A 72089-nucleotide genomic window follows, 5' to 3' on the forward strand; every position below is an offset into this window, starting at 1 on the left:
CTACCGCCACGCTTCACTACTGCCACCCTACACTACCGCCACCCTTCACTACAGCCACCCTACACTACCGCCACCCTTCACTACTGCCACCCTACACTACCGCCACCCTTCACTACTGCCACCCTTCACTACTGCCACCCTTCACTATGGCCACGCTCCAATACTGCCACCCTTCACTACTGCCACCCTTCACTACTGCCACACTCCACTACTGCCACCCTTCACTACTGCCACACTCCACTACTGCGACCCTTCACTACCTCAACCCTTCACTACCGCCACCCTTCACTACCGCCACCCTTCAATCCTGCGAACCTTCACTACTGCCACCCTTCACTACCGCCACTCTCAACTACTGCCACCCTTCACTACCTCAACCCTTCACTACCTCCACCCTTCACTAGCGCAACCCTTCATTACCGCCACCCTTCACTACCACCACCCTCCACTACCTCCACCCTACACTACTGCCACCCTCCACTACTGACACCCTCCACTACCGTCACCCTTCACTACCGCCACCCTAAACTACCACCACCCTTCACTACCACCACCCTTCACTACTGCCACCCTCACTACTGCCACCCTTCACTTCCGCCACCCTAAACTACCACCTCCCTTCACTGTGGCCACCTTTCACTACCGCCACCCTTCACTCCCACCACTCTTCACTACCGCCATCCTTCATTACTGCCACCCTTCACTACCACCACCCTCCACAACTGCCACCCTTCACTACTGCCACTCTCCACTACTGCCACCCTTCACTACCGCCACCCTTCACTACCGCCACCCTTCACCACTGCCACCATTCACAACGGCCACCCTACGCTACCGACACCCTTCACTACTGCCACCCTCTGCTACCACCACCCTCCACTAATGCCACCCTTCACTATTGCCACCCTTCAATACTGCCACCCCTCACTAATGCCACCCTTCACTACCACCACCCTTCACTACCGCCACCCTCCACTACTGCCACCCTACACTACCGCCACCCTTCACTACTGCCACTCAACACTACCACCACCCTTTCACTACGACCACCCTCCACTACTGCCACCCTTCACTACCGCCACCCTTCACTACCGCCACCCTTGACAACTGCCACCATTCACAACAGCCACCCTACACTACCGACACCCTTCACTACCCCCACCCTACACTACCGCCACCCTTCACTACTGCCACCCTACACTACCGCCACCCTTCACTACAGCCACCCTACACTACCGCCACCCTTCACTACTGCCACCCTACACTACCGCCACCCTTCACTACTGCCACCCTCCACTACTGCCACCCTCCACTACTGCCACCCTTCACTACTGCCACCCTACACTACCGCCACCCTTCACTACTGCCACCCTACACTACCGCCACCCTCCACTACTGCCACCCTTCACTACTGCCACCCTTCACTACTGCCACCCTTCACTATGGCCACGCTCCAATACTGCCACCCTCCACTACTGCCACCCTCCACTACCGTGACCCTTCACTACCGCCACCCTAAAGTACCACCACCCTTCACTACCACCACCCTTCACTACTGCCACCCTCACTACTGCCACCCTTTACTTCCGCCACCCTAAACTACCACCACCCTTCACTACTGCCACACTTCACTACTGCCACCCTACACTACCACCACTCTTCAATACCGCCATCTTTCATTACTGCCACCCTTCACTACCACCACCCTCCACAACTGCCACCCTTCACTACTGCCACCCTTCACTACTGCCACTCTCTACTACTGCCACCCTTCACTACAGCCACCCTTCACTACCGCCACCCTTCACTACTGCCACCATTCACAACAGCCACCCTACACTACCGACACCCTTCACTACCACCACCCTCCACAACTGCCACCCTTCACTACTGCCACCCTTCACTACTGCCACTCTCCACTACTGCCACCCTTCACTACCGCCACCCTTCACTACCGCCACCCTTCACCACTGCCACCATTCACAACAGCCACCCTACACTACCGACACCCTTCACTACTGCCACCCTCTACTACCACCACCCTCCACTACCGCAACTCTTCACTACTGCCACCCTTCACTACTGCCACCTTTCACTACCACCACCCTTCACTAATGCAACCCTTCACTACCACCACTATTCACTACCACCACCCTTCACTACTGCCACCCTTCACTACTGCCACCTTTCACTACCACCACCCTCCACTACTGCAACCCTTCACTACCACCACTATTCACTACCACCACCCTTCACTACTGCCACCCTTTACTACTGCCACCCTTCACTAATGCCACCCTTCACTACCACCACCCTTCACTACCGCCACCCTCCACTACCGCCACCCTCCACTACCGCCACCCTACACTACCGCCACGCTTCACTACTGCCACCCTACACTACCGCCACCCTTCACTACAGCCACCCTACACTACCGCCACCCTTCACTACTGCCACCCTACACTACCGCCACCCTTCACTACTGCCACCCTTCACTACTGCCACCCTTCACTATGGCCACGCTCCAATACTGCCACCCTTCACTACTGCCACCCTTCACTACTGCCACACTCCACTACTGCCACCCTTCACTACTGCCACACTCCACTACTGCGACCCTTCACTACCTCAACCCTTCACTACCGCCACCCTTCACTACCGCCACCCTTCAATCCTGCGAACCTTCACTACTGCCACCCTTCACTACCGCCACTCTCAACTAATGCCACCCTTCACTACCTCAACCCTTCACTACCACTACCCTTCACTACCTCAACCCTTCACTACCTCCACCCTTCACTAGCGCAACCCTTCATTACTGCCACCCATCACTACCACCACCCTCCACTACCTCCACCCTACACTACTGCCACCCTCCACTACTGCCACCCTCCACTACCGTCACCCTTCACTACCGCCACCCTAATCTACCACCACCCTTCACTACCACCACCCTTCACTACTGCCACCCTCACTACTGCCACCCTTCACTTCCGCCACCCTACACTACCGCCACCCTTCACTACAGCCACCCTACACTACCGCCACCCTTCACTACTGCCACCCTACACTACCGCCACCCTTCACTACTGCCACCCTTCACTACTGCCACCCTTCACTATGGCCACGCTCCAATACTGCCACCCTTCACTACTGCCACCCTTCACTACTGCCACACTCCACTACTGCCACCCTTCACTACTGCCACCCTTCACTAACACCACACTTCACTACTGCCACACTCCACTACTGCGACCCTTCACTACCTCAACCCTTCACTACCGCCACCCTTCACTATCGCCACCCTTCAATCCTGCGAACCTTCACTACTGCCACCCTTCACTACCGCCACTCTCAACTACTGCCACCCTTCACTACCTCAACCCTTCACTACCTCCACCCTTCACTAGCGCAACCCTTCATTACCGCCACCCTTCACTACCACCACCCTCCACTACCTCCACCCTACACTACTGCCACCCTCCACTACTGCCACCCTCCACTACCGTCACCCTTCACTACCGCCACCCTAAACTACCACCACCCTTCACTACCACCACCCTTCACTACTGCCACCCTCACTACTGCCACCCTTCACTTCCGCCACCCTAAACTACCACCTCCCTTCACTGTGGCCACCGTTCACTACCGCCACCCTTCACTACCACCACTCTTCACTACCGCCATCCTTCATTACTGCCACCCTTCACTACCACCACCCTCCACAACTGCCACCCTTCACTACTGCCACTCTCCACTACTGCCACCCTTCACTACCGCCACCCTTCACTACCGCCACCCTTCACCACTGCCACCATTCACAACGGCCACCCTACGCTACCGACACCCTTCACTACTGCCACCCTCTGCTACCACCACCCTCCACTAATGCCACCCTTCACTATTGCCACCCTTCAATACTGCCACCCCTCACTAATGCCACCCTTCACTACCACCACCCTTCACTACCGCCACCCTCCACTACTGCCACCCTACACTACCGCCACCCTTCACTACTGCCACTCAACACTACCACCACCCTTTCACTACGACCACCCTCCACTACTGCCACCCTTCACTACCGCCACCCTTCACTACCGCCACCCTTGACAACTGCCACCATTCACAACAGCCACCCTACACTACCGACACCCTTCACTACCCCCACCCTACACTACCGCCACCCTTCACTACTGCCACCCTACACTACCGCCACCCTTCACTACAGCCACCCTACACTACCGCCACCCTTCACTACTGCCACCCTACACTACCGCCACCCTTCACTACTGCCACCCTCCACTACTGCCACCCTCCACTACTGCCACCCTTCACTACTGCCACCCTACACTACCGCCACCCTTCACTACTGCCACCCTACACTACCGCCACCCTCCACTACTGCCACCCTTCACTACTGCCACCCTTCACTACTGCCACCCTTCACTATGGCCACGCTCCAATACTGCCACCCTCCACTACTGCCACCCTCCACTACCGTGACCCTTCACTACCGCCACCCTAAAGTACCACCACCCTTCACTACCACCACCCTTCACTACTGCCACCCTCACTACTGCCACCCTTTACTTCCGCCACCCTAAACTACCACCACCCTTCACTACTGCCACACTTCACTACTGCCACCCTACACTACCACCACTCTTCAATACCGCCATCTTTCATTACTGCCACCCTTCACTACCACCACCCTCCACAACTGCCACCCTTCACTACTGCCACCCTTCACTACTGCCACTCTCTACTACTGCCACCCTTCACTACAGCCACCCTTCACTACCGCCACCCTTCACTACTGCCACCATTCACAACAGCCACCCTACACTACCGACACCCTTCACTACCACCACCCTCCACAACTGCCACCCTTCACTACTGCCACCCTTCACTACTGCCACTCTCCACTACTGCCACCCTTCACTACCGCCACCCTTCACTACCGCCACCCTTCACCACTGCCACCATTCACAACAGCCACCCTACACTACCGACACCCTTCACTACTGCCACCCTCTACTACCACCACCCTCCACTACCGCAACTCTTCACTACTGCCACCCTTCACTACTGCCACCTTTCACTACCACCACCCTTCACTAATGCAACCCTTCACTACCACCACTATTCACTACCACCACCCTTCACTACTGCCACCCTTCACTACTGCCACCTTTCACTACCACCACCCTCCACTACTGCAACCCTTCACTACCACCACTATTCACTACCACCACCCTTCACTACTGCCACCCTTTACTACTGCCACCCTTCACTAATGCCACCCTTCACTACCACCACCCTTCACTACCGCCACCCTCCACTACCGCCACCCTCCACTACCGCCACCCTACACTACCGCCACGCTTCACTACTGCCACCCTACACTACCGCCACCCTTCACTACAGCCACCCTACACTACCGCCACCCTTCACTACTGCCACCCTACACTACCGCCACCCTTCACTACTGCCACCCTTCACTACTGCCACCCTTCACTATGGCCACGCTCCAATACTGCCACCCTTCACTACTGCCACCCTTCACTACTGCCACACTCCACTACTGCCACCCTTCACTACTGCCACACTCCACTACTGCGACCCTTCTCTACCTCAACCCTTCACTACCGCCACCCTTCACTACCGCCACCCTTCAATCCTGCGAACCTTCACTACTGCCACCCTTCACTACCGCCACTCTCAACTAATGCCACCCTTCACTACCTCAACCCTTCACTACCACCACCCTTCACTACCTCAACCCTTCTCTACCTCCACCCTTCACTAGCGCAACCCTTCATTACTGCCACCCATCACTACCACCACCCTCCACTACCTCCACCCTACACTACTGCCACCCTCCACTACTGCCACCCTCCACTACCGTCACCCTTCACTACCGCCACCCTAATCTACCACCACCCTTCACTACCACCACCCTTCACTACTGCCACCCTCACTACTGCCACCCTTCACTTCCGCCACCCTACACTACCGCCACCCTTCACTACAGCCACCCTACACTACCGCCACCCTTCACTACTGCCACCCTACACTACCGCCACCCTTCACTACTGCCACCCTTCACTACTGCCACCCTTCACTATGGCCACGCTCCAATACTGCCACCCTTCACTACTGCCACCCTTCACTACTGCCACACTCCACTACTGCCACCCTTCACTACTGCCACACTCCACTACTGCGACCCTTCACTACCTCAACCCTTCACTACCGCCACCCTTCACTACCGCCACCCTTCAATCCTGCGAACCTTCACTACTGCCACCCTTCACTACCGCCACTCTCAACTACTGCCACCCTTCACTACCTCAACCCTTCACTACCTCCACCCTTCACTAGCGCAACCCTTCATTACCGCCACCCTTCACTACCACCACCCTCCACTACCTCCACCCTACACTACTGCCACCCTCCACTACTGCCACCCTCCACTACCGTCACCCTTCACTACCGCCACCCTAAACTACCACCACCCTTCACTACCACCACCCTTCACTACTGCCACCCTCACTACTGCCACCCTTCACTTCCGCCACCCTAAACTACCACCTCCCTTCACTGTGGCCACCGTTCACTACCGCCACCCTTCACTACCACCACTCTTCACTACCGCCATCCTTCATTACTGCCACCCTTCACTACCACCACCCTCCACAACTGCCACCCTTCACTACTGCCACTCTCCACTACTGCCACCCTTCACTACCGCCACCCTTCACTACCGCCACCCTTCACCACTGCCACCATTCACAACGGCCACCCTACGCTACCGACACCCTTCACTACTGCCACCCTCTGCTACCACCACCCTCCACTAATGCCACCCTTCACTATTGCCACCCTTCAATACTGCCACCCCTCACTAATGCCACCCTTCACTACCACCACCCTTCACTACCGCCACCCTCCACTACTGCCACCCTACACTACCGCCACCCTTCACTACTGCCACTCAACACTACCACCACCCTTTCACTACGACCACCCTCCACTACTGCCACCCTTCACTACCGCCACCCTTCACTACCGCCACCCTTCACCACTGCCACCATTCACAACAGCCACCCTACACTACCGACACCCTTCACTACCCCCCACTCTCTACTACCACCACCCCCCAATACCGCAACTCTTCACTACTGCCACCCTTCACTACTGCCACCTTTCACTACCTCCACCCTCCACTACTGCAACCCTTCACTACCACCACTATTCACTACCACCACCCTTCACTACTGCCACCCTTCACTACTGCCACCTTTCACTACCACCATCCTCCACTACTGCAACCCTTCACTACCACCAATATTCACTACCACCACCCTTCACTACTGCCACCCTTCACTACTGCCACCCCTCACTAATGCCACCCTTCACTACCACCACCCTTCACTACCGCCACCCTCCACTACCGCCACCCTACACTACCGCCACCCTTCACTACTGCCACTCAACACTACCACCACCCTTCACTACTGCCACCCTTCACTACTGCCACCCCTCACTAATGCCACCCTTCACTACCACCACCCTTCACTACCGCCACCCTCCACTACCGCCACCCTACACTACCGCCACCCTTCACTACTGCCACTCAACACTACCGCCACCCTTCACTACTGCCACCCTTCACTACTGCCACCCTTCACTATGGCCATGCTCCACAACTGCCACCCTTAACTACTGCCACCCTTCACTACTGCCACCCTTAACTACTGCCACCCTTCACTACTGCCACACTCCACTACTGCGACCCTTCACTACCTCAACCCTTCACTACCGCCACCCTTCACTACCGCCACCCTTCAATCCTGCGAACCTTCACTACTGCCACCCTTCACTACCGCCACTCTCAACTACTGCCACCCTTCACTACCTCAACCCTTCACTACCTCCACCCTTCACTAGCGCAACCCTTCATTACCGCCACCCTTCACTACCACCACCCTCCACTACCTCCACCCTACACTACTGCCACCCTCCACTACTGCCACCCTCCACTACCGTCACCCTTCACTACCGCCACCCTAAACTACCACCACCCTTCACTACCACCACCCTTCACTACTGCCACCCTCACTACTGCCACCCTTCACTTCCGCCACCCTAAACTACCACCTCCCTTCACTGTGGCCACCGTTCACTACCGCCACCCTTCACTACCACCACTCTTCACTACCGCCATCCTTCATTACTGCCACCCTTCACTACCACCACCCTCCACAACTGCCACCCTTCACTACTGCCACTCTCCACTACTGCCACCCTTCACTACCGCCACCCTTCACTACCGCCACCCTTCACCACTGCCACCATTCACAACGGCCACCCTACGCTACCGACACCCTTCACTACTGCCACCCTCTGCTACCACCACCCTCCACTAATGCCACCCTTCACTATTGCCACCCTTCAATACTGCCACCCCTCACTAATGCCACCCTTCACTACCACCACCCTTCACTACCGCCACCCTCCACTACTGCCACCCTACACTACCGCCACCCTTCACTACTGCCACTCAACACTACCACCACCCTTTCACTACGACCACCCTCCACTACTGCCACCCTTCACTACCGCCACCCTTCACTACCGCCACCCTTCACCACTGCCACCATTCACAACAGCCACCCTACACTACCGACACCCTTCACTACCCCCCACCCTCTACTACCACCACCCCCCACTACCGCAACTCATCACTACTGCCACCCTTCACTACTGCCACCTTTCACTACCTCCACCCTCCACTACTGCAACCCTTCACTACCACCACTATTCACTACCACCACCCTTCACTACTGCCACCCTTCACTACTGCCACCCTTAACTACTGCCACCCTTCACTACTGCCACACTCCACTACTGCAACCCTTTACTACCTCAACCCTTCACTACCGCCACCCTTCACTACCGCCACCCTTCAATCCTGCAACCCTTCACTACTGCCACCCTTCACTACCGCCACCCTTCAATCCTGCAACCCTTCACTACTGCCACCCTTCACTACTGCCACTCTCCACTACTGCCACCCTTCACTACCTCCACCCTCCACTACTGCCGCCCTCCACTACTGCAACCCTCCACTACCGTCACCCTTCACTACCACCACCCTTCACTACTGCCACCTTTCACTACCACCATCCTCCACTACTGCAACCCTTCACTACCACCAATATTCACTACCACCACCCTTCACTACTGCCACCCTTCACTACTGCCACCCCTCACTACTGCCACCCTTCACTACCACCACCCTTCACTACCACCACCCTCCACTACCTCCACCCTCCACTACTGCCGCCCTCCACTACTGCAACCCTCCACTACCGTCACCCTTCACTACCGCCACCCTAAACTACCACCACCCTTCACTACCACCACCCTTCACTACCACCACCCTTCACTACTGCCACCCTCACTACTGCCACCCTTCACTTCCGCCATCCTAAACTACTACAACCTTCACTGCGGCAACCTTTCACTACCGCCACCCTACACTAATGCCACCCTCCACTACCATCACCCTTCACTACCGCCACCCTTCACTAACACCACACTTCACTACTGCCACCCTTCACTACTGCCACCCTACACTACCACCACTCTTCACTAGCGCCACCCTTCATTACAGCCACCCTTACCTACTGCCACCCTTCACTACTGCCACCCTTCACTGCTGCCACTCTACACTACCGCCACCTTACATTACTGCCACCCTTGACTACACCACCCTTCACTACCACCATCCTACTCTACTGCCACCCTCCTCTACCGCCACCCTACATTACTGCCACCCTTCCTACCGCCACCCTCCACTACCGCCACCCTTCACTACTGCCTCCCTTCACTACTGCCACCCTTCACGACCGCCACCCTTCACTACCACCACCCTAAACTACCACCACCCTTCACTACTGCCACCCTTCACTACCGCCACACTACACTGCCGTAACCCTCCACTTCGACCACCCTTCACTACCGCCACCCTTCAATACCACCATACTTCACTACTGCCTCCCTCCACTACTGCCACCCTTCACTACTGCCACCCTCCACTACTGTCACCCTCCACTACCACCACCTCCACTGCTGCCACCCTTCACTACTACCACCCTCCACTACTGCCACCCTACACTACTGCCACCCTCCACTACTGCCACCCTTCACTACTGACACCCTTCACTACCACAACCCTTCACTACCACCACCCTCCACTACCACCACCCTTCACTACTGCCACCCTTCACTACTGCCACCCTTCACTACCACCACCCTTCACTACCACCACCCTTCACTACCACCACCCTCCACTACCACCACCCTCCACTACTGCCACCCTCCACTACTGCCACCCTCCACTACTGCCACCCTCCACTACTGCCACCCTTCACTACTGCCACCCTCCACTACTGCCATCCTCCACTACTGCCACCCTTCACTACCACCACCCTTTACTACTGCCACCCTCCACTACTGCCACCCTCCACTACTGCCACCCTCCACTACTGCCACCCTCCACTACCACCACCCTCCACTACTGCCACCCTCCACTACTGCCACCCTTCACTACTGCCACCCTCCACTACTGCCACCCTCCACTACCACCACCCTCCACTACTGCCACTCTCCACTACTGCCACCCTCCACTAATGCCACCCTCCACTGCTGCCACCCTTCACTACTGCCACCCTACACTACCGCCACCCTCCACTACTGCCACCCTCCACTACTGCCACCCTCCACTACTGCCACCCTTTACTACCACCACCCTCCACTAATACCACTCTCCACTACTGCCACCCTTCACTACTGCCACCCTCCACTACTGCCACCCTCCACTACTGCCACCCTTCACTAAAACCACCCTCCACTACTGCGACCCTCCACTACTGCCACCCTCCACTACTGCCACCCTGCACTACTGGTTCCCTCCACTACTGGTTCCCTCCACTACTGCCACCCTCCACTACTGCCACCCTCCACTACTGCCACCCTCCACTACTGCCAGCCTCCACTACTCCCACCCTCCACTACTGCCACCCTTCACTACCACCACCCTCCACTACTGCCACCCTTCGCTACCACCACCCTCACTACTGCCACCCTCCACTACTGCCACCCTTCATTACTGCCACCCTCCACTACCACCTCCCTCCACTACCAGCACCCTTCGCTACCACCACCCTCCACTACTGCCACCCTCCACCACTGCCACCCTTCACTACTGCCACCCTTCACTACCACCACCCTCCACTACTGCCATCCTTCACTACTGCCACCCTACACTAAAGCCACCCTCCACTACCACCACCCTTCACTACTGCCACCCTCCACTACCACCACCCTTCACTACTGCCACCCTCCACTACTGCCACCCTCCACTACTGTCACCCTCATCTACCGCTACCCTCCACTACCACCACCCTCCAATACTGCCACCCTACACTACTGCCACCCTTCACTACTGCCACCCTCCACTTCTGCCACCCACCACTACCACCACCCTCCACTACCACCACACTTCACTACTGCCACCTTACACTACTGCCACCCTACACTACTGCCACCTATCACTACTGCTACCCTCCGCTACCATCACCCTCCACTTCCACCACCCTCCACTACTGCCACCCTACACTACCACCACCCTTTACTACCACCACCCTTCACTACTGCCACCCTCCACTACCACCACCCTTCACTACTGCCACCCTTTACTACCACCACTCTTCACTACTGCCACCCTCCACTACCACCACCCTTCACTACTACCACCCTCCACTACTTCCACCCTTCACTACTGCCACCCTCCACTACTGCCACCCTCCACTACTGCCACCCTCCACTACTGCCACCCTTCACTACTGCCACCCTCCACTACCACCTCCCTCCACTACTGCCACCCTTCGCTACCACCACCCTCCACTACTGCCACCCTCCACTACTGCCACCCTTCACTACTGCCACCCTTCACTACCACCACCCTCCACTACTGCCACCCTCCACTACTGTCACCCTTCACTACTGCTACCCTCCACTACCACCATCCTCCACTACTGCCACCCTTCACTACCACCACCCTCCACTTCTGCCACCCTTCACTACTGCTACCCTCCACTACCCCCATCCTCCACTACTACCACCCTCCACTACTGCCACCCTCCACTACTGGAACCCTCCACTACTGCCACCCTCCACTACTGCCACCCTCCACAACTGCCACCCTCCACTACTGCCACCCTTCACTACTGCCACCCTCCACTACCACCACCCTCTACTACTGAAACACTTCACTACCACCACCCTTCACTACTACCACCCTCCACTACTTCCACCTTTCACTACTGCCACCCTCCACTACTGCCACCCTCCACTACTGCCACCCTCCACTACTGCCACACTTCACTACTGCCACCCTCCACTACCACCACCTTCCACTACTGCCACCCTTCGCTACCACCACCCTCCACTTCTGCCACTCTCCACTTCTGCCACCCTTCACTACTGCCACCCTCCACTACCACCACTCTCCACTACTGCCACCCTCCACTACTGCCACTTTCCACTACTGCCTCCCTCCACTACCACTATCTTCCACTACTGCCACCCTTCGCTACCACCACTCTCCACTTCTGCCACCCTCCACTACTGCCACCCTCTGCTACCACCACCTTCCACTACCACCACCCTCCACTACTGCCACCTTCCACTACTGCCACCCTCCACTACCACCACCCTCCACTACTGCCACGTTTCACTACTGCCACCCTCCACTACCACCACCCTTCACTTCTGCCACCCTCCACTACTGCCACCCTCTGCTACCACCACCTTCCACTACCGCCACCCTACACTACCACCACCCTTCATTACCGCCACCCTCCACTTCTGCCACCCTTTACTACTACTACCCTCCACTACCACCACCCTCCACTATTACCAACCTCCACTACTGCTAATCTACAATACCGCCACCCTCCACTACCACCACCCTCCACTACCACCACCCTACACTACTGCCACCTTACACTACTGCCACCCTACACTACTGCCACCTTATACTACTGCTACCCTCCGCTACCATCACCCTCCACTTCCACCACCCTCCACTACTGCCACCCTACACTACCACCACCCTTTACTACCACCACCCTTCACTACTGCCACCCTCCACTACTACCACCCTTCACTACTGCCACCCTTTACTACCACCACTCTTCACTACTGCCACCCTCCACTACCACCACCCTTCACTACTACCACCCTCCACTACTTCCACCCTTCACTACTGCCACCCTCCACTACTGCCACCCTCCACTACTGCCACCCTCCACTACTGCTACCCTTCACTACTGCCACCCTCCACTACCACCTCCCTCCACTACTGCCTCCCTTCGCTACCACCACCCTCCACTACTGCCACCCTCCACTACTGCCACCCTTCACTACTGCCACCCTTCACTACCACCACCCTCCACTACTGCCACCCTCCACTACTGCCATCCTTCACTACTGCTACCCTCCACTACCACCATCCTCCACTACTGCCACCCTTCACTACCACCACCCTCCACTTCTGCCACCCTTCACTACTGCTACCCTCCACTACCACCATCCTCCACTACTACCACTCTCCACTACTGCCACCCTCCACTACTGGAACCCTCCACAACTGCCACCCTCCACTACTGCCACCCTTCACTACTGCCACCCTCCACTACCACCACCCTCCACTACTGAAACACTTCACTACCACCACCCTCCACTACTGCAACCCTTCGCTACCACCACCCTCCACTACTGCCACCCTCCACTACTGCCACCCTTCACTACTGCCACCCTCCACTACCACCACCTTCCACTACTGCCACCCTTCGCTACCACCACCCTCCACTTCTGCCACTCTCCACTTCTGCCACCCTTCACTACTGCCACCCTCCACTACCACCACTCTCCACTACTGCCACCCTCCACTACTGCCACTTTCCACTACTGCCTCCCTCCACTACCACCACCTTCCACTACTGCCACCCTCCACTACCACCACCCTTCACTTCTGCCACCCTCCACTACTGCCACCCTCTGCTACCACCACCTTCCACTACCACCACCCTCCACTACTGCCACCCTCCACTACTGCCACCCTCCACTACCACCACCCTCCACTACTGCCACGTTTCACTACTGCCACCCTCCACTACCACCACCCTTCACTTCTGCCACCCTCCACTACTGCCACCCTCTGCTACCACCACCTTCCACTACCGCCACCCTACACTACCACCACCCTTCATTACCGCCACCCTCCACTTCTGCCACCCTTTACTACTACTACCCTCCACTACCACCACCATCCACTATTACCAACCTCCACTACTGCTAATCTACAATACCGCCACCCTCCACTACAAATGAGACTGATGGAGGGATGTTCCCTCCTCATATTGAGGCAGGTGACATGTTCGAACATGAAAGGCGGTCAGATGCCGGTCTATTTATAATAAACTTCTAGGCCATCTTCCTAGTCATTGGCTTAGACTGTTAAGCAGATCTAAGCTGGTAAATAATGAGACAATAAAAATAGCAAAGGAATGAGTCATACTCATTACATTTCTAAGTAGCATTTGAACACGAAAACGCTTTCTTTCAGGGCTGAGTGGTAGGTGTGTTATGTCTTGTTATGTGTAGGTGAGTTATAATCTTGTTATGTCTACTCAGAACCTCTCAGAAATAGGTGCTCCTTGTGTGCTCGCTCGAGGGACAGCCGAGGGCCACACTCCATAATCAGATTGGCGTTAGCCCTCGCCCAGCAGAGACATTCACAATAGTTAGTACGTGGCCCAGCATAAAATTTATAACTTTTCTAGGAGCCGCTGAGCCACAGCAACCATCCCTGTCCATTTCCATTTTCAACCAACCCACTTTTCAACCATTTCCCCCTCACACGTCTCCTCGGCCTCCCAACTATTCCCCACTCCACCGTCCCCTCGTCCTCCCCACCATTCCCCACTGCATCATCTTCTCTTCCTTCCCACCAAGCCCCACTTCCCTGTCCCTTTGTCCTCCCCACCATTCCAATTACCCAGTCTCATCGTCCTTCCTTACCATTACCCCCTTCCTTGTCCCCTCGTGTTCCCCACCATCTCTCACTTCTGTCCCCTGTCTCTGTGTCTGATCAGGGACGGATCCGTGCCCGCCTTTTGAAGCCGAATGTCCGTTTTCGGCGATCCACCTTAGGGGGTCGGAAGTGGAAGAAGTCGGAGGAGCTGATGTTCCCATCACTGAAATATAAGAAAAACAGTTAAAAATGAAATGAAAATATGAAACAATAAAAAAATAAACTATACTCAAGAAATGAATGGTATGTTAAATAACACAGCTCAATTCCAACGGAATTCACAAAAAATAATTAAATCAAAATGAAAATAAATAAAAATCTATAAAAATTCAATTTATCAATGCAATCAGACACACTGAAATGAAATTGTAACATATTTAGTATAGCATGTGTTTTGCTCATACATGCAACAGATGGTGCTGTTTTTCAAGAAAAGCATAGTTTTACCTGTCACAGGTGCGGCATCTATACTTATACTTACGAAATGAACGGTATGGTAAACAACACAGCTCATGTCCAACACAATGTCACATAAAATATTTCTGACTGGAGACTGGCCAGCACTCGCTGGCCAGGCCTTGAGCTGAGAGGATGTGCGCGCCTCCTCTCCCTCTTTGGGTCAAGTCCCTCGTCCCCAACCTTGTGCTGTGATCGCCAGAGCGGTATCGTCACAATACTACTGTGCTGCTGAGTGTTCCAACACTGTTGCATGTCACTAGTATCACGGGAACCCTAGAGTGAACTGGGGAGTGGCGCCTGAGGTCGAAGGCAGGCTAGCCTGCCCCCTCCGCTCCCTTAGGGGAAGCCTACCAAACATTAGTTTGATGCAGCATTGCTGGTGCTAATAACACAGCATCGCCTGTACAGTGTACCTGGGACTCGCTGTAAGACTCTAGCAAGAACCACAGGGCATCTACAGCGTCAGGCAACAAACAGCAAGGAGAGTTGTGGGATCGAAATCTGTCCCCCACGGACCTCTGACCCTTGCGGTTAGAGCGCTGACCCAACGGTCCCCCCTATCCCTTTCCTGGCGGGAGGTTGACAGCCGCCAACACTTCAATGATGCCAGATTTGTATAGAGCACCTGTACATTTCTAGTTATAAGACTTATCTTCCCCACTTTCTCTTATTCTTCTCATTTCGCCATTTCAACAGGTCAAGTGAAACGGTCCAGTGGCCCATGCGGTTACCTGTAAAATCTGGGGGGCCACTTGACTTGGGCATCTGTTCACCCTGGTAGCAGGGTTAGGCTGTCTTAGGGGACATTCTGTCCACACATAGGAGAATAAGTCACTGAGGGCTACCCTCTGCGAGTCCCAACCAACCAAGTGGAATATCCAAGTGTTTATCCAAGTCGTCTGAGCACTCTCAAACCCACTGAGAGTGTTCTTTCCCTCAGAGCAGGTTTATGATGTTGGCGCTGATGACTGGTAGGGCATGCTGCCTACTCTGCCATTTGTCGTGTTAATCATCATCATATGATTATTAATGCAAACCAGGTATCGGAAGAGGTTAGAGCAACAATTAATGCCGCCTGAAGAAGCAGGTATGGAGGAGGTAGCTGCTGGACTCTCAGGGCTCTTCCCTACCGTGACCAGTGACACTGTCACCCCACCACCCAATGATGGGTTTGAGGCGGTGCTAAGTAAGAGCCAGAGTAGGAAACAAGGGAAACAGAAGCCTGGTGAACAACAGGGTGGAAGGCGTCCGATAGCACCAAGGAGCGAGTACACACGTCTGACCTTCCCTAAAGGCACGAGTGTGGCTGACAGGATTGTGTGGAACAAGAAACTGGGCGTGGTGTACCCACCTGGCTCTGCAGGCGTGCTGCGTCCACATGTCAACTCTCCATATGTGTATGTTTCAAGAGAGAAGCAGGAGGTTGTGGAGGCTCTTCTACAAGGGAAAATAGGTGATGTAAAGCTCTCCCCTCTAGATAATCCTACACGGAACAAGAAGATGGATAAATACCTAGTCTACAGGTACAGTCACAGATATCCACTAGAGTGGGCCTATGAATTAGACGGGGTACACAGAGCACGAAGATTGACCAAGAATGGTAAGCCTTCTGATCAAATAGTCATAGTCTGGAAAAAAGCCTGATTCGCCACCTGACCAGTATTGGTTTGGTGGGTTGTATGCGCGCCCCAGCACGTTCAGGGTGTGGGAGGCGAACCCTGTGGAGTGTTACGAGTGCTGTGGCAGTGGCCACATAGCTAAGTATTGCTGGTGCCCCACACCCAAGAGTGCTCTCTGTTCCGGTCCTCATCCACTGCAGGACTGTCAGTATAAGAAGACCAGAGACCAAAGAAAGCAGGAACAGGCGCAACAGAACACTGCACCAGAAGCAGGGCAACATCCTGAATCTGTGGCTCCGTCTAAACCGCCGCTGAAGTGTTTCAGATGTGGTACGGAGGGAGTCATCATCTGGTACTCAGATTGTACCAAACGGCCAGCCTCCCTTGGCACAAGGAGGCAAGTGCCCGAGACACAACAAGTGTCTACTGATGCCGGCTCTAGTACTGTTGACCCATCCCATAGTGGTGACAGTACCAGCAACGCCCCTGACAACACACAACAGCCTGAGACAACAGTTGAAGAACAGTTGGCAACCTTGCAAGCACAGGTAGCAGAACTGACTGAAATTATACGGACGCTACGTCGGGCTCCTCCACAAGAGATACAGCAGCCTCCATGCTGCAGAGTCACAGCCGTGGCCCGCGCTGGTAAAGGTTCCTGTGGTGGTGGTGACGGCGGCAGCGGCGGCGGCGGCGGCGGCGGCGGCGGCAGCGGTGGCGGCAGCGGCAGCGGCGGCGGCAGCAGCGGCGACAACAGCGGCAACAGCAGCGGCGACAACGGAGGCGGTGGCAGCGACGTCGTCAGTCAACTCAGAGATGACAGCAGTGTTAGTGACACAGAAACATTAACTGGAAAAGGAAGTCGACCTGCATCAGCATATTTTAAAATGATTCATGACCTTACGGAACGCACTCAAGCCAAGTACGAGAATGAAAAAGATAATACTCTGAGTGACAGTAATTATGCCATATGACTTACAGATAACATTCACTCACGGACCATCCCGAGTTGCTCAGTGATCAAGAAACTGATGATGTCAGCAGATGTTCCTGACGATACCAAACGCCAGGTTGGTGTGTCTCTTTACGTCGTAGAGTCACTTATTGACACATTGTATGAGTGGGACAAGGACAACAATGGGACCACCAGTCCCAGGGAGGAACAACACCAAGACGATGGCCGCTGTTGACACAAGAACTATTAGGTTTTTCAGTTGGAACATTCGTAGCATCAACAAAAGACTGAATGACCTAATTGCATATGTTACCAGTAACAACATAGATATAATTGCTTTACAGGAGCCCTACACGTCCAATATGATAAACAAAACCCCACCAAAGATCAGAGGGTATGCATCCTATAATAACAGTAACGCCACAGGCCTATTAACATACGTCAGAAGTGATTTACCGCACATTCTTGTGAGCACGTCACACAATGTACACACACAGTACCATCACTTTCATGTACAAACTACAGCAGGTCACTTTTCATTCCTCAACGTACATGCCAGAAGCCAGAAACTCAATGTAACATTGTTCCCAGATCTAGACAATCATGGGACAATATACATGGGAGATTTTAATGCTAGACATATTACGCTGGGAGACAGTACTAACAACGATAATGGATGCAAATTTATCAAATATGTTTATGACAACAGATTAACCGTGTATACTACGGATACCCAAACTCATTTATTGGGAGGCAGACTTGATTATGTAATGGGTAGAAACCTTGTGCAAGATAGGATGGAATGTTCGTTGGTAAATCACTTATAGTGATCACTATGCAGTTTCTGCTTCCTATGAGGTACAGTGTGATGTACCTAATAGACATCAGAGACGTAAAATGCATATTCCATATGGCTTGCATGCCCACTTTATTAATTGTATATCAAAATGGTATCAAGATTACACAATAACGAATGTACAAGCCTTCTCCAGAGACCTCGTTGATACGATTACTACCTACAACGACACATGGGTGTGTTGGGGAACAGGTCGTAAGCCTAGCAGAAGTGGGCAACACTTACTACCACCCAAGTGGCTGTTTGGCAGCCGTGCGGAGCGGTTCTGTTTACATTCGCTCCTCAGTCTTGCCTGGACGTTTGGCGTGCACACAGCTGGTGGCGTTTTTTGTGACCTCTGGCCTGGCGGGATGGCGTTGCCCATGCCGCCTATAAAGCGTGTGGATACGGTTGAGCTGGCCTTCTCTGGTCAGGTGAACTACTCATTGTTGGAGGTTGCTCTCCTGGATGTGCTGGGTCTCAACCCTGCAGATGTGTGTGGTGTGCAGCTGGCTGGGGAACATCGGGCCTTGGTTAAGCTTACTAACGCTGTGGTGTACTGGGATATGGTCGACAAGTATGATGGGCGTACTGTACCTTTGCCTGGCGCGGCAGGTACGGTTTCTGTAACGGACTTGTGTGTTCCAGTGACTTTTGTGGTGGTGCGGGGGCTGCCGTTTGAGTTCCCAGAGAGCCTGCTCCGCCGGTTCTTAGGAGGATATGGGAGTGTTCTCGCCTGTCGGGCGAATGTGCTGAAGTCTGGCCGTCTTCGTGGCGTCCTGATGGGTATCCGCACGGTTACCATGAAGCTGAGGAAGGCGATCCCGTCATCGATGGTGCTGCTGGGGTTCAAGGTACAGTGCTTTTATGCGGGACAAGAGCGCACATGTTTTCGGTGCGGTATGGCTGGACACCAGGCTGCTGGTTGCCGTAATGGCACCGTCCGGTTGGTCAGTGTCTTCCGAGAAGAGGATTTTCCGCCTCTGCATGGCCTTGTGGACCTGGGGGATGATCCTGCCGGGTTGAACCCTCCCCCTGCACCTACCGGTTATGATGGCGTTGTGGGTGCGGTGCGCCCCACTGGTGCTAACATGTTGGGTCCGATGTCTGTGGACCCCCCTGGTGTGGGTGGTAGTGCGGTGGTCACGCATGTGGAGGTGCATCCGCCTCCGGTTGCCATAGCCGTCGATGTTGACGCTTCGCTGGGGCGTGGCCCTGTTTTGTCACCGGTGGAGGATGTCGCGCCAGATTCTGGTACCCTTAGTGTGGAACCCTTGGAAGCAGATGAGTTCTTGGAAGGGGGTCGCCCCTCTCGTCGTCCTTCCACCACTGCTGTCCAGGGTCAACCTGGCTCTCAGACGAAGTGCCGGAAGACGAACAGGAGTGGTCGCTCCGCGGACCGAGGGCCTTCGGTGCGGAGGTTAGAGCCTGATGCGAGTGTCGGTGATGGTGAGGGTGTGGCGGTGTCTGTAGTAGACCCGGCGGTGCCGGGCGGTGGAGGGTGTGTTGTGGACCCTCCTGGTGATCTCGTATGTGGGTCCCCTGGGGTACGGAGCCCGGAGTGGGCGGTAGTGGATCCGGGGGACTGTGGCAGTGATGATCACGGCCTTGCGATGAAGCTCCGGAAGGACTCTGGCCTACCCCCCCCCCCCCCTGTGGGGAGTGCTTCTCCGTCGCCTGGGAATCCGGTGGCGGCTGCTACTGCTTCCGTACACGGGGTGTCGGCCGGACCGGTATGACGGTTTTGTGGTTAGATAGGGTTTATCTCTTTTTCCTGATGGATCCTAAGTTAACATGTGCTTCGCTGAATGTGAATGGTTTGCGTTCTGTGGCTGTGCAATTGGGCCTGGTGTCGATGCTGCGTGAGTGGAGGGTGGATGTGGCTTTTGTGCAGGAGCACAATGTGCAGGAAGTGGGGTTGTTACATGTGTTGGCTGAGGGGTTTACGGTGGTGTTAAACCCTTCACGTGGCTTGCGTGGAGGTACGTTGATCCTGCTTTCTAAGCGGGCCCCGATTTCCGTGCTTCACACGGAGATGGACGAAGGTGGTCGGGTGCTGTTAATTCGGGTCTCCTTTTTGCGGTCTGAGGTCTCTCTCTTGAATGTGTACATGCCATCTGGGGCGGCGCAGAGGCAGAACCGGGAGGTTTTCTTTTCCCGTGATGTGCTGCATTTTTTGCTGCACGATACGAGGGAGATGATTTTGAGGGGGGGATTTTAATTGTATTACATCGCCGCGGGATAGCAATAGTCTTCGTCCAGCGAATATCTAGCCAGCTTTGACTGCTACCTTGAAGAGTTGCGGGTTTCGGGATGCGGCCGTGTTGCAAGGGGGTCCTTTGGAGTACACTTTTATCTCGCGTGGGGCTTGCTCTCGCCTTGATCGTTTTTACGTGTCTACTGGGGGTGGTTCGGTTTTTTCGTTGCAGACGGTTCCCGTGGGGTTCTCGGACAATTGCATGGTGGTGTTGCAGGTGGGGATTCGCAGCCAAGTGCGGGTTGGCCGTGGCTGGTGGAAACTGAATTGTGGGTTGCTGAAATGCCCTGTTGTGTGTGCCCAGTTCCGGGCCCGGTGGGCTGTTTTGGCCGCTCGGAAGGGGACTTTTTCCTCGGTCCTGGAGTGGTGGGAGTGGGCTAAGGTGGAATGTCGGTCGTTTTTTCGGGTGATGGCGAAGCGGGAGGCGTCGGGAAGGTTTGGTCTGTTGAGGGTCTTGCAGGCACGGTTATTTCGCCTGTATGGGTTGCTGAATCAGGGTTTAGATAGGTTTCGGGAGATCTCGGTGTGTAAGGATCTCATTTGTGGGCTGAGGGAGGAGATGGCTGAGGGGTTACGTGTGCGGGCTGGAGTGGAGGAACGGTTGTGTGGTGAGAAGCTCTCGCAGTTTTTACTGCGGAGGGAACGGGTGGGGCGTGGCTCTGTTTTGTTGGCAGGTCTTCATCGGCCGGACGGTTCGGTTTTGTCGGACACGGGGACGATTTTGCATTATGTGCGTGATGAATTGGAGTCTTTTTATGGGGTGGTTGCGGAGGATGAGGGGTTGATGGAGTCCTTCCTCCAACACTGTGCACCGGGGTTGTCGGGTATGGATTGTGTGGGTCTTGTGCGGGAGGTAAGCCCTTCGGAGCTTTGGGAGGTTGTGCGGTCCTTTCGTCGTGGTAAGGTTCCAGGGTCGGATGGGTTTCCGATGGAGTTCTATGTCGAGTTTTGGGATGTGCTTGGTGCCGATTTTTTGGAGGTGGTTCGGTTTTGTCTTCGGAGTTTGTCTCTGTCCGTTTCGCAAAATGATGGTCTTGTGCGGCTTCTTCCGAAGCCGGGGGACTTACGTTTTTTTGCAAATTGGCGGCCTATTACGTTGCTAAATGTGGATTACAAGATTATTTCCAAGTTGTTGGCTGGACGTTTGCGCTCGGTTGTAGGGTCGGTGATCTCTTGGGGTCAGTTTTGTGGCGTTCCGGGTAGGTCGTTGGTGCAATGCAATTCCCTTTTTCGGGATTTGCTCCTCTATGTGGAGGAGTCTGGTTTTCCCGCGACCATGATAAGCCTGGATTGGTCCAAGGCTTTTGATCGCGTGCCAATTGGGTTTGTTTTGCGGGTCCTGGAGAGGTTTGGTTTCCCGCCCCAGTTTGTGGGCTGGATACGGATGTTGTATGCTGGTTGTAGTAGTTGGGTGTGTGTCAATGGGTTCCTTAGTACTCCCTTCGCTATTCAGCGTTCGGTTCGACAGGGGTGTCCTCTGTCGATGCTTCTATATATTCTGTTTCAGGAGCCCTTTGTTCGCGCAGTGCGTGCTTGTCGTTCAGTTGTCTCACCGTGTTTGCCGAATGGCTTGTCCCTCAAGATTTGTGGTTATGCGGATGACACGGTCTTGTTTGTTGCCTCTGAGGGTTCTGTGCCTGCTGTTCAGGATTTGGTGCTTCAATTTGAGTCGGCTACAGGGGCTCTGGTCAATCGTGGAAAGTCTTGTCTTGTGGGGTTGGGCCTCTCGTTTGGTGTGGTCTGGTTTGTGGTTTCCGGTGGTTCAGTCCATTCGGGTTCTGGGGATTACGTGGTTCAGGTCGTATGTGCAGTCTTTGGAGTTTAATTGGGAGGCAGTTTCGTGGGGGGTGGGCGTATCTGTGGGGATGTTGTCGCAACGGGCCCTGACTATTTACCAGCGGGCGATTGTCGTGTCTTGTAAGGTTTTGTCGCGGGTCTGGTTTGTTGTGCAGTGTTTTCCGTTGGATCGGCGGGAGGCTCGCACTCTGGAGGGTTTGGTGTATCGTTATGTGTGGTGTGGCAGGTATCATCCGGTTCGTCGATCTACGTTATGTCTTAAGGTGTCAGAAGGTGGAATTGGTATTCCTGATGTCTATGTGAAGGCGTTGGCTTTGTTTTGGGGGTCGGTTCGGAGGAGTTTGGTGTTAGGGGGTGGGTTAAACTCCTTGGAGTTGTTTTACTGCTCTATGAGGTTTAGTTTTTTGCTTGATCTGGATCGTTGCCAGGAGGTGGCCATGTATAGGCCTCCAGTGTATTCGTGGGCGGTTTTGATCCTTCGGGCGCTTTGTCGATTTCCTAGGTTTGTCTCTTTTGGTTGTCGGGAGGTGTATGGGGCGCTTGCCTTTCGGGTGCCTCCCAGGGTCGAATGTTTGTACCCTTGTTTCGACTGGGGGAATGTGTGGGAGGCGTTGAGTGGGCCGTGTATTGTGCCACGGACGCGTGAGTTGGTTTTTCGATATTTGCATGAGTCTTTGGCTACGAATGCGAGGCTCTTTATGTTGGGTTTGGTCGCCTCTGATAGTTGTGTTCATTGTGGGAGACGTGAGACTCAGTTGCACGTCTTTTATTTTTGTGCGCGGGTTCAGGGTTTGGTTGGGTGGTTGCGGGATGTCATTGCAGCCTTTTGTGGTCCTGGAGTGCAGGTCGACCTATTGCGGTTTTTGTTTTTTTCGTTCCCTCGGGGCTCCAGGCGGGTGTGTAACACGCTCGGGGTGTTGTTAGCGGACTATATTTTTTGTTTATGGGTTGGTAAGATGGAGGGGTATGGGGTGGGGAGGATTTTGGGCTTTTTGAAAGGCCGTCTGTCTTATACTATGTGGTGGTTGCGTCGCTCCTTTCCTAGGGTTTTTGATGCTTGGTTCTCGGTCGAGTATGTCCGGGGTGCTGCGTTGGTGTAGGTGGTGGGTTCCTGTGGGTGTGGTTGTGTGTGTGTCTGTGCGTGTTCCTTTGGTTCGGTTCCCTCTGGTGGGTGTGGGTTTGGGGGGTCTGTGTTTGTTTGTCTTTGGGGTTTTGTGTGTACTGGGGTTTGCTTGGTTACCTTGTGTGGCAGGGTTTTGTTTGTGTGTGGGTGGGTATGGGTGTGTTGTGGTGTTGCGTGGCATGTCTGTCTCTCTCCTGATGTGTCCGGTGCGTGGGTGTTTTTTCTGCTTGGTGGCTGGCCGTCCTCTGTCTGTGGGGGTCGGGTTTGTGTGCTGGGTGGCTGTGTTTGTTTCGTATGTGTTCCATTGTTGTGTTTTTTTGTATGCTTGTGTTCATTGTCATTTTGTCTTGCTGCCTTGTGTTATGTACTTTTCATTATGGTTCCTGTTGGCACGCCCCGTATGGGTGGCATGTGTGTGTGTTTATGCTTTTTTTACACTTTGTTCTGTTATCTGTGTCATTTTACTGTGTTATATGTTCCAATGTCGGTTTGTACTATACCGACTCCTTTATTTTTTACTATGTGATTTTACTATGTGATGCTAATGTGTTCTGTTTCCTTTATTTTGTGTACTGTGCTGTGTTTTGCTTTGTTGTATTCCATTGTTATTTTCCTGCATTTCCTTACTGTGTTGTATTTACAGTGTTATATTAACATGTTTGTTATTGTGTTCTCGTTTCTGTGGTGTGTTGTCTGCTGTTGTGTGGTGTGGCGCATGGTGCGTGTGTTGTCTGCTGTTGTGTGGTGTGGCGCATGGTGCGTGTGTTGTCTGCTGTTGTGTGGTGTGGCGCATGGTGCGTGTGTTGTCTGCTGTTGTGTGGTGTGGCGCATGGTGCGTGTGTTGTCTGCTGTTGTGTGGTGTGGCGCATGGTACGTGTGTTTTGCGTTTGTGTTATTTTTGTATGTGTTTCTTTGTATGTGTATTCCTGTTTATAATTTACCCTTGGTTTATTGTGCTCCTTGTGCGCTTTTGTAATTACTGACGCTTTTGGCGCGCCCCGTCTGGGTGGTGCTGCTTTTGTTTGTGTGTGTGTTCTTATGTGTTTTATGTTATTCTTTGTTTTCACTTTTGTGTTGATCAGCGTTACTTGTTATCTGTGTTGTTGTTATTCTGTGTTCTTTGTTATTCTGTGCTTTCCTGTTTATATGGTTACTATACGCTGTACTTGCTCTGTTTTAAAAATAAAAATAAAAAAAAAAAACACCCAAGTGGGTCCTTGACCCCGTATTTGTTAAAGAACATGAACGAGTAAAGCAACTTGGAGATACGTACAAACGAACCAAAGCACAAGGTGACTTGCATGCATTTCTAGTTGCAAATAGAGAGGTGAGAGACATGAGCAACGTTATACGTAATAAACATTGGGAAGAGTGCCTACAAAGTATAAATGAGCAAACAACACTTGTTGAAGTTTGGGAAAAGATACGAAAAATCTGTAGAAGCAACCCAACCAAACCGCTGCACCACAGCCCACTAGAACAAGCAAACATCCTCCTTGATCAATGGGCACTAACATCGAGCTACGACTCACTCCCAATTAACATACAGCACAAACTTGATGACACACGCCCCAACAGACAACGAACCATCAATCTTGCCTGTACAGCTATCGACGTGTCGGACCTTAATGATGTAACTGAATGGGAATTAAATCATGCACTAAAGATGGGAAAATCAACTGCTCCTGGAGAGGATGGTATTACTTACAGTCTACTGAGATTAGTCTCACACGTACCAGGTAATCCACTATTAGTGTTGTACAGAATGAGTTTACGTGAAGGCGTATTACCTGATGCTTGGACAAAGAGTGTCATTGTTCCCATCCCCAAACCACACTCAGACAATTATAGACCCATATCTCTAACATCGTGTGTTTGTAAAGTGCTTGAACGTATTGTTCTTAACCGACTCATGTATCGTATACAGGGGCACATGTTACCTCAACTGTTTGGATTTATGCCTGGGCTCAGTACACAACACTGTTTTGCTGAGTACTTCGCACATATTGAAGCTTCCCCTCAAACAGTCTTCATCGACCTAGCAGCAGCTTTTGATACAGCAAACAGAGAAATCATACTGGAACAGCTTGCCGAGCTGGGAATACAATGAAAATTACTGAAATGGATAAAGGGCTATTTGTCTAATCGAACAGCATATGTTTTGTTTAATGGTGTTAAAAGCACAGAGAGCAAACACTTTGAACTGGGAACTCCACAAGGAGGGGTCCTCAGCCCCTTGTTGTTCAACGTTCTGATGCATAAACTTATTAAAGATCTTCCAACTAATAATGAAGACACTGTCATTTGTTATGCTGATGATATATGTTTACAGGCTGCCACCGAGCCTAAAATGTAAGTTCTGCTCGATGCTTTTGCTACTAGAGCTGAGGAATGTGGCCTCCTTATCTCTGTACAGAAAACCCGTGCCCTCATTCCATATGGTATTCCACCAGCCAATTATCATATAGATGGGCGAGCACTTGAGAACTGCGAGTCTTACAGATACCTTGGTGTCCCCATTAACGACCCTGGGTACCTTTCTTCTCTCAAGAGGAGACTTTGGGAGAGATTAAAGCCCTTGCGGGTCCTTGTTGGTGTCAATCATGGACTTAACGTGAGACTTGCTACAATGTTTTATATATCATTTATACGCTGTGATTGACTGCAATGCTCTACATCTCACACTGTATACTGACAAAGAGCTGAAATCTCTTGAAACCTTGCAAAATGAAGCTATGCGTCTCATCTTTGGGGCTCCAAAGTCCACGAGAATAGTTAATATGAGAGCAGAGTTCAAATTACCTACCATAAGTGAGAGAATTTTGTCTATTAGCACAGTTTTCGGCGTGAAGGCATGGAGTAGATCTAGACAACACATGAAGTTTCAAGCTAAACTTTCTAATATGCTGCACTCACCTGAAGTCTATAGAAGAAGAACGAAATCTGATTATGTATATTGGTTCTACAAGGTAGCCAACTCCATCAAAATATTAAATATGTACCCAACTCAACTAATGATTAATCAGCCAATTACTCCATGGGATAACTGGGATCTATCAGTTGATTTTGTAAATGCGCCCAAGAAAGATAGTGTGCACACTACATTATTAAAACAGTTAACACTGAAAAGCATCACTGAAAATACTCAGAGTATGGGTAACGATGTTTATCAGTGCTATACCGACGGCTCTGTAGAAGAAGGTGGACGATGTACCGGATGTGCATGTAACATATTTGAACAATCTTCTCTCGTACATACAGCAATGAAGCGCGTCAATGATTGGGCAAGTACAACTCAAACCGAACTTGCAGGCATATACCTTGCCACTGAATTTTTAAAAGACAAAGGCAGTGGACTTATATACTGTGACTCGCAGAGTGCACTCCTGGCATTGAACGCACATAGTAGTGACACCCAGAAAATAGTCAGTGATATTCGAATGAATGTCTTAGCTGCCAAAGAAAACAGATTTGAGATTAAATTCCTATGGATACCATCACGTGTTGGCATCTCAAGGCATGACACTGTTGATATGCTTGCTAAGTCAGCCTGCAGAAAACCAGTGGTAGAAATTGATATGGGTGTTTCATTAGGAGTGACAAAGAGAATACTTAAACAAATATCTAATGAAAATCTCACCGACCTAACAAATTCTCAAAGACCTGAAAGTTGTAGCATTAAATATTATGATATCGTGAGGAGACATTCACATATGGGACTAATAGAACAAGAACCCGGCAATGTGATGTTATAGTGGCCAGAATACGCCTGGGATATAGACGTATCTGGCAGCTTTCTCAAAACCCAAATGTCGAGTACACAATGTGTCAACTTTGTGAAAGAGTAAACATGCACTCTCTTGAACATATATATTGTAGAATGTCCCATTGTAACACCCATTATCCCCCCCCCCCTTAGAGTTCACACCCAGGGAAGCCTTCTCCAAGAGGTCAGCCCAGATGACCTCCGGTTTATCTTGTATATTGATTAAAAATTCCTGGGTTAGTCTTAGTCAGCAGAGTTTCAAGTATGTAATATTTCATGCAAGGAAATTAGACTCCAGATTCTTATGTGTAAACATCCCTGGATCTCCCCCTTTTGGCCAGGTCAGAGGTCAGCCACACACGTAGTTAATAACTCCTCTCTTGAAGAGTGTATGGTGAATGTCAAACAAGCTTATTGAAATATTTCTTGAGTGTTTGTACACTTTTGGTGGGTAGCAACAGCAGATCTCCCCCTCCCCCCTGTGGGGGGTTGTATATAGAGGGCCTGTAGGAACATAGGAGGCAGAGGGCGGTACACCGGGATCGAAAGCGGGGCTGTGAAGAACATCTCAGCCCGGGAGAGAGATAGCTTAAGGTAATGTGTGTGATCTCTGAGTTTTTGTTCCATGTCCAAATTTCTTAACTTTTTGCCAGTGTTAGTGTAGCATTTATAAGTAGTGATTGACATAATTTTGGTCTCAATAAACTCGTTAAATTTCCCGTTTGTGTCAATTGTTGAATCCTCTTAGCCTTTTGGATATAGTGGCTGACAACCGTCCCATAATTAATGACAGTCATAGAAAGTACTCTCCAAGTCAAGCAATGTTTCTTGCCTCGTTGCTTGATATAGTCTCAATGGTCCAAGGCAGATGGTGGCAGCGTATTTCATCCTGTGTTAGCATCTCCTTGTTGGCAGTGTACTTTGTAGTCCCGGTGTAACCATCATATGTCAGCCCATAACAGTGTTACCAAGTGCAACCGATGAGGAAGTGTTACTCAGGATAGTTTAGTGTTCCATTATAGTGGTACATTTTAGGGTGGTGTTACAATAGAGTGGTGTTACAATGGTGGCAGCGGTGGTCCAATAAATTGTGGGTGTGTTCACACTTTATTGGAGTCCTGCGCGCCGGCGGCTGCTCAGTTGGCCACGTAGTTGTTTGTTAGTTTAGGCGGGCTCGCGATTTCGTTGCTCGGGGCCACACGTATTTTAAGTGTTATGATTAGTGCGACATACGGGAAACTAGTTGAAAGTTTGGGGTATGCGCGTCGCTCTGAAATCTATGGACAGAAATTAGTTCTCGTTTCTCTTCATAGCTTCCAGGGGTGTACAACCCAGTTATAGGTTGTACAGCAATCTGTTCGGCAGGTTGTCTGGGAAATTATCAGTGGAGGACGCTTACTGATATATTTCTGAGGTACATGGAGATGCCTCGAGTTCTAGATCTTAGGCCGCGATACGATACGATACGATACGATACGATACGATACGATACGATACGATACGATACGATACGATAAGGCCGCAGACGGTGCTTCGTCACCTAGAGTGTAGCTGAGTTATCATCATAGAGGGGGTCATGTTGGCAGCGAGACTGACCTCAAATATTCTGGTCGTGAATTGTGTCTTAGGAAGGACGGCTGCTAGTGTTGGATGTTTTTCCCCAAGGGCGGGTCAGACGTAGTTAGCAGGCGTAGCTTACCGAGGAACAATCGTAGATTTAATCACCACGAGAGTAGTCTTACAATTAGTTAAGGGAATTCATAATTAATTATACTATAACTTTTTGTTTTATTATTTTACTCAGACTTTTTTATAAGTGTAAGGAATTTCAGTGTCGATAAGGTTGTATGTGCACCTGGCCGCCTCATGTGTGCACATATGTGTACATGTGTTTCTCGTGCGACGATCTCAGAGATTGTTTATACTAAGTTATCAACACCTGTTTCATCTTGGGCGCGCGGTCATAACTCTCGTCCACTTGGGAAGGGTACTGTCCTATGTCCCTTCATCTTTCCGCAGACGCTCCGCGCGGTGTATATTGTGTGTACAGCGAGTGTGCCTTTGTTCTGATTTACTTTTTAATGTTCATTCGTTACATAGAACATTGTGTTAAATTTTCATGTTAATATGATGCTCGGTGACAAAGTTACAGATATTGTGTTATTTTGTGGAATTATATCTTTATTGGTGATTTGTTTGATTTTATATATCCACTCAGATGTTATCAGAATGGAAGGGGTTCTCAATAGGGTTGCAACCCCCCTCTATTTCCTCTCAGTTCCCGCCCCAAGTTCCCTACACCTACCCCACCCAGTTCCCTCCCACCCTCCCCGCCCATGTTCCCTCCACCCACCCTGCTCCACTTCCTCCCACCGTCCCCACTATCCCCACTCAAGGTCACTCCACCCACACCTTGCTTGTTCAGCCCCTCCCCTCTCAGTATTGTCCCGCTCCACCCGTCCACCCTCACACTCCTTCCCCTCAGTTTCCACCCCTCCCGCCCTGCAACCTCCCGCCCCACCCCGAGTCGGTGTCACTCATCCACGCGCCCTCCACTCTCCCTCCACTTCCACCCTCCGCGCCCGGCGCCCAGTCCCTCAACCCCCCACCAGCCCTCCCCGCCTCCCTCATACCTCCTGTCATACCCTCCCCCTCCAACATTCCCCACCCCCACCCTGCTTCCCCCGCCCATCCCCCCAGTGTTGCCTCCCCGGGGGTAGTTTGTACTTGTGGTAAGATTTCTTATACGTTAAGTAGTATTAGTAAGGAGAAATGTTGGACCTGTCATGGAAAAGGTCATTTTAGGAAAGCGTGTACGAGTGTTCGGCTTAAGGAAGTGCCGTCACCAGATTACTTTAGGGATGGTCGCCCTACTTTTGAAGTCCAGGTTGAGGGTGAGAGTTTGATTGCTTTCCTGGATACCGGTAGCCAAGCAACACTCATTAAGAGTTCAGCCTTCAGCAAATTCAAACATGCACGGGTTAAATGTAGTAGTAAGCAGCTCACAGCAGTTAATGGGGGTCAAATTGACATCTTGGGTCAGGCCACAATTAATTTTGAAATAGGCCATGATGGGTCGTATCCTCACACTTGTACAGTGGTTCAGAATCTTGCTTATCCGGGTGATATCTTGATTGGCATGGATTTCTTACACAGGTTTTCATATTCTCTGTCTGCTGAGAAAGGGGCGAGACATTGCCGGTTGAAATTAGGAACTGTATCCTATCCGGTGACATTGACTGACCATCCCCCGGTTGTAGCTTCCATCCAGCGGAAGCAGAAACATCATGCCAATTACGCAAAATTTTTGTTTCAGTCTCTTCCAGACAATAATAAGAAGTCGTGTATTTTACATGCTTTTGACAAGCAGACTTGCCCACCACGATCATTTAGGTTCCTTAGGGTGGCCGTGGGTCGTCATATCCAGCCTGGTACTACCCTTCTGGTGGCTGGCAGGTTTGATAAACTATTAATTCCCCACCACTTAATTGTTGTCCTGGACAAAGGTGCTCTCATACCTGTAGTCAATCTCTCACACAAGACCTACCGCTTCAGAGTGGGTGATCGAGTGTCTCAGGGTATTATCTTAGAGGAGACATCGATCTTTCAATCAGATCCATCGGAAACTATTACAGACACTAAGCAATGTGGCGCTCTTAATGTTAGAGACACTAGTAAGACTGCGGAGCACGGCACAACGGTGCTCACGCCACCTTGCGATACCAACAATTTGAATAAATTAATATCAGCACTAGATTTACAGCACATTCCACAGTTAGAGAGGAAACGGGTGCGGGAAGTTTTGCGTATGTTCCCCGAATTATTTGCAACGGACGACGATCAAATTGGGTTGTTAGACAGAATTGAGCACACCATTCCAACAGGTGATCACGAGCCCGTGTATACGAGACAGTGGAGGCTCCCGGAACAGGCTAAGAAAACTATCAGAGAGGAGTGTCAGAAGATGTTAAGACAGGGAGTTATAGAACCAAGCACTTCACCATGGTTGTCTCCGGTGGTGCTGGTGCGCAAACCGGATGGTAGTTACCGGTTTTGCGTCGACTATCGGAAAGTTAATGAAATTACAAAGGGGGACGTGTACCCCTTACCTCGGATTCAGGAAATTATAGATCAGTTCGCGGCAGCCAAGTATTTCTCCACTCTGGATGCTAAGTCAGCATATTGGGCTATTCCAGTGGCAGTTAAGGACCGTGAGAAAACAGCATTCTCTGATGGGGTTCACCAGTTTCAGTTTAAGCGCATGCCTTTTGGGCTCAAGACAGCCCCTTCTTCATTTCAGAGGGCTATTAACTACATCCTCAGCCCTGTGCTAGGTAGGCATTCACTAGCATACCTGGATGACGTGGTTATCTACTCTAGGTCGTTTGAGGAGCACCTGCGGGACTTGACTGAGACACTGTCATTGTTAGACAAGGCAGGCTTCAAATTGAATATCCAAAAATGCACCCTGGCATCTCAGAAATTCAAATTTCTGGGGTTCCAGGTGAGCACAGATGGCATCCGCCCTGACCCAGACTCATGCCGCGCCATTGCTGAGATGCCCGGGCCTAGGTCAGCAAGGGATGTGCGCCGGTTTCTGGGAGCAGCCGGATACTTCCGCCGCCATATTGAGGGATTTGCTAGTATAACAGCGCCTTTAACTGACCTTGTAAAGAAGAATGCTAAATTAATGTGGACCTCAGAACACGATGAGGCTTATACTAGGCTCAAAAGTCAATTAATTACCGCCCCAGTATTAGCTGTGCCTGACTTTGATAAGGAGTGGGAGGTGCATACAGACGCTAGTGGTATTGCCATAGGAGGGTGCTTAATGCAGCGTGATTCAGAGAACCATCCTCACCCTGTGGCGTATTTCAGCAGAAAAGTGAAGGGACCTGAAGTTAGATACTCAGCAACAGACAAGGAAGCGCTTGCTGTGGTCGAAAGTGTTCGTTATTTTGAGCCTTACCTATTCCAACGTCATTTTGTTATTTTCACAGATCACAGAGCTCTCACATACATATTTAAAAAGAAAACAAAGTGTCCCCGGATGTCCCGTTGGTCTCATGAGCTGTCAGCTCACTCGTTTCAGATCCTTTATAAGCCTGGACCATCTCATGTTGTGCCAGACACGTTGAGTAGGAACGTCGCGTCAGTTAACGTCAATGTCAACATTGAAACTATTGCAAGTGATCAAATGAGAGAATTTCAAATGGGAGAACAGCGATGGAAGGAAATAATTGAATATTTGGAGGGTGGTAAATACCCTATGAAGAAAGGTAACTTTCCCCTGCAGCATTTTGACCTGCAGAAGGGTGTCCTATATTATGTTAACGACATGAAAGATCGCGCGGTTTACCAGTTAGTCATCCCCGACGTGTTAAGATCATCAGCCGTGAAACTTGCGCATGCATCTAAGATCGCTGGTCACCCTGGGGTCTTTAAGACCTATATGAGAGCTAAAACTTTATTCTATTTTCCTAGGATGTTATCTTATATCACTAAGTTTGTCAGATCGTGTCCGAATTGTCAAAGGAGAAAAGGTACCCCTAAGGTACAGGCGCCACTACAAGAGTTCCCTGACATTTTTGAGCCTTTAGATCGAGTGGGAGCGGATTTGATTGATTTACATAGTAGTCATTCTGGTAATCGCTACGTGTTGGTGCTAGTGGACCATCTGTCCCGGTTCACTACCTTGGTTGCTCTTCCTCGTAAGGACCCCCAGACGGTTGCAGACGCTTTCTTAAGTAAATTTGTCACTGTGTTTGGACCGCCTAAAGTATTAGTATCTGACAGAGGTCAAGAGTTCGTTGGTAACACTTTTAAAGAGGTTTGTAAAATTTTAGAAACAACAACAGCCCTCACGACTGCTTACCATCCGCAAGCAAACGGTATGGCTGAAAGAACCAATCGTACAATTAAGGATATGCTAGCAATTCTTGCAGAGAAAGATGCTGCCACCTGGGACGAACAACTCCCCTATGTTCAACTAGCCTTGAACACTGCCATTCATCAGTCAATTAACACACAACCACTGCTGCTTTTCACGGGGCGCTCATGTAACTTCCCATCAGGTCTGCTTAACAGACACGAGGTTGTGTACGGTGAGGATTATCCTTCAGAAATCCTCTCTAAAATGAGAAATGCTTGGAGGATTGCTGCTGAGGCTTCTAAGACAGCGAGGAGCCGGTATGCGCACTATTATGATAAGAGGGTTCAACCGTTGACACTTAGAGAGGGAAGCTTGGTTATGAGGTTAAATGAAAAGGCGCCTGCCAATCAAAGTAGGAAGCTAGCACCTAGATGGCGTGGACCATATAGAGTAATTAAGAAGCTTGGACCAGTTAATTTTCTGATCAGGGGAATCTTTGATGACCAGAGTGACACAACTATTCATGTCAACAAATTAAAGTGTTACGTTGCCAGGGAGGAACTGGAACTGCCTTCAGCGATTCCCATTCCTGACCCTTCTGAGTTGACTGACCCAGCTGGGCTTGTCCAGGATGGAGAGGAGGACCTTCTGTCAACTCTCATTGGTACCCAGGGTCAGCCTTGTCACCCTATGTTAACGAGGTCACGGGCGAGGCAGGGAGAGTTTCAGTAAGCTGTCTCGTCCCTTAGTATGTTATGATCTCAGCCTGCAGGAGAAACGAGTCTCCCTTCTTGAGAGTTATTCAGCAAGCCTGACCTAACTAGAAGGTCTAGCAAGTATTGAGGTGATAACGCATATGTAAAATAGTTGGGTGGATATGTGTAACAGTTTGAGATTATGGGCAATGCAGAAGAAAATAGATAAATGACTGGCTAGGAGATGTGGACATTTTGCTGGAGGCTTGAGGCTCGCTTCTGGAGGACCTTGACCTCACTTGAGTGCCAGACATCGCAGGGGGAAGCCGCGCTTCGTTGAGCTCCCGTCAGAAGGGAACCCCTAGTGATATATCTCTAAGAGAAGAGAAGTGTGCAGACGTGCCAGCTGTGGAATCGAGCTGGGGACGTGTGGTCTCAAGTCGTGGACGATAATTAGTGAATATTAAGCCGCCCGGAGGCATTATTGTGGGCTGTGTGGAGCGCCCTGACCAGACGCCGTCAGAGGGAAAGCGCCCTCGACCAATTAATCTGTGGTTTGTTCTTTGGGGAAGAAGTTGCTGAGAACTTCGAAGCCAGCAGATGATGTAGCTGATGAGACTCCAAGGTAGTGGAGCAGAGGACCTCGAGCTGTGAGGAGAAGCAGCAGTGCAGAGGAGTGTCACGTGCTTCTGTAGAGGTGGTGCAGCAGCCAAGAGAGCTGTGGAAGAACCTAACAGAAGGGTGAAGCACCGTAGTTGCACAAGGAAACTTCATGATAGCAGCCTGGAGGAGCTGCAGAGGATCCTGGTAGTGAAGCCCGGAAGAACCTAAGGATATTAGGGTTGTGAACTTCCAGAGGTGGAAGGGGAAGTTCTGGTGGATTACTAGTAGGGAGTTGATAGTGTTTGGTTGTCATTAGCGTGCAAGACGCAGTGAGAGGTGAGTGACTGTTGGCATTCTTGCGTCAAGGAGTTTTTTTATACTGAAGTATCAATGAACATTTATACTGGTATATGTTATTGCATTCAAATGCTGGTTTTCTATATATATATGTTATCTTGCTGATGGTGCAACCGTGTGTAGGCTTGACCAACTTGAGGAGGTTAATAGTATCAGGTGGTGAACCAGGAGTTGGGATACCACTTGATAAGCTGATAATAGAGTTCTGATGGTATTGGAGTGCAGCCTGATTGTGATATTATAGAGTATAGGATTCATTATTATTATATGTGTGTATGTATCGTGTATGTGCTTTGTTCAGTAAATGTGTCACAATTTGCTGGTGTTTGCCCTTGTCCTAGTGAGGCTTCCCAGGAGGTAGTAAAGAAGGAGAGAGAGAGAGAAAGAACCATGAACCACTGCTGTGGACAGGGTAGGAGGTAATACTAGTAAGTCATAGGGGGATTGAGGAGATCATATCTCATAAGGAGAGAGTGGGGAGTCACAGCGGCTCGAGTGGGTGTGTGCACGTGACAACGAGGCTAAGTGTTGGAGCCGCATCCCCTAAACGTGTGACGTTGAGCCCCTCTCCAAGAGCCAGAAGCGCCAAGGGTGATCTCCTAGTATAAGCACTCTGCCGAGTTGTGGGTTGGGTTGTCCATAGAGAAGGACCGACGACGACAACACCAACCAACCCACAGTATATAATAGTAGTTGTTTTTTTTCATCAGAGTTTTTAAACTGGCAATTGTTTTGAGATTTTGTCATGGAATGTATTCAGAGAGCATGCCTTACCTACCCTTGGGCTGTACCCTGTCACCAAAGCCCAGGGGAGAGTCCTTGCTTCCGCCAGTCGGGGTGTTATCCTGTCTTCCCCAGGTCTGCTTGTCCACACCGCTCTGTCCCCGGTACCAGCTACTCGTGAACCAACATTGAGGCCAGAGGGGTCACCCCCTCTGGTACAGTGGAGAGGGGGTTACGTTACACCCCACCCCCCTCCCAACACTCCCGGTAACCCCACCACTCGGTTACCTGGGACGGTGATAATGACACCATTCACCCAGCCGACACCTCCCACCACACGAGGTTGTCCAAGCCAGAGTTCCTGCCAGCAGAGCACAGCTGTCCATATGTCAACGTACCATGGTGGACCCCAGTCTTGCAGTTCATCATCAGAGGCACCCACCTGCCTGCTGCGACACACCGTGCAGGCACACCGGAAGTGGAGGCGCGAGGTCAACAAGCGGGTATGCCAGCAGCAGTCACCTACCAGTTCCCCCTCGACCTTGGGGATGCCACATCACTGACTCCACCAAGATGCGCAACGAGGCGGTCACATTCCAACGGCACCTCCCTACTGAGTGTGCTTGACTCGCCAATAGGGTGCACGTTTCGCACCATCGGCCCAAGGTCAGGCACATTAGGGCATGCGCGATAAGGCGTACCGGCTTAGTAGAATGTGACACAAGCAACGCCTGTGTAGTGATGGGCCCCAGGAGCTGAAGTCGGGATCCACCTGGCCTGCCGCCACGCCACCCACGCCCCAACACCTGCACCTGCTTACTTCTGTTGCAAGACATCGTTGACGTCACACTCTCTGCCCTGCTGTCACGACTCCTGCTATGTAGCTGATGTCACTCATCATCGACCGTCAGCTTCAAGCAACTGGAGGTGAGATGTGCCTCCATACATCTCTCCTAACACCGTTCACTTGTGACCGGCCAAGTCCCCGGCCGCTGTCACTTGCCGCTGCTCTTCACACCACCACCTTCGAGCAGTTTGATAGCTTGACGAGGAGTCTGTTACCAGTAGACTCGCTCTGTCACCAGACGTACCCCCAGAGCTGTTACAAGAAGATCTCAGGGTATATGCAGGCATCATCGACGGGCAGACGCTGGACCAACATCAGGTCTTCTACATCAGGTCTCCAACATCGTCACCAACATCACGTCACCAACATCACGTCTCCAACATCACGTCTCCAACATCACGTAACCAACATCAGGTCTCCAACATCGCCACCAATATCGGGTCTCCAACATCAGGCCACCTCGCGAGAGTATAACGGATGCACGATAGAAAACGCGTATATAAACACGAACATTAATGTGTCAAGATTTACGAATGATGGTTCAGAGAAATGACTCTATTATTAACGGTGTCAAATAGTTTTGTCTAATTGGGTTAAAAGTGTAACATTTATGGGGATGTAAAGTAACTAGGCCTAGAAAAAGTGGTCCTAGACAGTGTTCTTAGCTAGATGACTTCGGTCTCTAGCACAAACTTTTTCTTGAAATTTCTTATTATTTTATTTCATGCATGTTTCTATGTGATAAGTCGGTCCTGGTGATGAGTGTCCAGGTTTCCTGTTTGGTACCAGTGTATGGGTACATAATTTTTTTTATATTTGCATGTCTTTTTATTTCATTAAAATGTTGTAATGTTAAGTAATGTTTCTGTTGTGGTAAGAGGTAGTCTTACTTTCAGTGTGTGCAGGGTGCATGGAGATTGACCCTGGCACTATTGTCTTGTGCGGTATATGGATTGGCCCACAAGTATTCTGTTAACGTACGGTTCTATTGATGAGTCTTCATGTCTATTGTTGTATTTTTACCATGTTTTATAACTTGTATAACTCATAGGTTTGGCTGTGGGTCATGAGGTACCCAGCAGATGTTTGGGGTATGCTCACTTAGGTATAATGTTTCCTGTTATTTTTAATTAGTTAGATTTAAATGTTAGAGTAAGAGCATTACTTATATATATTTTTTTTTCATGTTGCTGTTCATTTTTTTGTATGTTTTGTTCTTGAGACCTTCTGAGGAAGACTTGCTAGCCTGCCTAGTGTGCAGGCAGGATATGTCATTGTTTCATAGTATTCTGTAGTGTCATGTATTGTAATTCAGGGTTGTATTATGTAGCCTTGTGTTATTCCTTGTATTTTGACATTATATTATCTTTAGTTACTTGTAATTTTCCGGTTCCATTAGGAATTTTTTTATGTCATGCTAGTTTTAAGGCGATTTTTTTTGTTTTGGTCTTCCAGCCTTTTGAGGGAGCCTTGCTGGACTGCCTCGGGTGCAGTCGGGATTTGTTTTTTTTCATTGATACTTTATTGTCATATTAGGATATCAGACTTGTATCATGTGTGAGGATATCATTGCTGGTTCTTTTGCCAGGATTCTTTTTGTACTTTTGTGTCTCATTATACATTTATGTTTTGTTCTTACTGCAGTATAACTGTATAATGTACTTTGCATCATGTTAATTTTGTTAGCTTACTTTTATCATTATGTCACTGGCAATTTTTTTTTCTTTTTAGGGTTAGTTGTGGTATTTTGGATGAGTTAGGATAAGACAAAATTGGGCTTAATTATCATACACCCGATTTTGTCTTAACTCCGGGGAAAGGGAGCTGTAACACCCATGATCCCCCCCCCCCCTTAGAGTTCACACCCAGGGAAGCCTTCTCCAAGAGGTCAGCCCAGATGACCTCCGGTTTATCTTGTATATTGATTAAAAATTCCTGGGTTAGTCTTAGTCAGCAGAGTTTCAAGTATGTAATATTTCATGCAAGGAAATTAGACTCCAGATTCTTATGTGTAAACATCCCTGGATCTCCCCCTTTTGGCCAGGTCAGAGGTCAGCCACACACGTAGTTAATAACTCCTCTCTTGAAGAGTGTATGGTGAATGTCAAACAAGCTTATTGAAATATTTCTTGAGTGTTTGTACACTTTTGGTGGGTAGCAACAGCAGATCTCCCCCTCCCCCCTGTGGGGGGTTGTATATAGAGGGCCTGTAGGAACATAGGAGGCAGAGGGCGGTACACCGGGATCGAAAGCGGGGCTGTGAAGAACATCTCAGCCCGGGAGAGAGATAGCTTAAGGTAATGTGTGTGATCTCTGAGTTTTTGTTCCATGTCCAAATTTCTTAACTTTTTGCCAGTGTTAGTGTAGCATTTATAAGTAGTGATTGACATAATTTTGGTCTCAATAAACTCGTTAAATTTCCCGTCTGTGTCAATTGTTGAATCCTCTTAGCCTTTTGGATATAGTGGCTGACAACCGTCCCATAATTAATGACAGTCATAGAAAGTACTCTCCAAGTCAAGCAATGTTTCTTGCCTCGTTGCTTGATATAGTCTCAATGGTCCAAGGCAGATGGTGGCAGCGTATTTCATCCTGTGTTAGCATCTCCTTGTTGGCAGTGTACTTTGTAGTCCCGGTGTAACCATCATATGTCAGCCCATAACAGTGTTACCAAGTGCAACCGATGAGGAAGTGTTACTCAGGATAGTTTAGTGTTCCATTATAGTGGTACATTTTAGGGTGGTGTTACAATAGAGTGGTGTTACACCATACTGACTGATTTTCGCCCTCCTGGGCTAAGGTATGCTGAACTCTGTAATTACTATATGAGTACTGGAACATTTGATGATATATTGGACTTGTATCCTTGATTGACCATGTAATATATCAATCATACAATGTATATATATGATGTAACTATATAACCTGAGCTTGTAAAAGCACCTTCATCACCTTCAGTGATTAAGTGCTTAATTGCACACTAGTTTCTTTATCAGCTATCTCACCCTGTCAGAGTAAATGAGACAAATGTATGTGAATGCATGTGTGGCTTGGCTTGTGGATGTGAGAGGGGAAGGGCCACGCGGTGCGAGCTCCGCGGAAAACAATATATATCTAGGGACATTTCAGTGATACAGGAACTAAACACAGTCAGATAACTTGTAAAGTGTGTCTCAACATATTAACCAATATATCATTGTGATTACCATCCGACCGTTTGTGTTCAAGGAAAAATAAGTGAAATTCGTGTGTAGTCAAGGCCTGCCCTCGTGGTGCCAAGGCCTTAGGCGATAGTTGCCAAGTCGTCAATAAATCACATCTCTCGCTATTGAAACATCAAGTAATCAGTGCCCATAGTGCTAAGCTCTCTATGCAAAACCTGTCTCTATTATAACAAAAATTAAGATAACATATTTTAATATCAAGTGAATAATTATACACAAAATAAGTCCGTTGTGTGTGTGTAAACAAGGGCCATTGGAGGTAGGCCCACCCCAGTACCCTCTTGTGTGTGTATTCTTTCAAATAGTGTAACGTACTCAGGTAACTAGTGCCCAGACACAGAAACTAGACGCCTCCCCTGTAAGGAAACTAGTGGGAAAATGCAAGTAATGTAATCTAACAAGTGAACAAAACAAATTAAGAGTGCGACACGTGGTAGCAACACTGGCCGTCCATACAGCCTCCTCCAGGCCTGTCTCAAGTTGGTAAACACCCACGGTCAACCCCCCCCCACCCACCGGTCAACACCCCACCTTGTAAGACCTTGTAAGACCATCACCACTGAACAGAAGTGTCCAAAAATGGCTTTGATAAAAACGTGCATAGAATGCAACATGAAGGTAGATTACCAACAGAGCTTTCAATGCCAATTCTGTTCAGCAGCCATACACAAAAAATGTGCCAACATGACTAACAATTCAAGGAGAAATGGTCTCAGTGATCACTCTGTGTACTGGCTCTGCAAAAAGGATGATATAACTTTTTTGAAATTGATGGAAATCCTGGATAAAACTCCCGCCGAAAACAGAGAATTACTAATTAATGCCTGCATAGCAATTTCTAATGTCTTCAAACAAACTGTACATGACACCAAGGTACAACCAGATGTGGCACAGAGCTCGGTGGCAGCGGCGCCTGAGCAGGGCGCGGAGTCGGGGATGCCTGAGCAGGGCGCGGAGTCGGGGATGCCTGAGCGGGGCGCGGAGTTGGCGACGCCTGAGCAGAGCGCGGAGTCGGGGACCCCCGAGCAGAGCGCGGTGTCACAGGCCCCGGAGCAGAGCGCGGTGTCACGGGCCCCGGAGCAGAGCACGGTGTCACAGGCACCGGAGCAGAGCGCGGTGTCACAGGCACCGGAGCAGAGCGCGGTGTCACAGGCACCGGAGCAAGGCACAGTGTTGGGGACGCCGCAGCAGAGTGCGGTCCCTGGCAAAGGGAAACAAACAAAACATGGCCCCAAAATCTGTTGGTATTATCATGCTACCTGTAAGCATGAGGAATCGGGAAGAATAAATGGAACATGTACATACGATCACCCTAGAAAGTGCAGGAACCTCCTCAATACAGGTAAATGTACCAAAAGCTGTGAATTCTTTCACCCAGAAATTTGCAAGAACTCTTTGGACAGGAAAGAGTGCTTCAATGCTGAATGTCCAGCTTTTCATATAAGAGGTACCAGGCGAATAAAACAGACAGACTACCACTATGAAAACAGCCATTACTCCATCGACCGGGATAATTTTTTAGCAAGAGGAGGAGGAGAAGAATGGCTAAAAATGACCAGACTCTACCACCAACTCGGTCAAATGCTAGAGAGGACGCAAACACAGTGGCCTCCTTACCAGAGCCTCAGATATTAACACCAAGTAAAGCATCCAGCACTTCCACTAACACGATAACATCATTTATATTTGCCAACATCCAGGGTATAAAAACACGCAAATCCAACAAAGTTCACTTTATAGATGGCCTCCTTCATGAGGCAAATGCAGTGTTTGCAGCCCTAACGGAAACTCACACAAAGGACTACCTTGTTGGTGAAATATGGATCTCAGAATACAATCTCTTCAGATGTGATAGGAAACACCGGCTTCAGGGTGGGGTCAGCCTCTACATCAAAGACACACTCATCTGTACTGAGCTGCTAAACACCTCAAATGATATGGTGGAAGTGCTGATAGTCAAAATAGAGATCCTAAATGTAGTTGTTGTCCTTGTATATAAGTCACCGGAGGCAAACCCTCAGCAGTTTAAAGACAAACTAATGAAAATAGAGCACTGCTTGGAAAACCTCACAAATCCAGCTCCGAACATCATCCTGCTTGGGGACTTCAACCTACGGCACCTGAAATGGAAGCACCTGGCTAACACAGTAATATCAGAAAGAATACCAGGAAGTAGCCTAAATGAACAGGCACATGCAAATGACCTGCTACGGATGTGCGATAGGTTTGCCTTAAACCAGCAAATAGTAGGACCAACTAGGAAGGAGAACACGCTGGACCTCATTTTCACTAATAATGATGAGTTGATCGGGAACATAATGATTACAAATACCTGTTACTCAGATCACAACTTAATTGAAGTTCTGACAACCATGGGGAATGGACCTTCAAAACCAGTCCAGATTCCCGGTGGAGGAGATTTCAGCAAATTCAACTTCAATAATAAACGGATAAACTGGAAGCAAATAAACCAGGACTTCACAGAAATAAACTGGGAAGAACAGCTAGGAAATGCAAACCTGAACCAGTGCCTGGAAAAAATAAGCTCAGTAGCACAAGAAATATGTTCAAACCGCATACCCCTAAGAAAAAAAGAGAAAGAGATGCAGATTGGAACGGGAACGTCGTTCCCTATATAGGCGAAGAAAACGAATCGCGGAACAACTTGAGAGTCGCACCCTTTTTTAAGAACGGCGAAGAAGGTTAGGTAGAGAAATAGAAACAATTGAACTCAAGCTACAAGAATCATACAAAACCCAGGAGAGGCAAAGAGAGCAAAAGGCCATCAGTGAAATAGAGAGAAATCCAAAATATTTTTTCTCCTATGCAAAATCAAGATCAAAAACCACATCTAGTATCGGGCCCCAGCGAAAGGGAGATGGAACTTTCACCGATGACAACAAAGAAATGAGCGAGTTACTGAGGAAGCAGTACGACTCTGTTTTCAGCGAGCCATTAAACGCACTAAAGATTGATAACCCAAATGAATTTTTCATGGATATGATACCAACATCAAATCATATATCAGACGTCGCCCTATCCCCACTAGATTTTGAAGAAGCCATAAACAGTATGCCTATGCACTCTGCACCAGGCCCAGATTCTTGGAACTCCATACTCATCAAGAACTGTAAAAAACAACTATCGCAGGCCCTTCACATTCTGTGGAGACAAAGCCTAGATACTGGCGTTATCCCTGACATACTAAAAAACAGCAGAGATAGCACCACTCCATAAAGGAGGAAATAAGGCAGAGGCAAAAAATTACAGACCGATAGCACTAACATCGCACATCATAAAAAAATTTGAGAGAGTTTTAAGAAGTAAGATCACAAAACACATGGAATCACAGCATCTCCATAACCCGGGACAACATGGTTTGAGAACAGGGCGCTCTTGCCTGTCGCAGTTGCTGGACCACTATGATATGGCATTAGATGCTATGGAAGACAAACAAAACGCTGATGTAATTTACACAGATTTCGCAAAAGCTTTTGATAAATGTGACCATGGTGTTATTGCACATAAAATGCGTTCAAAAGGAATTACCGGGAAAATAGGCAGATGGATCTACAATTTCCTGACTAACAGAACTCAATGTGTAATAGTCAACAAAATAAAATCCAGCCCATCAACCGTGAAGAGCTCAGTTCCCCAGGGTACTGTGCTTGCTCCAGTACTTTTTCTCATCCTCATATCGGACATAGACCAGAACACAACCTATAGCACTGTATCATCCTTTGCAGATGACACTAGGATTTTCATGAGAGTTGGCAACATAGAGGACACGGCAAATCTCCAATCAGATGTAGATCAGGTCTTTCTATGGGCTACAGAAAATAATATGGTGTTTAACGAGGATAAGTTCCAGCTCATGCGCTACGGAAAAATTTTGAAATATAAAAACAGAAACCACGTACAAAACTCAGGCAAATCATAACATAGAACGAAAAGGCAATGTAAAGGATCTGGGTGTACTCATGTCGGAAGACCTTACCTTTAAAGAACACAATAAAGTAGCCGTCACAACTGCAAGAAAAATGACAGGTTGGATAACAAGAACTTTTCACACTAGAGATGCTATACCGATGATGATACTTTTCAAAACGCTTGTGCTCTCTAGAGTGGAGTACTGCTGCACAATGACAGCCCCTTTCAAAGCTGGAGAAATTGCTGACCTGGAGAGCGTGCAGAGATCCTTTACTGCTAGAATCCACTCAGTAAAACATCTAAATTACTGGGACCGACTAAAGAGCCTAAATCTGTACTCCCTTGAGCGCAGGCGGGAGAGATACATAATAATTTACACGTGGAAAATAATTGAAGGGCTGGTCCCAAACCTGCAAACAGAAATAACATCACATGAGACCAGAAGACATGGCAGGATGTGCAGAATACCCCAGTTGAAAAGCAGAGGTGCAACAGGTACTCTGAGAGAGAACTCTATCAACATCAGAGGCCCGAGACTGTTCAATACACTTCCACTACACATAAGGGACATAACTGGCCGACCCCTCACAGTGTTCAAGAGAGAACTGGATAAGCACCTCCAAAGGATACCTGATCAACCAGGCTGTGACTCATACGTCAGGCTGCGAGCAGCCGCGTCTAACAGCCTGGTTGATCAGTCCAGCAACCAGGAGGCCTGGTCGATGACCGGGCCGCGGGGACACTAAGCCCCGGAAGCACCTCAAGGTAACCTCAAGGTAAGGTGTATATATGTATGTATATGTGTGTGTGTATGTATATGTATGGGTATAAAGTATATATGGAAGCTGATCAGAATTACATTTCACCTTTGTGAATGCACATTAATGACACTATGTAAAAAGACACATCTAACACTTTATGTAGGGCATACGTAAATCTGTGTATCTATGTATTTACATATGTAGGTAAGGTTAGCATTTTAAAAGCACCGAATCACCTTCTGTGGTTGAGTGTTCAATAAACCCTTGAACTATATGTTTAACACTTCTCTAACCCTGTCCATGGAGGACAGAAGAAAATGTATATATGCTGGTTAGCATTGTAAATGTGTGGCCACGTCTGTTGTGGTAGAAAATAATAATAATAAAAAAAAAAAAATGTCACACAAAATAATTAAATAAAATATAAAATAAATCAAAATCTCTGAAAATAAAATTTATCAATGCAATCTGAAACAATGAAATGGAATTCATGACATATTTAGTATAGCGTGCATGTTGCTATTATGTGCAACAGATGGCGCTGTTTTGTCAAAAACGCATGTTTTTCCTGCCACATGGGTGGCATCTATATAGTAGGTATATAACAAGATGCGCCTGTTCGAATGCAACGTTGTGTCAAAATTTCAAAGCACTCGGTGAAGAACTTTCGGAGATTATAGCATGTGTTGCTCTTACGTCCAACAGGTGGTACTGTTTTTTTGTTTTTAAAGTCTGTCCAGATGGTACTGTTTTTCTGTTTTTAAAGTCTGTCCAGATGGTACTGTTTTTTTGTTTTTAAAGTCTGTTATTTTCCCTGTCTCAGGTAAGGCATGTATATAGTAGATATATAAAAAAACGCATCTATTCGGTTGGAGCCGGTCGGGCGAGCGGACAGCACGCTGGACTTGTGATCCTGTGGTCCTGGGTTCGATCCCAGGCGCCGGCGAGAAACAATGGGCAGAGTTTCTTTCACCCTATGCCCCTGTTACCTAGCAGTAAAATAGGTACCTGGGTGTTAGTTAGCTGTCACGGGCTGCTTCCTGAAGGTGGAGGCCTGGTCGAGGACCGGGCCGCGGGGACACTAAAAGCCCCGAAATCATCTCAAGATAATCAAGATAACTCAAGATATTCGAATGCAACGTTGTATCAAAATTTCAAAGCAATCAATAAAGAGGTTTCGAAAATTTCCCTCACATGAAAAACTGAGTTTTTCATGTGAGGGAAATGTGCGTGTTTTTATTTACCTACTATATAGATGCCACACCTGTGACAGGTATAAACATGTTTTTTTTTTTTTAAACAGCGCCATCTCTTGCACGTAATAGCAACATACATGTTATACTAAATATGTTATTAATGTTCATAGATTTCGATTTATTTAATTTTTTTTTTAATTATTTTGAGTGACATGATTTTTGGAATTGAGCTGTGTTGTTTACCATACCATTCATTTCGTAAGTATATGTATAGATGCCACACCTGTGACAAATAAAAACATTTTTTTTTAAGAAACAGTGCCATCTGTTGCACGTAAGAGCCACACACTCTATACTAAGTATGCTACGATTCTATTTCAGTGTTTTTGATTGCATTGACAAATTTAATTTTCATACATGTCAATTTATTTTCATTTTGATTTAATTATTTTTGTGACTTTGCATTGGAACAGAGCTGTGTTGTTTATCATACCATTCATTTTGTGAGTATAAGTATAGATGCCACACCTGTGACAGGTAAAAACATGATTAAAAAAAAAAGCACACGTTGCATGTAGGAACAACTTATGCTATACTAAATATGTTTTGATTTCATTTCAATATTTCCGATTTCATTGGTAAATTGAATTATCATTGATTTCGATTTATTTTCATTTTGATTTAATTATTTTGTGTGACATTGCGTTGGAATGTATGCCATATGCCGCTGATGTTATTCTCTTGATATGGGCATCAGGGGACAGGTCTGGTGTGATATCAACCTCCAAGTCTTTCTCTCCTTTTGAATCTTGAAGAATTTCATCTCCTTAATGATACCTTGTATATGGCTTCCTGGTCCCTACACTTATCTTCATTACATTACATTTGCTTGGGTTAGACTCTAACAACCATTTGTTTGACCATTCTATCAGTTTGTCCAGGTCTTCTTGAATCATCAAGAAGTCCTCCTTTGTCTTAATCCTTCTCACAATTTTGGCGTCGTCAGTAAAGATTGAGAGGAATGAGTCTATACCCTCCGGGAGATCATTTACGTATATCAGAAACAGAACAGGTCCGAGTACAAAGCCCTGTGGGACTCAACAGGTGACTCCATGCTACTCTGAGGTCTCACCCCTCATTGTAACTCTCCTGCCTGTTTCTCCAGCTTATGTACCAGCCTCTTATGGGGTACTGTGTCAAAGGCTTCCCGACAGTCCAAGAAAATGCAGTCCACCAATTCTTCTCTTTATTGCTTAATCTTTGTCACCCGATCGTAAAATTCAAGTAAGCCTGTGAGGCAAGATTTACCCTTCCTGAACCCATGTCAGTGGTTTGCCATGAAGTGCCATCTCTCCAGATGTGTTACTAGGTTTTTTTCTCATGATATTCTCCATCACCTTGCATGGTATACAAGTTGAGAACACTGGCCTGTAGTTCAGTACCTTTTGCCATGGGTTTCTCATTTGCATTTCGTTGTTTTCCTTTTGGACAGGGACAAACTTGTCTGCTGCCTCCTTACACTTCTGCGTGATGTAGTCCATCATGTCTTGGGCTGTCTTTCCTCTGAGCTCTGTTTCCCATGTTGTGTCTGTTAGGAATTTCTTTCTCTCCTCATAGTTTCCCTTTCGGAATGCCAGCTTTTGTTTTCAGTTCCTGTCCTCGAGTTCCTTAATCCGTCTTCATCCAGATACTCAAACGTCCGTACATTGTGGTCGCTCATTCCTACTGGGGCCTCGAAACTGATATCCCTTATGTCGGAGTCGTTCGACTGAAGACTAGGTCAAGTCTCTCTGGTTCATCGTTTCCTCTCATCCCTGACATGCTGGGTTATATAGTTTCTTGTCGCCACCTCCAATAGTTTAGCTCTCCATGTATCCTCACCTCCATGAGATTTCTTGTTCTATCAGTCTATCCTTCCATGATTAAAGACCTCCATGATGAGCAGATGGGATATATTTTTACAGGCAGCAGAGGCTGTCCTCTCAATTATAGTGTTAACTGCCATGTTATTGTTGTCATATTCTTGCCTGAGTCTTCTATCATTTGGTTGAGGATTATATATCACCGCTACTACTATTTTTTGTCCTCCCATTGTCATGGTGCCTGTTATGTAGTCTCTGAATCCCTCGCAGCCTGGGATAGCCATCTCCTTGAAACTCCATTCCTTTCTCATTAGTAGAGCCACTCCGCCTCCTCCTCTACCTTCCCCTTCTTTCCTTATTACTGCGTAGTCCTGGGGAAACACCTCAATCATTATGATTCCTGAGAGTTTTGTTTCTGTGAGTCTGATTACATCTGGGTTCACTTCTTGTGTTCTTTCCCTTAGTTCACTTGCCCTGCTTGTAATCCCATCTATGTTCGGGTACATCACCCTGAAACTGACTCTCTTCTGTCCCTTCTCAGTTTCTGTTGATTCCCCTGAAGCAAGGAAAGAGGGAGGATCCTGGATGGGAGGGCCTAAGGAAGGGGGACCTGGGGGATATGGGGTGTGCGGGGGCTGGAAGGATCTGGTACGGGGAGGGTGGTGGTGGAGGAGAGAGGGCTTGAGGGGGGGGGTTAGGGGAGAAGAGAGGGCATAGGGAGGGAGGGTGAGAAAGGTAGGTTAGGGGGGGGGGGTGAGAGGGGTAGGCTTGGGGGGGTGGGTGAGAAGGGAAGGCTTGGGGGGTATTGGGGGAGGGAGGGCTTGGGGGAATGAGGGGGAAAGGGGTGGCCTTGGGCAGCAAAAGAGGAGGGAGGGCTTAAAGGGGGGGGGGGGAGGGAGAGCTGAGGGTGGTGAGGAGGAAAGGAGGGCTTAGGGGAGTGGGGAAAAAGGGCGGGCTTAGAGTGGTGGGAGAAAATGGAGGGCTTGCGGGGGGGGGGGAAGAACGGAGGGCTTGGGGGTGGGGAAGATGGGAGGGCTTGGTGGGTTGGGGAAAAGGGATGTCCTGGGGAGGGTGGTGAGTGGGGAAAGGATGCCCTAGGTGGGCACTTAATGGGGGCTGGCTGGGGTTGGGGCAGGTTGAACGTCCATTGGGTGGAAGGTGGGGGTGATGCTCCTCTCCCTGTGGCTGATGAATTCGTGTGTGTGTGTGTGTGTGTGTGTGTGTACTCACCTAGTTACTCACCTAGTTGTGTCTGCAGGATCGAGCATTGATTCTTGGATACCGCCTTTCGAGAATCGGTTGTTTACAGCAATGACTCCTGTCCCATTTCCCTATCATACCTGGTTTTAAAATTATGAATAGTATTTGCTTCCACAATCTGTTCCTGAAGTGCATTCCATTTTTCCACTACTCTCACGCTAAAAGAAAACTTCCTAACATCTCTGTGACTCATCTGAGTTTCAAGCTTCCATCCATATCCTCTCGTTCTGTTACTGTTCCGTGTGAACATTTCGTCCACTCTGTCAATCCCTCTGAGTATTTTATACGTTCCTATCATGTCCCCCCCTCTCCCTTCTTCTTTCTAGTGTCGTAAGGCACAGTTCCCTCAGGCGCTCCTCATACCCCATCCCTCGTAGCTCTGGGACGAGTCTCGTTGCAAACCTCTGAACCTTTTCCAGTTTCATTATATGCTTCTTCAGATGGGGACTCCATGATGAGGCGGCATACTCTAAGACTGGCCTCACGTAGGCAGTGTAAAGCGCCCTAAATGCCTCCTTACTTAGGTTCCTGAATGATGTTCTAACTTTTGCCAGTGTAGAGTACGTTGCTGTCGTTATCCTATTTATATGTGCCTCAGGAGATAGCTTAGGTGTTAGACCACACCCAGGTCTCTTTCGCGCGTCATCAAAGGTAGGCTGTTCCCCTTCATTGTGTACTGTCCCTTTGGTCTCCTATCTCCTAGTCCCATTTCCATAACTTTACATTTGCTCGTGTCGAATTCCAGTAGCCATTTCTCTGACCATCTCTGCAACCTGTTCAGGTTCTCTTGGAGGATCCTGCAATCCTCATCTGTCACAACTCTTCTCATCAACTTTGCGTCATCCGCAAACATCGACATGTAGGACTCTACTGCTGTAAACATGTCGTTAACATATACTAGAAATAGAATTGGTCCCAGCACCGATCCTTGTGGTACTCCACTCGTTATTGTTCACCAGTCCGACTTCTCGCCCCTTACCGTAACTCTTTGGCTCTTTCCTGTTAGGTAGTTCCTTATCCATGTTAGAATCTTTCCCCCCACCCCCGCCTGCCTCTCAAGTTTGAACAGCAGTCTCATGTGCGGTACTGTATCAAAGGCTTTTTGGCAGTCCAGATATATGTAGTCTGCCCAACCATCTCTGTCCTATCTTATCCTAGTTATTTTATCATAGAATTCCAAAAGGTTTGTTAGGCACTATTTTCCTTTCCAGAACCCATGTTGTTGTTTGTTCACAAACTTAACGTTCTCCACGTGTGCAACTAGTCGTAGCCTAATTATTCTTTCCAGTATTTTACAGGGGATGCTTGTCAGTGATACGGTCTATTGTTAAGTACCTCCTCCCTATCGCCTTTCTTGAAGATCGGTACGACATTTGCCTTCTTCCAGCAAACCCCCTCCCCTTCCGGCCCGTTGGCGTCGTGAGGGGGCTTGGTGGACGGCTGCCGGAGTGTGATGCTCCGTTGGGCAGTCCTCTGTCCTTTTCTGGCCTTGCACTCCTGCTGCTGTCTTCTCCAATTGTGCCGGATCGCTTTTCCTTTTCCTTATGTTTCGTTTTTCTCCCCCCCTCTTCTCCTATCTGCTTGTCGTTTCCTGCCGACCTTTTGCTTGTTTTGGATTATTTCTTTGGACTTCTTCTATTTTGACGCCCGGGTGCTTGAGGAGGCATACTCTTGCACCCGTAGAACTGTAGTACCCGACGTCTCGAGCGAGGGGAACCTTTTATTGTCAATCCCCCTTTCGTCGCTGAACCCGATCTCGACGGACTGACGGTTCTTAAGGTGGCGTTTGTGGGGAGTATACTCACGACGCACCCCTAGGGGGCCCCGGCATGATCGGCGATAGCTTCCTGTTGGGTGTCCTGCCTCTAATTGTGGCTCCATGGTGGGTATGGGGGCACATTCGTGGATGAATTTGTCACTTTTCGTCTCTATGTCGTTGAATGTTTCCGTTGTACCCTCTCAGGCTCGTGGGGTGGGCGACCAAGCCCCCGAGTCGGCCTGTATTGGAAGACCAGGCTCTTTAGCTCCCGCTGCGTTGGGCCCTGACCTTGCTCCTCCTTTGACCGTCCTGACTTCTTCCCCCAGCTCCCCTCCCTCCTCTGAGGTTGGGTCGAGCCTCCAGCCCCCGGTGGTGACCACTTCGTCCCCTGGTGTGGCTAAGTCTTTCGTTGTGACTACTGCGCCTTTTGACCCCTCTCTCTCTAGGGGTTCTCAACGCCGTTCGCGCCCCAACCGCACTCGCTCGATTCCTTCCCGTGCTGATGCGTATCAGGCCTTGTTTGGTCCTGCTTCATGGGCCAAATACTTTGATCTCCTCCCTCTTGATTCTGCGCCTCCTGACGATTTCTCCCTCCATCGGCATCTTGTAGATTCCGTGGATGCGTGTGTTACTTTCAACCCCACTCGTCTCGGTACACGTGTCGTTGCTGCTCCTTCTCAGGATGCGGCTTCCCGCTTGGCTGCCTTATCTTGCCTTGGCGAGATCCCTGTTCGGGTCTCCAAGAACGTTCAGATGAATTCCAGTGTTGGCACTATTCTCCTCCCACCCCATGTTGCAACCGGTGTTCGGAATCTGCAGGATTGCCACGATGATATTCGGCATATCCTTGATGCCCAAGGCCATTCTGTCCTCCAGGTCGACTCGTTTACTCGTCCCCCTCGTGGTCGTCGCCGTCAACCCCTTCGCGTTGTGAAGATCACCTTTGATGGTAGGACCCTTCCATCCTCTGTCATTCTTGCTGGTGCTAGGTGCTCTGTCCAGGAGTATATTCCTTCTCCTCGACTTTGTAATAAGTGCTGGAGGTTTGGGCATGGTGCCCTCCGCTGCTCTGGGACTGTCTCTCTCTGTCCTTTGTGTGGGAGTGAAGGTCACTCTAAGTCGGGGTGCACTTCTCCCCAAGCTCGCTGCCTCAACTGCGGTGAGGCCCATCCTACGTTCTCCCGTGCCTGTGTCCATTACAAGCTTGAGGCGGCCGTCCTTAACCTGAAGCACCGGGAGCGTTTGTCTTTTCCTGAGGCGAGGCGCCAGGTTCGCCGGCTCCCGCCTTATACTAACATCTCTTATGCTCGCGTGTTGCGCTCTTCCTCTCCTCGTCCTTCCCCCCTTCCTCAGACTCTCAACCGTTTCCGGGCCTTGGACCCTGATACGCCCACTGCCCCCTCCTCTGTTCCTTTGAGTTCTTTCCCGAGGGGTCCCCCTCCTGGTCCTCTGTCTGGGGTTCCCCTTCTTTCAACCCGGTCTGTCATGTCTCCTGTGTCTTCTTCCTCGTCCCCCTCCGATCCTCCTTCCCATCTTCTTCCTCCATCTATCGGCTCTCCCCGCCGCCTGTCGGTGCAGGCGGATGTCCATCGCTCTCCTAACGGCCGTCGTGTGTGCTCTCGTTCGGCTTCTCCTGTTGAGACACTGGAATCCGTTGCCCGATACGTAGTTGCTGGGACACCTGTCTCTTTAAGTCAGAAGCGTAAGCCTGGCTCCTCTCCTTCCTCTTCCCCGGCGGGTAAGAAGGCTTCGCTTTCTTCCTTAGCTCCTACTTCTGGCTCTGTTGCTCCTTCCCCTCCCGTTTCAGTGGTTGCGCCCCCTGTTCCTGCTATGGAGGTTTCTTTGGCCCCTGCTTCCCTTTCGGTTGCTGCTCTTGCTGGGGTGCGCTCCCCTCTTTCTACTCCCCCTCTTCCTACTGCTGTCCTTGACTGCTCCTCTCCGTTGTCTCCTCCTCTTCCTCCTCCTCCTCCGGACCCCGCCCGCCCACCTCTGATCTGTTCTCCCGTTTCCTTCCCTCCGTCTTTGCTCAGTTTACCCATGCCCCCTAACCCTGACTTTGCTGACCCTGATCCCGACCCTGATATTCTTTAACGTGCTCTGTTGCTCTTTCGCCTTTGTTTCTTCCTTGTTCTCTGTTTTTGTCCTTTCTCTTCTCGTCGTTGTCCATTCTTCAATGGAACGTTCGAGGTTATTATGCCAATTTCCTCGAACTCCAACTTCTGATTTCGCGGTTTTCGCCCCTTTGTGTCTGTCTCCAGGAGCCAATGCTTGGTGCTCGTCCTGGTCGTTTTAGTGGCTATTCCTTTCTCTCCCCCCCCCCAGCCATTGCTGGGGCTTCTAATTCTTCTGCTCTCTTGATTCGTGCAGATGTTCCCTTTGTTCCTTTACTTTTTCCTTCGCCTCTCCATTGTTCTGCTGCTCGTATCTTTGTGGGGAAATGGTACACAGTTTGTTCCATTTATCTCCCCCCGAGTGTCCCGCTCTCTCTTCCTGATATGAAACACCTCCTAGACTCCTTGCCGGAGCCTGTGCTCCTGCTGGGTGACTTCAATTGTCGTCATTCTCTTTGGGGTGACGTTCTGACGAATACCCGGGGTCGCCTCCTTGAGCCGTTTCTCCTATCTTCTTCCCTGTCTCTTCTGAATTCTGTTGAGCCCACTCATTTGGACTCTCGGACTCGCACCCTTTCTTGTCTTGATCTTTCTCTCTGCTCTTCTTCTCTTTACTTAGATTTCACGTGGCAGGTTCTTGATGACCTCCATGGAAGTGATCATTTCCCCATCCTTGTTTCCTTTTTCTCTTTTCGCCCTTCCTTCTCTTTCCCTAGGTGGCAGTTTGCTAAGGCAGACTGGACCCTATTTACCCTCAGTGCTGCTCTCTCTGACCTCTCCCTTCTGCCTCTCTCTCGCGCTCTCCTCCTTTTTCATGACACCGTCTTCAACGCTGCCCTCCGCTCTATTCCTCGCTCTTCCTCTCGGGGTCCACGGAAGTGCGTTCCCTGGTGGAATGCGGACTGTGCTCGGGCTGTCCGCTGTAAGCGTGCAGCCTGGAAGAGGCACCGCCGTAGGCTGACGACCGATTCTTTTCTTTTCTTTCGGAAAGCGAGTGCGGTGGCCCGTAGGGCCATCCGTACGGCTAAACGTGAATGTTGGGCATCTTATGTCTCAACAATTACGTCCGAAACCCCTCTGGCCCAGATCTGGAAGCGTATCCGCAAGATAGCGGGTAAGTTCGTTCCCGATGTTTCACCGGTCCTTCACCTCCATGATACTCTTGTGGCGGACCCGTTGCAGGTCGCTTCCGAACTGGGTTCCCACTTTTCTTCTGTTAGCTCTGGTCTTCATCTTCCCCAATCTTTCCTTCTTCGTAAACCTGTCCTTGAGTCTCGTCCTTTAGATTTCTGCACTCATCTTCAGCTTCCCTATAATGATCCCTTCTCTCTCTCTGAACTTCGTTCTGCCCTAGCCCTCTGCGGTTCTACGGCGGCGGGCTCCGATGGTATTCATTATGAGATGCTTCGCCATCTCCCTCCGAGCACGTCTCAGTATTTACTGAGTCTGTATAATCGGATCTGGGAGTCGTCGTCAGTCCCTGAGGACTGGCTCGATGCCGTTGTCCTCCCTGTTCGCAAACCGGGGTCTCTGGGTACTTCCCCTAAGGACTTTCGCCCTATTGCTCTCACAAGTTGTGTCTGCAAACTCTTTGAACGTATGGTTAACGTTCGTCTGATGTGGTTCCTGGAACACCATCACCTCCTCTCCCCTTCTCAATTTGGTTTCCGCAAGTGCCGCAGCACGACAGATGTCCTGGTGAACTTGGAGGTCTATATTCGTACTGCTTTTGTTGCGAAGACCTCCGTTGTTGCCGTCCTTTTTGACCTGGAAAAGGCTTACGACACCACTTGGCGTTATCATATCCTATCTCAACTTCATTCTTTTGGCCTTCGTGGTCATCTCCCTCTCTTTCTCCGCAGCTTCCTCTCTCGTCGTTCCTTTCGGGTGCGCCTTGGTACCGCTCTCTCTCCCTCTTTTCAGCAATACGAAGGTGTGCCCCAGGGTAGTGTTCTGAGCACTACTCTTTTTCTGGTTGCCCTCAATGGTCTTCTTTCCTCTCTTCCTTCTGGTGTCTTCTCCGCTCTCTATGTCGATGATCTTACCCTTTGTTGTCAGGGAGATGATTCGCCTCTCCTTCAACGCCGGCTTCAACTTGCAATTGATGCCGTGTCGTCTTGGGCCACTGATCATGGCTTCAAGTTCTCTACTTCTAAGACTTGTGCCATGACATTTACGCGAAACGGGTTGTTCTTCTTCCCTCTTTGTCACTTTATGGTCATCCCCTTGAATACAAAGATTCCGCGAAGCTTTTGGGGTTATTCCTTGACACTCGTTTGTCTTGGTCTCCCCATATCTCTTACCTCCGTGTTGAGTGCTCTAAGGCCCTTACCCTCCTTCGAGTCTTGTCCCATACTTCTTGGGGGGCAGATAGGCGCACTCTCCTTGCTTTACATTCCTCTCTCGTCCTGTCTAAGCTCGATTATGGTTGCCCTGCTTACTCGTCTGCTTCTCCTTCTACTCTTCGCCGTCTTGATGCTTTGCACCATACTGGGTTGCGCCTCAGTTCTGGTGCCTTTCGTTCGACTCCCGTCCTTAGCTTGTATGTTGACACTGGCTTCCTGTCTCTCCAGGACTGCCGTGATCGCTACTGTCTTCGCTATCTTGCGCGGTCCTTGCAACATCCTTCCTCTCGCCTCTGTCGTGCTTTAACTTTTACCCCTCCTGCGGTTCCTGTTCCTCTTCACCACCTCCCTCTTTCTGTCCGGTTATCTCGCCTGCAGGATTCTCTTTCCGATCGTATTTCTGATGTTTCTCCTCGTGTTGTTCCTTCTTTGCCCCCGTGGAGGGTCCCTCTTCCGCGGTTTTGTACATCCTTGACCCGTATCACTAAAGCTTTTACCCCTCCTACGGTTCTAAAACGCCTTTTCCTCGAGCACTTTTCTTCTCACTCCCGCTCCGTTTCTGTCTTCACCGATGGGTCTAAGTCAGCGGACGGTGTTGGCTACTCTGTTGTTTTTCCTGATCGCACTTATATGTGTCGCTTGCCTCCGGAGACTAGCATCTTTACAGCGGAACTTTATGCTATTCTCTATGCTCTTCGTCTCCTACTTTCTCGTTGTCAGTCTTCCTTTGTAGTTGTTGTTGACTCTCGTAGTGCCCTCATGGCTCTCGGGTCCTTTAATCCAGTTCATCCAGTGGTTGTCGAGATCCAGCATTGGCTGTTTCTCGTTCACAGTAAATTTAAGTCGGTTGAGTTTTGTTGGGTTCCCAGCCATATTGGTGTGTCTTTAAATGAGCGTGCGGATGCTGCCGCCAAGGAAGCTGTCCGCTCTTGTCCCATCTCTCGTAAGGGCATTCCGTATTCCGACTTTTACCCGGTTATCCATTCCTCAGTCCTTACCCGTTGGCAGGCTTCTTGGTTGTCTGATACTGGTAACAAGCTACGTACTCTTAAATGTTGTGTTTCCTCGTGGCAGTCCTCCTTCCACCGTAACCGGCGGTGGGAAACAGCTCTGGCGAGGTTGCGTATTGGCCATACTCGCTTAACCCATGGTCACTTGATGGAGCGCCGCCCTGCTCCTTATTGTCCTAGTTGCATTGTCCCTCTTACGGTCGTGCATGTCCTTCTTGAATGTCCTGACTTCCAGGACGAGCGTATGTCTTGCTTTCCGACCGCCCCTCGCGGTCACCTGTCCCTCGATAGAATTCTTGGTGACTCGGATACTTTTGATATCGTTCGCCTTATGCGTTTTTGTTCTCGTATTGGCATCCTTGGTGATATTTAGCGCCCTCTGATTATTTTGCGTCTTTGATGGTGCTACATAGCCTTCCCGGTTTGGTGCCTTCTTTTGATAATTACTTACTTACTTCTTCCAGCAACTGGGCAATTCTCCCGACATACGTGACTCATTAAAGATCATTGCCAGAGGCACGCTGAGGGGCTGTGCTGCTTCTTTTAGTATCCACGGTAATACTTCGTCTGGTCCAACTGCTTTAGTTGCATCCTGTGTTGTCAACTGTTTCATTACCTCCCCTGCTGTCACCTCTATATCTGAAAGTCTTTCATCAAGGGTAATCCCTTCTAACAATGGGAGCTGCTCAGGCTCGGTAGTAAACACTCCATGGAAACTGGCATTCAGTGCCTCGCAGATTTCCTTGTCACTTTCAGTATATGCCTCCCTCTGTTTTCCTTAGTCTTGTCACTTGGTCGTTTACCGACATTTTTCTTCTTATATGGCTGTGTAGTAACTTAGGTTGCTTTTTCGCTTTGATCGCAATGTCGTTCTCATAGTCCCTTTCTGATGTTCGTCGTATGGTAATGTAATCGTTCCTAGTTCTGTTGCATCTGATCCTGTTGTCCTCTGTCCTTTGTCTTCTGTACTTCCTCCACTCCCGCCTGCTGGCCATTTTTGCTTCCTGACACTGTCTATTAAACCATGGGTTATTATATTCCCTCTTATTTTTTCCCTTTACTGTTGGTATAAATCTCTCTTCGGCCTCCTGGCATTTCTGAGGTCCATCATATCTTGGACTGTTTTTCCTCTAATTTCTTCCTCCAACTGCACTTCTCTTAGATAGTCCCTTATCCTCCTATAATTCCCTTTCCTGTAGTCAATTCTCCTTTCCCAGACCTCTTGTCCCATGGTCACAAGTTTGAATTCCGTCATGTAGTCAAAGACTAGGGCACAATGGTCACTGGCCCCTAGAGGTATTTCATGCTCCAAATTCTCGATGTCTTCTACGTTCTGGGTGAAAATCAGGTCTAATGGGCTCGGTGCATCTCCTCCTCTTTCCCTTGTGTCTTCCTTCACATGTTGTGTTAGGATATTTCTGTCTATAACATCTACTAACTTTGCTTCCCACGTTTCGTCCCCTCCATGGGGATTTCTTGATTCCCAATTTATCTCTCCATGATTTAGGTCCCGCATGACCAGCAGCTTCGCTCTCATTCTGTAGGCTAATGTTGCTGCCTTCTGCAGTTCATCTATGCATGCCTTGTGTTTGTCATCATACTCCTGCCTCGGTCGTCTACTGTTTGTAGGGGGATTGTAGATTACCATGATCACAATCTTCCTTCCATCTGCTGTCAGAGTTCCATGTATGAAGCTTGTGCACTCATTGGTACCCCGACTTCCCAGGTCTTCAAACTTCCATTTCTGGTTTATTAGGAGTGCCACTCCCCCTCCCTGTCTCTGTGTTTTCTCTTTTCTTATCACCTGGTAGCCCTCTGGAAGGATTGCATCTGAGATCAGGACATTTATTTTAGTTTCCACAATTGCAACTATGTTAGGATCTGCCTCACTCACTCTTTCTTTTATCTCTTCTGCTTTATTAGATACCACATCAGCATTGGTATACCAAACCTTGAGATTCTTCATGGAAACTCTTGTACCAGAGTTCTCCCTTTCTCTGGGGGTCTGGGGGGATCTGGGGGTGTCTGGGGGTGATTGGGGGTTGGGGTGATCTGGGAGGTGTCTTGGGGTATCTGGGCGGTGTCTGGGGGGATACGGGGTGTCTGGGGGGTGAAAGGGGTCGGGAGGGGTGCTTGGGGGGGGGGGGCGAATAGGGGATGGACATTTAGGAAGGTCTGGTGTAGGGCCTGGGTAGGTAGGTCTGAAGTAGGAAGGGCATACTGGGTCTGAAGATTAGGGAGGGTCTGATAGGCATAGAGGGGTTGGGAGGTAGCGTAAGGTTGGGAGTCAGTTAGAGGCTGAGAGGTTGGGGGTGGGGGGAGAAGGATAGAGGGGGTAGGGGGGAAGACGGGCAGATGGAACATGGATAGTGAGAATGGGAGGGAGGTTGTATTAGTCAGGGGGAACTCAGGGGTAGGTGTGGGCATTGGGGCAGAAGAGGGGAAGAGGCAAATGGAGGAAGAGGTAGGGGGGTCCCCCAGTCCCCCACGAGGGGGGGGGGTCCTTGTGTCCCACTCATAAGGTGTGTGTATGTGTGTTAAGGCTTGAATGGTTGGCAAATACTATTTTTTCAACAAAATACATGACGGTATACATCGCTCATGAATGTACATTCTTAAGATGTCTGATCTCTAAATGCAGTAAATATAATACCTACGAAATTATCCTTATTTCACAATTTTATTACAATATTTGAAATAAGAAAAGTAATTTTTTTAATTAAATTTATTTAAAAGTTTTTAAAATTATGATTTTTTTCTGTTTAATCCTCGGTTAAGACTTTCGGGACAAGAGGGAATTGCCATTCCTTCACACTGCCGCCAGATGGAGCGCCAGTCCTCTTCACATGATAAGTCTGCTGATGGACCACAGTGCTGAGATTAACACTGTTGACCCCGAAGGTTAGTTTCCAGTAACGTTCATATTATCTCTAAATTGTGGGTTCAGCAGGAGACCCTCAACCATCTCTTTAATTAATCCACTGACAGAGTTAACACTAATGCTATTGGCTATTATAAATGGATGTAGCTCGATCATTTTGGTCAATTTGTCTTGATCATTTGTTATAATTTATCCTAGTTACCTGTTATTCTTGTGGCACTTTGCCGAGGAGATGGTTTGACAATTAATGGATGTTCGGGGCAAACTTGAGATTAATATATTGGAAAGAAAAATATAAATTTGGCAAAACGTGGCCGATATTGATTAAATATTAACCTATATGTGGGGAAAATCTTCCAACATATAGTTTACTATAAACATAAATTAATTAATAAATCTAGATAAATATTTGACATAAAGGGACTGTATAAATTTAATAATTAGTTAGATTATTCCACTTCCACACTTTTTGGGGGGTAGATCTAAAACTGCTAGATCAACCTAATTAACATTATATTGCATAATTTCAATAATAAAATTTATCAGGAAATAAGGGTTATGGAGTTCGTAAACTAACTACAATATCATAACATAGTAATGATCAACTTAGCTGTCAAGTAGATAATGAGAAGTGCATCTAACAGTCTTCCTATATCAGTACAATCGTGTCTCAACGTAAAGGTGTCTTGGACATATGGTTCTCCAGTCAAGACGATCCGCTCTCGTCACCTTTATTCCACGCTGTGAAAGGAATAAAATGTAATTTCTATTGAACTACAGTTACATTAACTAATATCCATTGAAGGAATTAACCACTTCACGGAATTAGACTTACTAGGTTTATTTGATAATCATATGCCCTAACGATCGGATAATCTATCTCTGTAATTATGGCCATAAAGAATGATAAGATTACTCATACAACCGGACGTGGTGTCCTCGATGTTAGGTGAAGCAGACAGCAATGTCTGGGACGCGTTGATGCATGGATGATCCCTATATTTTACAATGCTAAATGACGAGCTTCTCGTAACACCAACTAAGATGGCTTCTCCTTACCTTTAGGTTACCTTGAGGTGCTTCCGGGGCTTAGCGTCCCCGCGGCCCGGTCGTCGACCAGGCCTCCTGGTTGCTGGACTGATCAACCAGGCTGTTAGACGCGGCTGCTCGCAGCCTGACGTATGTGTCACAGCCTGGTTGATCAGGTATCCTTTGGAAGTGCTTATCCAGCTCTCTCTTGAACACTGTGAGGGGATTGCCAGTTATGCCCCTTATGTGTAGCGGAAGCGTGTTGAACAGTCTCGGGCCTCTGATGTTGATAGAGTTCTCTCTCAGAGTACCTGTTGCACCTCTGCTTTTCAACGGGGGTATTCTGTACATCCTGCGATGTCTTCTGGTCTCATGTGATGCTATTTCTGTGTGCAGGTTTGGGACCAGCCCTTCTAATATTTTCCACGTGTAAATTATTATGTACCTCTCCCGCCTGCGCTCAAGGGAGTACAGATTTAGGCTCTTTAGTCGGTCCCAGTAGTTTAAATGTTTTACTGAGTGGATTCTAGCAGTAAAGGATCTCTTCACGCTCTCCAGGTCAGCAAATTCTCCAGCTTTGAAAGGGTTTGTCAAAGTGCAGCAGTACTCCACTCTAGAGAGCATAAGCGTTTTGAAAAGTATCATCATCGGTATAGCATCTCTAGTGTGAAAAGTTCTTGTTATCCAACCTGTCATTTTTCTTGCAGTTGTGACGGCTACTTTATTGTGTTCTTTAAAGGTAAGGTCTTCCGACATGAGTACACCCAGATCCTTTACATTGCCTTTTCGTTCTATGTTTTGCCTGTGTTTTGTACGTGGTTTCCGTTTTTATATTTTCATTTTTTCCATAGCGCATGAGCTGGAACTTATCTTCGTTAAACACATATTAAAAAACTTTAAAAAACATATTATTTTCTGTAGCCCATAGAAAGACCTGATCTACATCTGACTGGAGGTTTGCCGTGTCCTTTCTGTTGCCTACTCTCATAAAGATCCTAGTGTCATCTGCAAAGGATGATACAGTGCTATATGTTGTGTTCTTGTCTATGTCTGATATGAGGATGAGAAAAAGTACTGAAGCAAGCACAGTACCCTGGGGAACTGAGCTCTTCACGGTTGATGGGCTGGATTTTATTTTGTTGACTATTACACATTGGGTTCTGTTGGTCAGGAAATTGTAGATCCATCTGCCTATTTTTCCGGTAATTCTTTTTGAACGCATTTTATGTGCAATAACACCATGGTCACATTTATCAAAAGCTTTTGCGAAATCTGTGTAAATTACATCAGCGTTTTGTTTGTCTTCCATAGCATCTAATGCCATATCATAGTGGTCCAGCAACTGCGACAGGCAAGAGCGCCCTGTTCTGAAACCATGTTGTTCGGGGTTATGGATTTGCTGTGATTCCATGTATTTTGTGATCTTACTTCTTAGCACTCTCTCAAATTTTTTTATAATGAGCGATGTTAGTGCTACAGGTCTGTAATTTTTTGCCTCTGCCTTATTTCCTCCTTTATGAAGTGGTGCTATCTCTGCTGTTTTCAGTATATCAGGAATAACACCAGTATCTAGGCTTTGTCTCCACAGAATGTGGAGGGCCTGCGATAGTGATTTTTTACAATTCTTGATGAATATGGAGTTCCAAGAATCTGGGCCTGGTGCAGAGTGCATAGGCATATTGTTTATGGCTTCTTCAAAATCCAGTGGGGGATAGGGCGACGTCTGATATATGATTTGATGTTGGTATCATATCCATGAAAAATTCATTTGGGTTATCAATCTTTAGTGTGTTTAATGGCTCGCTGAAAACAGAGTCGTACTGCTTCCTCAGTAGCTCGCTCATTTCTTTGTTGTCATCGGTGAAAGTTCCATCTCCCTTTCGCAGGGGCCCGATACTAGATGTGGTTTTTGATCTTGATTTTCCATAGGAGAAAAAATATTTCGGATTTCTCTCTATTTCACTGATGGCCTTTTGCTCTCTTTGCCTCTCCTGGGTTTTGTATGATTCTTGTAGCTTCCGTTCAATTGTTTCTATTTCTCTACCTAACCTTCTTCACCGTTCTTGAGATAGGGTGCGACTCTCAAGTTGTTCCGCGATTCGTTTTCTTCGCCTATATAGGGAACGACGTTCCCGTTCCAATCTGCATCTCTTCCTCTTTTTCCTTGGGGGTATGCGGTTTGAACATATTTCTAGTGCTACTGAGCTTATTTTTTCCAGGCACTGGTTCAGGTTTGCATTTTCTAGTTGTTCTTCCCAGTTTATTTCTGTGAAGTTCTAGTTTATTTGCTCCCAGTTTATCTGTTTATTATTGAAGTTGAATTTGCTGAAATCTCCTCCACCGGGAATCTGAACTGGTTTTGAAGGTCTACTCCCCATAGCTGTCATAACTTCAATTAAGTTGTGATATGAGTAACAGGTATTTGTAATCATTATGTTCCTGATCAATTCATCATTATTAGTGAAAATGAGGTCCAGCGTGTTCTCCTTCCTAGTTGGTTCTACTATTTGCTGGTTTAAGGCAAACCTGTCGCACATCCATAGCAGGTCATTTGCATGTGCCTGTTCATTTAGGCCACTTCCTGGTATTCTTTCTGATATTACTGTGTTAGCCAGGTGCTTCCATTTCAGGTGCCGTAGGTTGAAGTCCCCAAGCAGGATGATGTTCGGAGCTGGATTTGTGAGGTTTTCCAAGCAGTGTTCTATTTTCATTAGATGGTCTTTAACGACTGAGGGTTTGCCTCCGGTGACTTATATACAAGGACAATAACTACATTTAGAATCTCTATTTTGATTATCAGCACTTCCACCATATCATTTGAGGTGTTTAGCAGCTCAGTACAGATGAGTGTGTCTTTGATGTAGAGGCTGACCCCACCCTGAAGCCGGTGTTTTCTATCACATCTTAAAAGATTGCACTCTTAGATCCATATTTCACCATCATGGTAGTCCTTTGTGTTGGTTTCTGTTAGGGCTGCAAACATTGCATTTGCCTCATGAAGGAGACCATCTATAAGGTTAACTTTGTTGGATTTGCGTGTTTTATACCCTGGATGTTGGCAAATATAAATGATGTTATCGTGTTAGTGGAAGTGCTGGAAGCCTTACTTGGTGTTAATATCTGAGGCTCTGGTAAGGAAGACACTGTGTTTGTGTCCAGGGTGTGTTGTTTTGGAAGGGTGTGTTGTTGTTCTCAGCAAGAGGTGATGCGCACGCCCCCTAGCTTCCTATCTGTGCATAATCTTGGCATACAAGCCACGATATTTTACTCGTGGCTAATAATTTTTTATTTAAAATTATTACTATTTAATAATACGTTGCCAGCGTTATTTTACGTCGTAATAATGCAATTCAGGTATTAACAGACGGTTTTCCGCTGTTTATATTATTGAACCGAAGTGTCGTTATATGAACAACACGTATGCGTAGATAATATTCAGTTCGTGACTTTTATCCAGCCAGAATCAGCTGGTTGCGGCTCTGGAAAATTCGACCTAGAAACGGAGGTACATTTTGTTTTAATGAATTAAATTAATTTGCAGTCTAAATTACCTAATACATTAAACAAAGATTAGACTGGATTTAATTCGATTTATATAAATAGTTTGTTCTCATTGGAACTTAGCCACTGATGCAATCGCGACTATGAATAAAAGGAAGAATTTGGCAGCACTACGCATCTTGTTAGTAATGTTAGTAAATTTAATTTCCTAGCATAATTAATTTATCTCATCATACTAGGGGTTAGTATTTGTGGTGTCGGATATTTCTGACATAATTTCTGGGGAGAGAAAACCCAGGTCGTAGTTCATGATTCAGTACTGACGTACCTGATGCTTAGAAGTTATAAATTTATTACATGTTGATAAGTCAGCACGTCAGTACATAAATGATGCATGTTCCTAATCTGTGTGGCAGGTATGGGAAACTAAATTGTTGATCTGTCATCACGGGTACATCTACTTAGTGGTTAAAATATTAGTCATCATGGTCTTTAAGATCAAGGAGGCTCCTATTTCTACAGTGAGGTCACTGTCTAGTGTCGCTATGACTTGTAACTGGTTGAGTTACTTATGCACTGAATTATCCCAGCAAACTCAAGTAAACACCTCAACCTCAAACGACAAACATCTGCCTTTAGCCAGGGTTAAAGTACTGTTTAAGTTTAAGTTTACATTGTTGCACTGCAATCCTGGAGCCGAGCGGACAGCACGCTGGATTTGTGATCCTGCGGTCCTGGGTTCGATCCCAGGCGCCGGCGAGAAACAATGGGCAGAGTTTCTTTCACCCTATGTCCCTGTTACCTAGCAGTAAAATAGGTACCTGGGTGTTAGTCAGCTGTCACGGGCTGCTTTCTGGGGGTGGAGGCCTGGTCGAGGACCGGGCCGCGGGGACACTAAAGCCCCGAAATCATCTCAAGATAACTCAAGATCCTTGACGGATGAGTGTTGGGGTTTAAAGGGTTGTTTCCTTCCGAAACCTTAGGTAAGTTTATACTCAGAGAATTTTCATGTTCCGTCAATTCCAGTGGAACTAATTTCTCTAAAGTTTTTAGGGTGGTCGTGTCTCGACACTGGACCCTTACTATTCTCAGAACTCCTTGGTGATCTGGGTGTAAAGAAACAATTTTGCCTATAGGCCACGCTGACTTCGGTCCGTGGCTGTCCACTAAAACAAGTTCACCCTGGCTTTAAATTTATTTTATTGTAGAGAGGCTTTCAGCTCCATAATGGTATTCTCTCAGAGCAGTAAGATACTCACGAGTCCACACTTCATTCTACCTACCATTTACTCTGGAAAGATATTTATAACTTTCCATCAAGTCACTCTCTCCGACATATGAGGGGTCTTCCGGTTCCTCATCTTCTAGAGATATTAGAGGATTAAGAAGGCTCCCATATTGCGGTGTAGAGCTTTTCTCAAACATCGCTTAACTGTGCCTACCATGCGTTCATAGAACCCACCGTGCCATGGTGCTTTGGGAAGTACAAATTTCCAATGGCACTGTCTTTGTTTCAAGAATGCACGTACTTCTGGATGATTCCATATCTCCCTTAGGCAGGCTTCTCCTTCTCCAGTGTACACCTCTTGTGGTGGCACACGTAAAGAGACATATATAGGCTTTCATCGGAATCTTGTCCAAAGTGCATGTTAAGATAAGGGCTCCTGTGTAATCCACCCCAGTGATCTCAAAGGAACGAAGGTGAACGACTAGTTCTCTAGGTCCTGGATAAGGACACACCCGAGCGTCATATCTCTGGCAGATTACACAAGATTTAATTATTGACTTAACAGTTTGACGACCTTGGGAAAGCCAAAATTTCTGTCTTAAATCAGTGAGTGTTTAACACTACACAATGTAAAGTGCCATATTCATGATAATGTAGTACTATTAATTTACTAATGATGTGGTGACGAAGAAGGAGTATGGAATTCTTTACATCCAAAACAACCGTCTGCATGTTGTGAATGTCCTCCACATTGTAATCTATTATGATTGTCGGAGTCAAACCATATGCCTAGAGATTTTACTAATTTATCAGGGAGATTATCATAATTTCTCCCAAAGGTTTCTATGCACTTGTTTAACCCAATATTTTATTGGACTAGGGAATTGGTATCTGATTCATATTTTCTTAAGAAATTCAAACACTATTTGGCTGATCCCTAGTAGTTTACGTAAACTAGAATATTGACTAGAATCAATAGCCAAAGATCGAGAAGGGGGGGGGGGGGGGGTTCTGTTGTCTCAGTGGGGAGAGTGATATGGGTCACTATGACTTGTGGATTTTGTTTTGAGCTGGTTTTGACTAATTTCCTTAGCGTCAATCCTCGTGAGAGGTAGTCAGCTGGGTTATCCTTTATAGGTACATATCTCAGTTTGTATTCAGCTGACAACTCTCGATTCTCCCTAACACTGTTACTGACATAGGAAGCTTTATTATGATTGTTTTTTACCATTGTAAGATTGCCTCATTGTCTGACCACACTACTATTGTCAGAGAAGTGAATATTGTTTAGTGCCTTGGTTAGGTAATGAGCCAATCAAACACCTACCAACAAAGCCGTTAATTCCATTTGCAGCAATGACCGCTTCTTTAGCGGGGCCACTCTGGCTTTTGAAGTAAGCAGTACTGATTGCTTTGTGTTCACTAAATAGGCTACTGCGCCATATGTCTTTCTTGAGGCGTCACAAAACACATGCAATTTTGTAGGTTGTTTTATTCCTATGGCATTACGAGGAAATTTAAGGGAACAGAGAATACTTAGATCCATTGTTATCTGCTGCTGCCATTTGTCTTGCAAGTCATTAGGCAACTGATCATCCTAACCCCCTTTTCGTTTGCCAAAATTCCTGCATGAGAAGTGTGCCCTTAATTAAAATGGGGCTGATCAGGGCTAAAGGGTCAAATTGTTTACTGATAAAAGATAATAACTTCCTTGCGGTTACAGTAGAATTCTTAGTTTCCACTGATTTAATGTTTAACTCATCAGAAGAAGTGTCACATTCCATACCAAGGATTTCCAAATGTGAGGTACTTTGTACCCCAGAAATTCATTTTCTATTAATTAACTGATTTAGTTGTTCATTATTGGAAGCCCATGACTGGAGAGGCATATTGGCTCCCAGTAATTCGCAATTAGCCTCATGATATATTTTAATTAGCTTTGATTCATCACTTTAGTTTCCTGGAAATAGTTAACATATAAATTATTCTAAGGAAAACCATACTTATATCGGCCGTATATGCTTAGGTTCCTAGACGAAACCGTAACAACACGTCATTGAGTCTTTTTGTTAGACTCGGGCCAGTTAGTAGGCAATTGTTTAGTGAGACACTATTTGCCTTTGCCTTGGCACTACAGTTGAATACGATCCTGATGGTGTAGTAATTGAATCTTTCAATATGGCATGGTGAGGCAAGTAAAGTCCCTCTTTATAATTATCATTCTCAACAACTTCAATAAATTTGTTGCCAAGATGCTGTTGTATCAAGTTGTAATTTGTCAGGATGCTTATTCATTCGAGCTACTGGAGATTTTAGCTCACTTAATGCCATGAAATGGTTTATACGAAATTGTGGATGATTTAATTTCCTTGGCAATTTAACCCAGTATTGATTATCTTTATAAATAACTGAGTTAAGGTATTATTGATAAGTCCAAGTATCATCAGGTCTTGGTTGCTTAGGGACAATGCCAAAAGTATCTAGATCCCATAATTTATGTACAGGGGGATCAGAGGTATCTTCAGCTATGTCTCTGAACTTGAGTGGTGACTGTTCCAAGCCTAGTCATGCAATTGTAATTGAATTAACTTGTCGACTGTTTACTGATGTAACACTGGTCCAGTGAGCAATTTGCCCCCAGCTGATAGCAATAGATTCATTCCCTGTTGCTTAGTGCATCCAGTGATAAATTTATAGTAATAATCTGCCCCCTAAAAGTATACCGACATCGGTGAGGTGGTTAGATTTAATTTTATGATCAGCCTACTTAACTCCTTTACTTCTGAAAAGTTTGGCTGTGTTCCCTAGACCATAAACATACAAGTCAGATGGGATTTGATCTACTATAATAGCCTGCACTGGGCGGGCATAGCCTCCTAGGCATACTAAAACTCTCACGACCTTATAATCGTGAGATCCGGTATTTGTTAAAAATCCGGAAATGTTAAATTTTACTTGATGTAAGGGTTTGAGCTTCAATTGGTCAGCTACTTGTTGGGTAATAAATGTTTTCTTGGAGCCTTGGTCAAAAAAGACCACGAGTGGTGATCTTAGATTTCTTATTAGTTAGTCGTATCTGAGCTGTAGGTAATGTTGAAGTATTGTCTGATTCAGTAGCAATCACATTGATAGCTTGATTTACTTTGCAATACTGTACAGTGGTGGAAGTATTCTGTTCCACTTGAGGTTTCGGTGACCTCGTTTGTGGTTCTCCTCATAGTGTTGAGTGGTGTTGGCCTTTATTACACTTGTTGCATGTATGCAATACAGTCGTACAGGTTCTGTGATCCAGTGATCCCAAACATCTTGTACATCTATGTAACTCAATGAGACGTTTCAACTCAGGTCGCAGCACGACCTGAGTATGTACGACATCTATACGCAAGATGTTCCCCTTGACAGTACAAACAATTTCTCCCTCCCATAGTAATAGTTTTAGGAGGCACATTTACTACAAGTTTGGAAGGATTAACTGTATAGGTACCCACATTGTTACTCTTCCACCATGGAGTGGAGTTAGCCATTTTAGATTTTTACTGAAGTATTTGTGGTACTCTGAGATTTACAATGAGTATTAGTGAAGGTGTTGAGATACTCTTACCATCCTGATTCGCTTGTTTTCTTTCGACTACAGCGCGTAAACCCTCTGTTATCTCTGTCACGTTCAGAGACGTTTTGTTGTGTAAAGTACACAGTTTGTCCAATGTTTCACTGGGCAACTTACGTCTTATAATTACCTTAGTCAACCACTCAGCAGCCTTAAGGTTAACTTTAAGACTTAAAGCATTAAGTATGGACACAAGCTCCAATCTAAAGGTTTGGAGAGAGTCGGTGTACTATCTGTTGCTGGTAAGTCCAGCAGTTTTGGGAGTAAGGTTGTGACAACTTTCTCTGTGTTAGCATAATTACTTTTAAGCAGCTGAACTGCGAGGTTATAGCAATCACTGGTCAAACTTAAATTGGAGATAACCTTTCAGGCTTCTTCTCTGAGTTGACCTTGTAAATAAGTAACCCTAGTAGTTTTAGGGATTAGAGGGTTTAGAATCTGTCATGTTCACAGAAAATGGTACCATCCGTTTTCTATGTGCGGCGGAGCAGACCCCAGAGAAGGTAAACAGAAGCGTACAGGACGCCCGCCAAGCTTGGTAGTTACTAGTCATGTACCATCTTAAGTATTAAAGTCAGTAACCAAGCAATGGCTTTATATCAACCCTACAATCAAGACTTCCTCAGTAACACACAAAAACCACATTGGCGACGAGGATGAACTGTGAACGCAGGTATTTGTTCAGTTTCAAACACAAGGGAGAAGCATGCTGCCTGGAGGAGGAAGAGAAGCTGTGAGCGCCATACCCGATGCTGTATGCTAACCGATGCTGTGTGCTAACCAATGCTGTGTGCTAAACGATGCTGTGTGCTAAACGATGCTGTGTGCTAACCAATGCTGTGTGCTACCCAAGCTGTGCTGACTGAAGAAGCTGTGTACTGAGGAATCAGCCGACGCGGTATACGAAACGACGCTTTGATGCTGTATACAAAACCCGATGTTTTGTATACGAAACGCGCTCTGTGCTACAATTCTTCACACTGAACTGACTGCTGTACCGACTGCTGTACCAACTGTTGTACCAACTGCTGCACCAACTGCTGTACCAACTGCTAACTACTGCTGTACCAACTGCTGTGCCAACTGCTGTGCTGCTGTGAGTAGGAACAACACATGTACACAAAGGCTAGGTAAGAAGTCAGTTGCTGCTTTATTGTGTACTGTTGTGAACTTTTGCATTAAAATGCTTGTGTGCTTTGCAAAATTAAAGTAATTACAGTGAATTCTTGACTAACATATACAGTGCAGTAAGTGTTTAATATTCTGAGGAACATTTAAGTGATAAGTTACATTTATTCAGTAAAAATGGCAAATATACCTCAGTTTCCTGCATTTGATCCTGACTGTGATCAGACAATCCTGTCACAGAGGTGGGTCAAATGGCTTAAAAGGTTTGAAAATTTGTTGATAGTTTCTGACATCAAAAGTGCTGAAAGAAAGCGTGCCTTTCTACTTTATTATGCAGGTGATAGAGTTTGTGACATCTTTGACACACTGAAAGACACTGGTGGTGCCAAAGATTATGACACTGCCAAAGCCAAACTAACAGAGCATTTCAAACCAAGGCAAAATACTGCAATGGAAATTATGCATTTCAGGAGAGCAAAACAACTCTCTAATGAAACTGTGGATCAATACCACACACGTCTGCAGGGTTTAGCAGCCCATTGTGAGTTGCTGATGTTAGACAAAGAAATCAAACAGCAAATAATTGAAACATGCACATCTACACGTCTCCGTCGAAGAGCTCTAGAACTTGTTGATGATGAAAGTTCTCTTACCAAGATACTGGATATTGCTCGTCGAATGGAAGATGCTGCACGTGATGCTCGTGTCATGGAGTGCAGTGCCAATAACGGTTCTGCCACTGTTACTAACAGTGATGAGGTACGTAAGGTTCAGGGAGGACATCGTAATCAAAGAAGATATCATGCCAAACCTAACAGTAAATTGAGCCGAGAACCACATCACACCTGGAGTCATGGAACAAGACTCAAGCAGTCAAAACGACTCGCATCAGAGGGTGTCAACAATAAATGTTGCAATTGTGGAGGAGACTACCCACACCAAGGTAATGTTTGTCCTGCTCAAGGTAAGAAGTGCTATGAGTGTAGGAAACTAGGTCATTTTGGTGCTATGTGTCGTTCCGCACTCAAGAAACCACAGTCTATGAATAAAAGCACTGTACGAGGATCAGGTCATAGGGGTCGAGGTGGTAAACACAGTATTGCACATCATATCCAGAATGTTAATAATGTACAAGACAACATTTCATTACAACCAGTCTCAGGTGACAGTGAATGTGATTACACTTATGGGATACAATCAATCACAGAATGGAATGATCTTCCAAACAACCCAGAGACATGTGTATACATTGCTGGTATTTGTCTCAAGGTTCTCATTGACACTGGATCAAACATTGACACCATTGCTGAGTGCCACTATGAAAAATTTAAAAAACAGTTCCCAAAGCTTGAAAACTATGGTGGCAAAGCCACTGCCTATGCTTCAAAGGTAGCCTTGCCAGTGATTGGAACTTTCACTGCAGAGATTAAGTCAAAGAATGCAATGCTCATTACTACATTCCATGTTGTTAGGAATGCAAAGGAGTCTTTACTCAGTTATAAGACTTCAACCAAATTGGGGCTACTTCAGCTTTCTAATGCTGTAGCAGTGGAATCTGCAAACAATGTTGATGGTATTGTTGCTGAATTTTCTGATCGATTTAAATCCATAGGTTGTTATACTGATAGCAAAGTACATCTGCATATCAACCCCGATGTAATTCCAGTTGCCCAACCACATCGCCGACAACCATTCCATACTCGCAAGAAAGTCGATGCCGAACTGGATAGGCTGATCGAACTAGATATCATTGAACCAGTAACAGGCCCAACACCATGGGTAAGCCCAATTGTCACTCCACCAAAGCCGAAGAATCCAGATGAGATACGCAATTGTGTGGACATGCGTGTTCCCAACAAGGCAATAATGCGTGAACGCCATCCTACACCCACTGTAGATGATATGATCTACCGCTTGAATGGTGCAACTGTATTCAGCAAGTTAGATTTAAACAAGGGCTATCATCAGCTTGAACTTGATGATGAGAGTCGCTTCATCACAACGTTTACGACACATCGAGGTCTGTATAGGTACAAGCGCCTGAGTTTTGGTATCAACAGTGTTGCCGAGGTATTCCAGCACATCATCAGCCAGGTATTGCAAGATATACCTAATGCTGACATGTCTGATGACATCATTGTTTATGGCCGTACCCAAGCTGAACACGACAAAGCTCTTCG

The sequence above is a fragment of the Procambarus clarkii genome, chromosome 9 (genome assembly GCF_040958095.1).
Source record: "Procambarus clarkii isolate CNS0578487 chromosome 9, FALCON_Pclarkii_2.0, whole genome shotgun sequence".
Classification (NCBI taxonomy): Eukaryota; Metazoa; Arthropoda; class Malacostraca; order Decapoda; family Cambaridae; genus Procambarus; species Procambarus clarkii.